At 37.9% G+C, this 72,089-nt stretch overlaps 1 protein-coding gene across 1 annotated transcript; it reads left to right on the forward strand.

Annotated features, from left to right (window-relative positions):
• The first annotated feature begins 7,386 nt into the window (after positions 1–7,386).
• On the forward strand, positions 7,387–43,507 carry ELOVL4 (ELOVL fatty acid elongase 4). The gene is made up of 6 exons (XM_017649658.3): positions 7,387–7,627; positions 33,911–34,098; positions 35,230–35,310; positions 38,215–38,386; positions 39,939–40,066; positions 42,278–43,507. The coding sequence occupies exons 1-6, from the start codon at positions 7,528–7,530 to the stop codon at positions 42,551–42,553; spliced, it is 945 nt and encodes a 314-aa protein (XP_017505147.1). The 5' UTR covers positions 7,387–7,527; the 3' UTR covers positions 42,554–43,507.
• The last annotated feature ends 28,582 nt before the right edge of the window (positions 43,508–72,089 follow it).

Consider the following 72,089-nt stretch of genomic DNA (forward strand, 5'->3'; position numbering starts at 1 on the left):
CTCCTCAGGCAGGGAAAAATATAAAAAATGAACAAATGGGACTACATCAAGCTAAAAAGCTTCTGTACAGCAAAGGACACAATCAGTAGAACAATAAAGGCATCGTACAGTATGGCAGAATATATTTGCAAATGACATATCTGACAAGGGGTTAACATCCAAAATATATAAAGAACTCACATGACCCAACACCCAAAAAGCAAATAACCCTATTAAAAAATGGGTGGAGGATATGAACAGACACTTCTCCACAGAAGAAATTCAGATGGACAACAGGCAAATGAAAAGATGCTCCAATCACTAATTACCAGGGAAATGCAAATTAAAACCACAATGAGATATCACCTCACACCAGTTAGGATGGCCAGCATCCAAAAAACTAGGAACAACAAATGCTGGTGAGGATGCGGAAAACAGGACTCCTCCTACATAGCTGGTGGGAATGTAAACTAGTTCAACCATTGTGGAAAGCAATATGGAGGTTCCTCAAAAAACTAAAAATAGAAATACCATTTGACCCGGGAATTCCACTCCTAGGAATTTACCCAAAGAATACAACTTCTCAGATTCAAAAAGACATATGCACCCCTATGTTTATCGCAGTACTATTTACAATAGCCAAGATATGGAAGCAACCTAAGTGTCCATCAGTAGATGAATGGATAAAGAAGGGGTGGTACATATACACAATAGAATACTATTCAGCCATAAGAAAGAAACACATCCTACCATTTGCAACAACATGTATGGAGCTAGAAGGTATTATGCTCAGTGAAATAAGTCAGGCAGAGAAAGACACATACCAAATGACTTCCCTCATTTGTGGAGTATAACAACGAAGGAAAACTGAAGGAACAAAATAGCAGCAGACTCACAGATTCCAAGAAGGGACTAATGCTTACCAAAGGGGAGGGGGTGCATCAGAGCAGGTGGAAAGGGAGGGAAAAGGGATTGTGGGATATCATGATTGGTGCACATGGTATGTCTGGGGTCATGGGGGAGACAGTGTGGCTCAGAGAAGACAAATAGGGACTCTGTGGCATCTTACTACACTGATGGACAGTGACTGCAAAGGTGTATGGGGGGGACTCAATAATAAGGGTAAATGTAATAACCACATTGTTTTTCTTGTGAAACCTCCATAGGAGTGTATTATCAAGGAGATACCAATAAATGGTAACACATCCTGTGCTCATGGATAGGAAGAATTAATATTATCAAAATGGCCATCCTGCATAAAGCAATCTACAGATTCAATGCAATTCCTATCAAAATACCAACAACATTCTTCAAGAAATTAGAGAAAATTGTTCTAAAATTCATATGGAACCACAAAAGACCCTGAATAGCCAAAGCAACCCTGAGAAGGAAGAATAAAGCTGGGGAGATTATGCTCCCCAACTTCAAGCTCTACCACAAAGACACAGTAATCAAGACAATTTGGTACTGGCACAAGAACAGACCCATAGATCAATGGAACAGACTAGAGAGCCCTGACATAAACCCAACCATATATGGTCAATTAATATATGATAAAGGAGCCATAGACATACAATGAAGAAGTGACAGCCTGTTCAACAGCTGATGTTGGCAAAACTGGGCAGCAACATGCAAGAGAATGAAACTGGATTATTGTTTAACCCCATACACAAAAGTAAACTCAAAATGGATCAAAGACCTGAATGTAAGTCATGAAACCATACAACTCTTAGAAGACAACATAGGCAAACATCTCCTGAATATAAGCATGAGCAACTTCTTCCTGAATGCATCTATCTCCTCAAGCAAGGGAAACAAAAGCAAAAATGAACTCATGGGACTACATCAAACTAAAAAGGTTTTGTATGGCAAAGGACACCATCAACACAACAAAAAGGCATCCTACAGTATGGGAGAATATATTTGTAAATGACCTATCGGACAAGGGGTTAACATCCAAAATATATCAAGAACTTACATGCCTCAACACCCAAAAAGCAAATAACCCAATTAACAAATGGGCAGAGGATATGAAGAGACAGTTCTCCAAAGAAACTCAGATGGCCAACAGACACATGAAAAGATGCTCCACATCACTACTCATCAGGGAAATGCAAATTAAAACCACAATGACATATCACCTCACACCAGTAAGGATGGCCAGCATCGAATAGACTAAGAACAACAAAGGCTGGCAAGGATGCGGAGAAAGGGGAACCCTCCTACACTGCTGGTGGGAATGTAAGCTAGTTCAACCATTGTGGAAAGCAATATGGAGGTTCCTCAAAAAACTAAAAATAGAAATACCATTTGACCAGGGAATCCCACTCCCAGGAATTTATCCAAAGAATACAACTTCTCAGACTCAAAAAGACATATGCATCCCTATGTTTATTACAGCACTTTTTACAATAGCCAACATATGGAAGCAACCTAAGTGTCCATCAGTAGATGAATGGATAAAGAAGGGGTGGTACATATACACAATAGAATACTATTCAGCCATAAGAAAGAAACACATCCTACCATTTGCAACAACATGTATGGAGCTAGAAGGTATTATGCTCAGTGAAATAAGTCAGGCAGAGAAAGACACATACCAAATGACTTCCCTCATTTGTGGAGTATAACAACGAAGGAAAACTGAAGGAACAAAATAGCAGCAGACTCACAGATTCCAAGAAGGGACTAATGCTTACCAAAGGGGAGGGGGTGCATCAGAGCAGGTGGAAAGGGAGGGAAAAGGGATTGTGGGATATCATGATTGGTGCACATGGTATGTCTGGGGTCATGGGGGAGACAGTGTGGCTCAGAGAAGACAAATAGGGACTCTGTGGCATCTTACTACACTGATGGACAGTGACTGCAAAGGTGTATGGGGGGGACTCAATAATAAGGGTAAATGTAATAACCACATTGTTTTTCTTGTGAAACCTCCATAGGAGTGTATTATCAAGGAGATACCAATAAATGGTAACACATCCTGTGCTCATGGATAGGAAGAATTAATATTATCAAAATGGCCATCCTGCATAAAGCAATCTACAGATTCAATGCAATTCCTATCAAAATACCAACAACATTCTTCAAGAAATTAGAGAAAATTGTTCTAAAATTCATATGGAACCACAAAAGACCCTGAATAGCCAAAGCAACCCTGAGAAGGAAGAATAAAGCTGGGGAGATTATGCTCCCCAACTTCAAGCTCTACCACAAAGACACAGTAATCAAGACAATTTGGTACTGGCACAAGAACAGACCCATAGATCAATGGAACAGACTAGAGAGCCCTGACATAAACCCAACCATATATGGTCAATTAATATATGATAAAGGAGCCATAGACATACAATGAAGAAGTGACAGCCTGTTCAACAGCTGATGTTGGCAAAACTGGGCAGCAACATGCAAGAGAATGAAACTGGATTATTGTTTAACCCCATACACAAAAGTAAACTCAAAATGGATCAAAGACCTGAATGTAAGTCATGAAACCATACAACTCTTAGAAGACAACATAGGCAAACATCTCCTGAATATAAGCATGAGCAACTTCTTCCTGAATGCATCTATCTCCTCAAGCAAGGGAAACAAAAGCAAAAATGAACTCATGGGACTACATCAAACTAAAAAGGTTTTGTATGGCAAAGGACACCATCAACACAACAAAAAGGCATCCTACAGTATGGGAGAATATATTTGTAAATGACCTATCGGACAAGGGGTTAACATCCAAAATATATCAAGAACTTACATGCCTCAACACCCAAAAAGCAAATAACCCAATTAACAAATGGGCAGAGGATATGAAGAGACAGTTCTCCAAAGAAACTCAGATGGCCAACAGACACATGAAAAGATGCTCCACATCACTACTCATCAGGGAAATGCAAATTAAAACCACAATGACATATCACCTCACACCAGTAAGGATGGCCAGCATCGAATAGACTAAGAACAACAAAGGCTGGCAAGGATGCGGAGAAAGGGGAACCCTCCTACACTGCTGGTGGGAATGTAAGCTAGTTCAACCATTGTGGAAAGCAATATGGAGGTTCCTCAAAAAACTAAAAATAGAAATACCATTTGACCAGGGAATCCCACTCCCAGGAATTTATCCAAAGAATACAACTTCTCAGACTCAAAAAGACATATGCATCCCTATGTTTATTACAGCACTTTTTACAATAGCCAACATATGGAAGCAACCTAAGTGTCCATCAGTAGATGAATGGATAAAGAAGGGGTGGTACATATACACAATGGTTCAGCCATAAGAAAGAAACAAATCCTACCATTTGCAACAACATGGATGGAGCTGGAGGACATTATTCTCAGTGAAATAAGCCAGGTGGAGAAAGACAAGTGCCAAATGATTTCCCTCATTTGTGGAGTATAACAACAAAGCAAAACTGAAGGAACAAAATAGCAGCAGACTCAGAGACTCCAAGAAGGGACTAGTGGTTACCAAAGGGGAGGGGTGGGAGAGGATGGGTGGGGAGGGAGGGAGAAGGGGATTGAGGGGTATTATGTTTAGTACATATGGTGTGGGGGATCTCGGGGGAAACAGTGCAGCACAGAGAAGGCAAATAGTGAATCAGTGGCATCTTACTACAGTGATGGACAGTGACTGCATTGGGGTATGGGTGGCAACTTGATAATATGGGTAGTTGTAGTAACCACATTGTTTTTTCATGTGAAACCTCCATACGAGTGTGTATTAATAATACCTTAATAATAATAATAATAAAGTGTATTATCAATGATACTTTAATAAAAAAAAAAGAAAGAAAAGAGGTTGCCAGTAATATTGACAAAGTGGAAAGGTGGTAACACTAGAAAAAGAAATAGCTTGATTTACATTGTTAACTCTGTACAGGCTGTAAGACATTTAAAAATACTTGCTATTTCATATGAAATCATTTTTATTATAATCACATCCTCTCCCCTAGTTCTTATAGATAATTATTTGTATTCAATCCACAACAAAAACTTTTTTCTCAATATTTTGTAGACACTATGGATGTCTGTATTTGCTTTGTCATGATGTCACCAAGATAGCTGTTAGATGGCTGTTACTATAGGTGAGTGGACATGCAGGTCTCTTTCCCTTTGTACAGACTGGGCAGGCTTTGGTTTTTATCAGCCATTGGTATTCGCAAACCACTCCTGAACTGGACTGTTAGTCTCCATGCTGGGTGACAGGGCTCCAGAGTGGTGACTCTGGTTCCTGGTGTATGTTTGCACAGCTCACAAATGCAAATATTCTAATCTTCTAGGAAAAATGTGGAAGAAGTGGGAGAGGTAGAAGTGCCTCCCTAACATCTGTCACGGCCTGTGTAGGATTTTCTTATTTGTGACAGGCATCCCCTAGTGAAGGGAGGGACTTAAACTGGCCTCCACTATCCAGAGGAAGCGTTTCAACTATTTCACATTGTGTTAAACAAGTAAACATGCTGAGGTTTTGTGGGTGTGAATAGGAGAGAGGATGGAAGCTCTTTTCTCCATAAAAAACATTCAGAATTCCACAATAGAGAAACAGTAATCAATTTTCTAGATGAAGTTAAAATTAATCAGAAATTTGCTAGATCAACAAGGTACATGAGTAGATCACTGGTCTTTATCCACCTTCCAAATGTAGAGACTTGACTAGATTTTTTTTAAATATGGCAACTAGAATCTGTTCGACACACATAACTTGGGGTTAGACTTGAGAAACCATAATCTTAATAAAAATATTAATCTGGTAAATATATTTGATAAATTACATTTTATAAATGTGATATGATAAAATCAAATATAAACTTATTTGATTAATTTCATTTAATGAAGACTGCGTTGCTTGAGGTGATACATCAAATCAGTTACTTTTAACTACCTCTCCTCTTCCCAAAGTTCCCACCACTTACAATCCTTATTATGTATGCTATAATTTTGACATCATCATACTTACTTTATTTATAGCACTGGGTTAGGTCTTCAACAAGGAACCAAAAATAACTTATCCTCTAGGATGCTTCCAATGTAAAATAAAGTCAAAGAATATATAACTGGGACAATTGGAAAATAAATAAAGTATGATAAAAGATAGTACTCACATTATTTTAATACTGTCATTAGTTTAATCTGTCAAAGAGCAGAAGCATTCACACACTTGACTCAGTGGCCTTTATATGGACCATTCTAAACCAACAATTGGAAAAAAGTACGTAAACAGAAAGTAGGTGACATGGTCAAATAACAAGTAAGGTATTGGACTATTCTCAAAGGTCTTGTCAGACAATAATCAAATTATGAACCGTGTGTAGTGTATTTTTGCTCCTTTCAGGGGCTCACTTTTCAGATTATCCTGCTGTATCCTACCTCATTATCTAAACAAAATTAAAGATTAAAAAAAAATTTCCTCTTTCGTCTGGATGGTCTAGATTCCTCTTTTGTCTCCTGAGCAATTATTTATAGATTAACCCCAACTCCTCCAGGTCCAAGCTGACTTCTCAAACTGTAAGGCTTGCCCCAGTCCTCCCTCTTCTCTGAACCCCTAAGCACCTCATTTCACACAATTATATTGCTTCGGTTATTCCATGTATATTACAAGGATCTACGGAGTACATGCAAGCATTCATTCAAATTGTTAATTTGTTCATGTGCAGACTCCGAAGTTCGTTCTCCACCACTGTAGCTTGGCAGACAAATATCACTTCACTAATTTAGAGGAAGGATAACGTGTGCATTTCCCTTGCTGGTGGAGGTGAAGAAATTGGACCCAAGGAAAACTGGAGTGACAGGTTAAGGACCAAAACACCTGGCCTATCTTCATCCTTGCCTACAAAACGCCCATTCTTTGCTGTCTCCAGAGCCGGACCGCGGCAGGTGCGAGTCCCCTGTGGGCAGGCGGCGTACTCCTTCGCAGGGGCCCAGTGACGAGGAGGGAGGCGGGGAAGGGGCACGGGAGACTCAAGCAGGGAGGCGGCAAGGAGGTGCCAAGACTTCTTGCTCCCGCGAGACCAGGGACGGGCGAGAGGGACGCGGGGCGAGGGGCGTCGGGCGGCTCGCGCCTGCGCGGACCCGGCTTCGCCGCCTCTCCGCAACCGCAGCATCCCTGCGCACGAGTGTGCGTGTGCGTGCGCGCGGGCGGGGGAGGAGGGGCGCGCGGGCACGTGACGCGGCTGGGGTGACTGGGGCGGCGGCGGCGCGGGCGGCAGACTGGAGCGGCACCGGGCGCGCATAGCCGCATCTCCTGCTCCTTCTCTTCCTCCCTGGAGCTTTGACCGCACCTTCTCCGCCCGGCTACTCGCCGCCGCGGCGCCCCGAGGAGGAGGAGGAGGAGGAGGAGGAGGAGGAGGAGGAGGTGGAGGAGGAGGAGGAGGAGGTGGAGGAGGAGGAGGAGGAGGAGGAGGAGAAGAAGAAGAAGAAGAAGAAGAAGAAGAAGGAGGCACAGCGGGGCCGCCGCCGTTAGAGAGGGACCCCCGGCCGCCGCTCGCCCCCTCGGCCGCCTCCCCGAGGCCCGCCCTCCCGCGGTTCCCGCTCTGTCCCCCTGCCGCCGCCGCGATGGGGCTCCTGGACTCGGAACCGGGCAGTGTCCTGAGTGTCGTGTCCACAGCGCTGAACGACACGGTAAAGTTCTACCGCTGGACCTGGTCCATCGCAGGTAAGGCCCTGAGGCGGACGCCGGCCTTCGGCCTGGGGCGCCCGCGGCCGTCGGGATGCTGCGGACCGGGGTGAGAGCCGCGCCGGTCAGTGCTGTCCGAGCGTTAGGGCCCCCTCTCATCCCCCGGCGCCCCCACGGGTGTCCTCTGAGCTCCCGCCGTCCCCCTCACCAGCTTCTCGAATGCAGGGGCTGACAGATCGTACAGAGCCTGTGCTGCTGAGCGCTCGTCGCAGGAACTGCCCCACCCTGCACTCCCACATCTCCCGAGCTCATCTGACAGTTCTAACTTAAAAGCGGAATTGGCTTTAATATTTAGTAATATTTCGCGTGGATTGGTGGCTGCGGGAGAGGGGGAGGTCCCAGTAGTAGCTCTTTTTTGCTTCGGCCTGCTGGTTGTTTTGACAAGCTGCTAACCTGCTTCTATTTTCCGGTCCAGATCAACCATATATAGGATAATTTGGAATGAAAAGTAAAAGGCCATTTTTGCCTCCTTGACTTATAAGAATGTTAGTTACTAAGGCTTTTTCAACAGCAAATATATTTGAAGTGATCGTGTATAATGGCTTTGCGCAGTGCAGTGCACGGGGGTGGGAGGGGGGTAGGGTGAGGTGTGTGTGTGTGTGTGTGCCTGGCAAACTTATCCTTTCAGCTGTTGTAGTTTATTTGGAAGGCAACATAAATTGGTTGATTGATACAGCTCTTCCAGTGGAAGCAGTTAGGATATTATATTGTTTCTGCATTTTACCACTTATTTTCTTTATTTGTTTAAGTTGCTTTTGGTTTTAAAGCCTTTGAAAGTTTTTGAGATAAAAAAATTAGGCTAACAGGATTTTAGAAATGATCCTGTGATGTAAATTTTTCTAGTCTTTTTGCAGTATTGCACTGCATCCCAGCAGTTGAGGAAATTAATAATACACATGACTGCCTTCCTTCCCTAGGATTGAAAATATATTCTTATGGTTGTGTGTTTGTTATTAGAGTAAAATAAATGGGACATGAATACAGTACAATAGATTAGGTATATGTTGTGGAGAAAACGTGCTGAAGTTATTTCTATGTGAGACAATGATTCTTTGATGTTGATATGTTTTTAACTTTAGAAGAGTGTGTTCTTTCCTCAGGTTTGACAGATAGTTAAAAGGCAGTTTTTAGTGGAGTCTTTCCTTTGTAAGTCTTTCTTCTATGTGCTGTTAACACTGAGGTTATGCTGTACTACAAGAACTGGGAAAGATATACCCTTCCCTTTATCTCTGTGATTTTGGTTATTTAAACATTGCATCAGGGTTTCCCATTACACAATTGTTGCAGAGCTGAACATCAGACAAGCTCCTGGCAGATGATCGCGTCTTACATACTTGAGAGATCAGGCATTGCCGAGGTCCTCCGGATCTCCATAAAGCCAGCACCACGCCCAGGAGTTCTCGTTCCTGTCTGTGTCCCTTCCTATCCCAGAACTCTTTCCCACCTCTTGAGTCTCAGAAAGAATGATTGAGAGCAAAGGTAGAATACACCTTTCTGTGATGATTGATTCCTTCCTCATAATGTTTATGTAAAAAACATCATGAATGAAGTAGGAAATGTTCAGTCGCCTCATGCAAAAGCTTGCTGCTAGCTTGTGAAAGGCATTTAAATAAATACAATGTTGTGAGCCAAGCCTGAGAAGTGAGAGCTGTCGCTGGAACATGAGTGACCTCTCACTAGTTGGTCAGGGGAATGTATTTGCCCGTGCCCCGGCTATCTACTTACGAAACGTGAGACTGTATCCTTGCTTTCTGTGATGAGCTACCTGGTATATAGGTAGATGGTATTTCTAAACCAACTTGGAGGCTTCATGGAATATAGTCTGTTCTGCCTGTAAGGAGGAATATTTTTCAGATTAAGACAGAACCGACCTGAGCCCTATGGTGTCCCATTTTCTTTCTTTCTGTGCTCTCTCCAGGTTCCTTTTCTTTGACCCAACTCACATTGCTCTGTGTGCGCTTGAGAAGAATGTGTATCCTGTTGCTTTTGGGTATAGAGTTCTATAGATGTCTATTAGGTCCATCTGTTCTAGTGTGTTGTTCAGTGCCTCTGTGTCCTTACTTATTTTCTGTCTGGTGGATCTGTCCTTTGGAGTGAATGGTGTGTTGAAGTCTCCTAAAATGAATGCATTGCATTCTGTTTTCTCCTTTAGTTCTGTTAGTATTTGTTTCACATATGCTGGTGCTCCTGTGTTGGGTGCATAGATATTTATAATGGTTATATCCTCTTGTTGGACTGACCCCTTTATCATTATGTCTTTCTTTATCTCTTGTTACTTTCTTTGTTTTGAAGTCTATTTTGTCTGATACTAGTACTGCAACACCTGCTTTTTTCTCCCTATTGTTTGCATGAAATATGTTTTTCCATCCCTTGACTTTTAGTCTGTGCATGTCTTTGGGTTTGAGGTGAGTTTCTTGTAAGCAGTATATAGATGGGTCTTGTTTTTTTATCTATTCAGTGACTCTATGTCTTTTGATTGGTGCATTCAGTCCATTTACATTTAGGGTGATTATAGATAGGTATGTACTTATTGCCATTTCAGGCTTTAGATTCGTGGTTACCAAAGGTTCCAGGTTACTTTCCTTACTATTTAAGAGTCTAACTTAACTCACTTAGTATGCTGTTACAAACACAACCTAAAGGTTCTTTTCTATTTCTCCTCCTTTTTCTTCCTCCTTCATTCTTTATATATTAGGTATCAAATTCTGTACTTTTTGTCTATCCCTTGATTGACTTTGGGGATAGTCAATTTAATTTTGTATTTGCCTCACAATCAGCTGCTCCACCCTCCCTACCATGGTTTTACTACCTCTGGTGACAGCTATCCAACCCTAGGAACACTTCCATCTATAGCAGTCCCTCCAAAATAGACTGCAGAGATGGTTTGTGGGAGGTAAACTCTCAGCTTTTGCTTATCTGGAAATTGTTTAATCCCTCCTTCAAATTTAAATGATAATCTTGCCAGATAAAGTAATCATGGTTCCAGGCACTTCTGCTTCATGGCATTAAATACATCATGCCACTCCCTTCTGGCCTGTAAGGTTTCTGCTGAGAAGTCTGATGTTAACCTGATGGGCTTTCCTTTGTATGTGATCTTATTTCTGCCTCTGGCTGCTTTTAACAGTCAGTCCTTATCCTTGATCTTTCCCATTTTAATTACTGTGTGTCTTAGTGTTGTCTTCCTTGGGTCCCTTGTGTTGGGAGATCTATGGATCTCCATGGCCTGAGAGACTCTCTCCTTCCCCGAATTGGGGAAGTTTTCAGCAACTACCTCCTCAAAGACACTTTCTATCCCTTCTTCTGGTATCCCTATAATACAAATATTGTTCCACGTGGATTGGTCACACAGTTCTCTAAATATCTTTCATTTTTAGAGATCCTTTTTTCTCTCTGTGCTTCAGCTTCTTTGTATTCCTCTTCTCTAGTTTCTATTTCATTTATTGTCTCCTCCACCGTATCCAACCTGCTTTTTATACCCTCCATCGTGCTCTTCAATGATTGGATCTCTGACCTGAATTCATTCCTGAGTTCTTGGATGTCTTTCCGTACCTCCATGAGAATGTTAATGATTTTTATTTTCAACTCCCTTTCAGGAAGAGTCGCGAGGTCCATATCATTTAAATCTTTCTCGGGAGTTGTAGTAAAAATTTTACTCTGGACAAGATTCCTTTGGTGTTTCATGTTTGTATATGGCGCCCTCTAGTGTCCAGAGCTCTATTCTGGAGCTGCTCAGCCCCTGAAGCAATGTTGGGGGTCACAGGGGAGCAGTACTGGTGCCTGGGAGGAGTACTGGACCCAGTGGGCCAGTCACACAGGTATAAGTTTTTGTCCCAGAGCAGCCGGATATGGATCCCCACTTTCCACCAGTGGCCAGAATCCCAGTCTCCCCAGGAACTCTGCTTGTATTAACTTTCCAACCCGGTAGTCATGCGAGTCTCATGAAAGCACCATGAAATGTAGGTTTGTCCTCCCAGCACAGATCTCCGGAGCTAGGTATTCAGCACTCCCAAGCCTTCCACTCCCTCCCTGCTCCGTTTCTCTTCCTCCTGCTGGTGAGCTGGGGTGGGGGAGGGGCTCGGGTCCCGTGGAGCCACAGCTCTGGTATGTTACCCTGTCCCGTGAGGTCTGCTCTTTTCTCCAGGTGTGTGCAGTCTGATGCCATCCTCTTTCCTGTTGCTCTCTCAGGATTAGTTGTGCCAATTAAATTTTCTAATTGTATCCAGTTTTAGGAGGAAGCCTCTGTCTCTCCTCTCTTGCCGCCATTCTAAATCCCCACATTGCTGTAATTCCAAGAGAATATCCTCTTGCTATGATTTCAGGAAAATCTGGGTTGAGGGAGTTTCAAAGTAGAAAAGTAATTTAGTGTAAGAGGCTGAAGAAAAAGTTGATGAGTCAGGTGTTTGGAAAGGGGGAAATAAAGATGGGGTGGAGAGACAGATGGTCTTGAGATATAGTGATGTGTGGTGAAAGGATACAAATTATTCAGGGAGAGCAAGAAATGAGCTAGACATTGTCCCTTTAGTGTTTTTATTCCCAGACTGTACTTATATGTCTCTCTCTTTCTGTTCTATTATTTCATTAAATCTTGCTGCTGAGGTTTCTACCAAGTGTAAATACACCATATCTACCTTGGACTGTTGTAACAGGAATAGGTAAAAGATTTGTAGAGTATATTTGATCATCCAAGAGATTTTGCCCTAGATAGAACAGTTTCTGGGAAAATGTCATTTTGTGCTATTATGTCAAGTGCTGTGTAATAAAACATGTCCAAAACAATGTATAAAGACTGGGCTTTTCAAAGGCACATATCTAGCAAATACAGAATATGGCCCATAGTATATTAACTCAGAAAATCTTACTTTTACTATGTCATTAACACTTTGTATATTGGAATTGATACTTTTGAAAGAGATGTACTTTAATAAGAGAAACAACAAAATAATTTCCCACTTCCCTGTATTATATTTTTTGATAGTTTGAACAAGTAAGCTTATCTTGGTTTATATTATATAGGAAAGTATAGACTGTGTGGGCCTCTATGCAGTTGTCAGCCTGGGAATATGTAGGTACTCTGATGCCATCGTGTTGGTTTCTTCCTTCTACTCTTTCACTTTATGAGTACATTAAAATTATTAGGACTGGGATCCTAGACTCAAAGTGTTAATCTAATCAAGAAAAGAAAAGTTGTATGTAAATGTTTAAAACTGATGAATCTTAATGTTCTCCAGTCTGTATCACAATCATCTACATTATCCATTGCATTTATTATTTTAATAATAAAATCAGTAGCCTTTTGTATAGCTGACATTTAGCATAGAAACCTGGAAAACCAATAATAGCCCACATGCCCACAGTAAGCCCAGATGTCTCCTGACCTACCATATTTGTTTTTGACCACATGTTTTTAAATAGCCATTGCTCCTGGAATATGTATGCACATGCATGTGTGTGTGCTGGGGGGTGGTTGGCATTGCTCTCTGTTTTCAGATACAGTGCCCCATATTTTGGTGAAAATTCTGTGTTTGGTTAGGGTTGAAGTTAAAGCATAAAAGGCCAACCTAGCTGGCCTTAAATTCCCTTTGGAGGGGGCAAAAGGAGGAAGTGGGTGAATGGCACAGGAGGAGGGAGGACTTCTGTAGGAGGATGATGAAATCTGGGGGCTGCACTTATATAATCATTAAGTCTTTCCTCCTCACTCTTCCAGGCTTAATTCTGGGCTCTGGAGAGGGAGTGAGGACACTTGGTCACTGCTCCCGTGTAGCTCACGAAGTCTAGGGGTCATGGCTGTTCCACATCCCTTAGTATTATGGTCTGAAGGCAGTGTCAGGTCTAGCAGGGGCCTAGGGAAGGTCAGAAAGTCCTCTACACTTCTGTCTTCACCTCTTCTGCCTTTACCACAGTCCTGAATTGTGAGAAGAATACACAAGCTCTGTTTTTAGATTATTTTAGCTGTGTCAGCATGTGAAGTTGATGTGGATACTGTTGGAGAGTATTTGGATAGGTAGACTAAGGAAAACGGCATCAAAGACTGAAAATACATAAAACTGGGAGTGTGTCTAAGGGCTAATTAATCATCCTGATTTGCTGACATGGGGGGTTTGTGGGAAAGGATGTTTAACTGGACACACATGAGCTGGGGTAAAGACAGGTCTGTCCCAGGGACTGCTAGGCTCCAGAGGAGCATGTGTCTTTAATATTGTACAGTATATTTACATTAGTTTTATTATTTTTCAAAGTTAATATATAGTGTTTTGTCTATAGGTTTTGTTTGTTTGACCTAGCCTGGAAACCCAACTACCATTTTTGATGTTTCTTTGAGAAAAGACATTCTAAGTCAGGCAGCTAATTAAAGACAAACATGTAGAACATACTCAGCTCCTAACATGGATCTCCCTTAGCCAGTGTTTTCAGTGAGGTCCTAGAGTTTTTATTCTCCTGCACGATCCCTGAAGCCTCTAGGAGTTACATGACATTTTAGGATTTTTTTGGTTGGTTTGGTTCTTGTGGGTATTTCCTTCACTAAAGTCTGGTTTTTGGTGGCAGACCTCTGGATTTTATTTTCTGATGCTCTTGTCCATTCCTAAGAGCATAGAGCAAAACATCCAATCACAGATGGAATTCCTGGAGAGTAAAACAGTGCAAATTCTAAACCGTGTTTGGCTTAGCAAAACAAAGTTTTAATAATTATATGATGATACCAATTAGTACTTTTGTGGTCTTATGGGCCACAAAGAAGTTGGTCATCCTTTTATAAACCAGTGTTTTATTTTTTTCTCAAGTCATATGATAATGTCATTAGTGAATGATTTTCTGTACTAATAATAAGTATTTTGGATTTTTTGAGTCATTATCTTGAATTAGGCATATATGAGCCCGTAGGGAAGAGTTGTGTAACAGAATCTGTCTTTTCACTTTAGATGGCTTTTGTTTCCTTTTTATTATCAGGACATTTCTCCTATTACCAAATCAAGGTGTTATTGTTTTATATTCCCTTTGAATGAGAATATATTAGAGTATATTTTAACAAATCATATGTTTTACATTTTAGAAAAAAGAAGAGAGAAAATACATGGCCTTTCAAAAGTTTTAGTTTTATTTCCAAGTTTTATTTCTGAACTGGTCAGTCAGTATTTCCCTGTCCACAGACTTGCAGCTCTAGCCAGCTTGGATACTTAACATTTGAGTAAAACATGTACGTTTCCACCTTTATGTTTTTCATCATACTGTTCCCTGCCTTTGCTGCTCTTTGTCCCGTCTGATTCTCCAGGTGCCCTTTTTGAGAACCACGCCCAGTTTACCTCCTGCACCCAAAGCCGGGATACGCTGGGGTGTTCATTCCTCCATCTGGTCCCATTGCCTTCCGCAGTTACTCGTGCGCATTCTCGCGCCATTCCTTCTGCGACCCAATTGTCTTAAACTGTCTTAACTTTCATTATTATTTACCTTTTCATTTCTTTATATTTTTTTCTCCAACACTAGAGTGTGCCCATGTATTTGTTGATTTAATATGTATCAAGAGATGACCCCCTTAATCTAGCGTAATTTCAAAATGATATATCCTGGCTGTTCAACACTAATAATGTTTGGGTCACACTAAATTATAGAAAGGCTTTTTTGGTAATGATTTTTATCATAGATTAGTCCCAAATTCAATTGATATTGACCAAATTTAATGAAGGAATCAAACCATTAAGTCATTTATTAGCACAAAACAGTTACTTTCAAAAGATGTAAAGTCATATATAGCTCTTCTCTCTTCATTGTCTGTGCAGAAGCATTGTGGTATGTGTAGAAGTAAGGAAAGCATCATGGTATAGAGAATGGAAAGAACACCAGACTGGAATTTAGATGGCCAAGGTTTGAATCTTGGATCTGCCGCTAATTAGCTGTGAGAGAGTTAAACAAGTCTCTTTGCTTTTCCAGTCTTAACGTTTTTCATCTTTAATTGAGGGAGTTGAATTAGGTAATCTCTGATGTCTCACTGGCTCTTAAATTCTGGATATACATGCAACTTTTACATTTGTTAAAAAGGCAAAGCATTTCAAGTAAACATATTGATCAGTACTTCAAAAACCTCATTCTATGCAGCAATGCCAATCTTTTCCAACAAAACTGGTATTAGTGCTGCCCAAATAGTAAAAATAAGAGATTCATATTTAGTCCTTCTTACTTCCTCTTACCGCTCCATAAGAAATCGGTAAAGGAATAGAAAAACAAAGAGATACAGATACTTAAGCATCTGCTTTGATAGGCACTGTGTTTGTTGCTATGACTCTATATCTGTTTAATGAATGCAATCATACATCACATTTATTAGGTGATATGCAACTTCTGAGGAAGGCTTGTTACATGGTATTGCACAAGTTATTCATGATTCATTGGGTCTCTTATTTCTACCTGTACCATGAGAGGACTGAAACTATATAATTTCTTAAGGTTGCTTTATTGAATCCTCATATCTCCTAAAGCAATAGCTTAAGTAGTTTGAACCTGATCTTTATATTTTTTCTACAGAAAATGAATAATTTTTTCATACATTGTTAGAGAGATTTTAAGTTATGAGGGCACTTCATCTTTGAGCATTTCTAGCTTAAGTTTAGAAGTATGGCTTAATTTTTTGTAAAATTGCTGCAAGTATGTAGGTCTTAGAATAAGGGAAAACAAAATAAATTGAATGGTTTTTCTTTTTTTTGAGAGGGCATCTCTCATATTTATTGATCAAATGGTTGTTAACAACAATAAAATTCTGTATAGGGGAGTCAATGTTCAATGCACAATCATTAATCCATCTCAAGCCTAATTCTCATCAGTCTCCAATCTTCTGAAGCATAACGAACAAGTTCTTACATGGTGAAAAATTGAATGGTTTTTGTGTAAGCATGTTCCTTAAGCAAAATGCTGATTTTAAGTATCTTTTATCACAATTTTTCTTCATGGAATCTTGTCATTCTTAAATAAATACAAATTAAGAATGTACATCTTGGAATTTGAAAAGCAAATGCATTAATCACTGAAAGAATCAGTTACTGTTAGGTTTAATCTTAAAGGCATTTGTGATTTTGAATTGGAGAATTCAAAGGAGTAAGCTTCTCTTTTCATTTTTTATCAAACAAAAACTTAGATACAGATATGTACAGTTAAGGAATTTCATATATTTTTGGACAGACATGTTCATATCAGCTTTATTCACAATAGCCAAGAGGTGGAAGCAACCCAAATGTCCACTGATGGATGAGTGATAAACATAATGTAGTATACATATGCAGTGGAATATTTTTCAGCCCTAAAAATGAAGGAAGTTCTGACAGCCTTGAAGATACTACATTCAGTGAAATAGGCCAGTCTCAAAAAGACAAATACTGATGATTCCACTTATATGAGATAGTCAAATTCATAGAAACAGAAAACAGAATGGTAATTTCCAGGGGGTGGGGGAAGGGACAGATGAGGGAGTTTTTTAATAGAGTTTCAGTTTTACAAGATGAGAAAGTTCTGGAGATTGATTGCACAACCAAACTGCACACTTAAAAATGGTTAAGATAGAAAATAGTTACTTACCACAATAAGAAGAATTTTATGTATTATAAAATTAATATAGCACCTCTAGAAGTCATTGCTCTTCAGTGTTCAGTGATAAAACAGTTGAGTCTTTGAAAATAAGTAAAGGAAAACCTCCTCGAAAGTGGAGTTGGGGAGACCTGAAGGGGGAGCTCTCAGGCATTTACCACTCCTTGCAATCTACTTTATGGCAGGTTTAACCGACTTCCTTGACAGGAAGAGGCTTGCCTTACTACCCCAACAGGAGGAAGGAAGATTTTTCTCCTGCCCAGCCACAGCCAAGCCATGAAAACTAATACAACTGGGTACAGTGAGACAGGGCACAATGTGAGATATATCTAGAAATGAGGCACAGATTCTAAAGATGGTGGGTGAATAGAGTCAGAGCAGTTTCCTGTAGACTCAGGTAATGAGCAGGGAAAATATCTGCTTTAAACCAATATATATTCAAGAGAGGGGATAATGACTTTGACTTGGCTTGGAGAATATATTAAGCATCACATTTTAGTCTAGAACCTAGAAGAAGCTTTATGGTGTTATTTAGTTTATCACTGTCATAGAGATAAGATACTTGTCAGACTCTTCTTGACAATAATTTACATTATTCATTAAAAATTTCTTTTAACGAATGTTTGAGAGTGCTTATATATAAGGTGTTGTTATAGAGATACATGAATGAATAAAGACTGCAGCCCCAGCCTTCAATGATACTTATAATAATGGAGGAAGACATTGACTGCCTCTTTAAGAAAAAGACCTCCTTGTCCCTTTGGGTACTTTAGTGTACAATGTGACACTGAGTAACAATTATAACCATTATTTTTGTGTAGTCAGTAAAGGCAAATGGATTTTTAACCATATGACTTGTATATTACAGATTAGTAGCCAAGCATGAAAAAAATTGAGTTGATTTGCAACTATTGCTTCTAATTTATTAAAGAAGGATGAAAAATTTTAGAGAATAACATTAAGTAAAACTTCTTGATTTCTTGAATGTATTTTTTAAGCTACTCAGTATCTCTGGCTTTTAGACTTGTGTTTTCCTTTTGTTTTGGTTGGTTAAATAGATGTAGCTGTTAAAAGGAAAAGATGTGGCTGATTCATTCAGGCAGACTCAAGGATCAAATAAATCAAACTTTTATGACGTTTATGTATTATATAAAGTAGGCCTATATTTCTGAGTAGACTAGAGCAGTTCTTAGACTTTAATATGTAAATCACTTGGAAATTTTATTAAAATACAGATTCTTGCTTAGTAGGTGTGGTGTGAGGTCCGAGATTTTGCATTTTTACTAAGCTTCCAATAGGTGCTTTTCTATAGGTGCATTGGATAACACTTTGAATAGCAAGAGAATGGAGTATTCCTAATTTCATTGGTAATCTGCTACTGGGTACTTCTATGGAAACAAGAATTTTTAAATGTCCTTAAGCTATTGATTTTAAAGTTATTTAAAAAAACAAATAATGGCATGGATTTCTATACATTTAGTTGTTGTTGTTTTTTACCCCAACAGGGACTTTATTTATTTTTTAAAACCATATTGATAAGTAACTATTGCTCATTTTATCTAAATCAAAAGGGCAGTTTAGTAATGTCTTGAATGTCTATTCTCAGTAGCAGTAGCCATAATAATAATAATATTTATTTTCTAGTACTTTATGGCTTTCATTCATACTGCTAAGGCCCTCAGCCATTTAGTACATCCAAGGTGCAAGCCTTTGTGGCTATAGAGATAACGGATACAGTCCTGCCCATCTGGTATGGGACATAATTAAGCAGACAGGGACACAACAGTTGCATGATAGAGGATCACAGTGTGCTTTAAAGTGTCAAAAGAAATACATATTTAATATATATATTTTTAAGGTAAATAGGTGTGTGTGTGTGTATATATATATTTGGTATCATTAATGTACAATTACATGAAGAACATTATGTTTACTAGGCTCTCCCCTTCACCAAGTCCCCCCCACATACCAATCATAGTCACTGTCCATCAGCATAGTAAGATGCTGTAGAATCACTACTTGTCTTCTCTGTGTTGCACAGCCCTCCCTATGCTCCCCCCATTTTATACATACTAATTGTAAGGCCCCCTTTTTTTTCCTCTCACCCTTATCCCTCCCTTACCACCCATCCTCCTCAGTCCCTTTCCCTTTGGTAACTCTTAGTCCATTCTTGGGTTCTGTGATTCTGCTGCTCTTTTGTTCCTTCAGTATTTCTTTGTTCTTATAGCCTACATATGAGTGAAATCATTTGATATTTTTCTCTCTCCGCTTGGCTTATTTCACTGAGCATAATACCCTCTAGCTCCATCCATGTTGCTGCAAATGGTAGGATTTGCCCTCTTCTTATGGCTGAATAATATTCTATTGTGTATATGTACCACATCTTCTTTATCCATTCATCTATTGATGGACACTTAAGTTGCTTCTATTTCTTGGCTATTGTAAATAGTGCTGCAATAAACATAGGGGTGCATCTGTCTTTATCAAACTTGATTGCTGCGTTCTAAGGGGTAAATTCCTAGGAGTGGAATTCCTGGGTCAAATGGTAGGTCTGTTTTGAGCATTTTGATGAACCTCCATACTGCTTTCCACAATGGTTGAACTAATTTACATTCCCACCAGCAGTGTAGGAGGGTTCCCCTTTCTCCACAGCCTCGCCAACATTTGTTGTTTGTCTTTTGGATGGCAGCCATCCTTACTGGTGTGAGGTGATATCTCATTGTGGTTTTAATTTTCATTTCTCTGATGACAACGATGTGGAGCATCTTTTCATGTGTCTGTTGGCCATCTGAATTTCTTTTCTGGAGAACTGTCTGTTCAGTTCTGCTGCCCATTTTTTAATTGGGTTATTTGTTTTTTGTTTGTTGAGGTGGGTGAGGTTTTTATATATTTTGGATGTCAAGCCTTTATCGCATCTGTCATGTACAAATATATTCTCCCATACTGAAGGGTACCTTTTTGTTCTATTGATGGTGTCTTTTGCTGTACAGAAGCTTTTCAGCTTAATATAGTCCTACTTGTTCATTTCTGCTTTTGTTTTCCTTGCCCGGGGAGATATGTTCAAGAGGAGGTCACTCATCTTTATGTCTAAGAGATTTTTGCCTATGTTTTTTTCTAAGAGTTTTATGGTTTCATTACTTACATTCAGGTCTTTGATCCATTTTGAATTTACTTTTGTGTATGGGGTTAGACAACAGTCCAGTTTCATTCTCTTACATGTAGCTGTCCAGTTTTGCCAGCATCATCTGTTGAAGAGACTGTCATTTCCCCATTTTATGTCCATGGCTCCTTTATCAAATATTAATTTATCATATATGTTTGGGTTAATGTCTGGAGTCTCTAATCTGTTCCACTGTTTTGTGGCTGTGTTCTTGTGCCAGTACCAAATTGTCTTGATTACTATGGCTTTGTAGTAGAGCTTGAAGTTGGGGAGTGAGATCCCCCACCACTTTATTCTTCTTTCTCAGGATTGCTTTGGCTTTGCGGGGTCTTTGGTGTTTCCATATGAATTTTTGAACAATTTGTTCCAGTTCATTGAAGAATGCTGTTGGTAATTTGATAGGGATTGCATCAAATCTGTGTATTTCTTTGAGCAGGATGGCCATTTTGATGATATTAGTTCTTCCTAGCCAAGAGCATGGGATGAGTTTCCATTTGTTAGTGTCCGTTTTAATTTCTCTTAAGAGTGTCTTGTAGTTTTCAGGGTATAGGTCTTTCAGTTCTTTGGTTCGTTTTATTCCTAGGTATTTTATTCTTTTTGATGCAATTGTGAATGGAGTTGTTTTCCTGATTTCTCTTTCTATTGGTTCATTGTTAGTGTATAGAAAAGCCACAGATTTCTGTGTGTTAATTTTGTATCCTGCAACTTTGCTGTATTCCGATATCAGTTCCAGTAGATTTTTGGGTGGAGTCTTTAGGGTTTTTTATGTACAATATCATGTGATCTGCGAATAGTGACAGTTTAACTTCTTCTTTACCAGTCTGGATTCCTTGTATTTCTTTGTTTTGTCTAATTGCCATGGCTAGGACCTCCAGTACTATGTTGAATAACAGTGGGGAGAGTGGGCATCCCTATCTTGTTCCTGATCTCCGAGGAAAAGCTTTCAGCTTCTTGCTGTTCAGTATGGTGTTGGCTGTGGGGTCATCATATATGGCCTTTATTATGTTGAGGTACTTGCCCTCTGTACCCATTTTGCTAAGAGTTCTTATCATGAATGGATGTTGAATTTTGTCAAATGCTTTTTCAGCATCTATGGAGATGATCATGTGGTTTTTGTCCTTCTTTTTGTTGATGTGGTGGCTGATGTTGATTTATTTTCAAATGTTGTACCATCCTTGCATCCCTGGGATGAATCCCACTTGGTCATGGTGTATGATCCTTTTGATATATTTTTGAATTCAGTTTGCTAATATTTTATTGAGTATTTTTGCATCTACATTCATCAGGAATATTGGTCTGTAATTTTCTTTTTTGGTGGGGTCTTTGCCTGGTTTTGGTATTAGGGTGATGTTGGCTTCATAGAATGAGTTTGGGAGTATTCTCTTCTATTTTTTGGAAAACTTTAAGGAGAATGGGTATTATGTCTTCTCTGTATGTCTGATAAAATTCAGAGTTAAATCCGTCTGGCCAGGGGATTTTGCTGTTTGGTACTTTTTTGATTACCGTTTCAATTTCTTTGCTTGTAATTGGTTTGTTTAACTTGTGTGTTTCTTCCGTGGTCAGTCTTGGAAGGTTGTATTTTTCTAGGAAGTTTTCCATTCCTTCTAGGTTTTCCAGCTTGTTATCATATAGGTTTTCATAGTAGTCTTTAATAATTCTTTGTATTTCTGTGGAGTCTGTTGTGATTTTTCCATTCTCATTTCTTATTCTGTTGATGTGTGTTGATTCTCCTTTTCTCTGAATAAGTTTGGCTGGAGGCTTATCTATTTTGTTTATTTTGTCAAAGAACCAGCTCTTGGTTTCATTGATTTTTTCTATTGTTTTATTCTTCTCAATTTTGTTTATTTCTTCTCTGATCTTTATTATGTTCCTCCTTCTGCTGACTCTAGGCCTCATTTGTTCTTCTTTTTCCAGTTTTTATAATTGTGATGTTAGACTATTCATTTCGGATTGTTCTTCCTTCTTTAAGTGTGCCTGGATTGCCATATACTTTCCTCTTAAGACTGCTTTTGCTGCATCCCACAGAAGTTGGGCCTTTGTGTTGTTGTTGTCATTTGTTTCCATATATTCCTTGACCTCCATTTTAATTTAGTTGTTGATCCATTGATTATTTAGAAGCATGTTGTTAAGCCTCTATGTGTTTGTGGTGTTTGTGAGCCTTTTTTTTTTCTTTGTACAATTTATTTCTAGTTTTATACCTTTTTGGTCTGAAAAGTTGGTTGGTAGAATTTCAATCTTTTGGAATTTACTGAGGCTCTTTTTGTTACCTAGTATGTGGTCTATTCTGGAGAATGTTCCATGTGCACTTGAGAAGAATGTATATCCTGTTGCTTTTGGATATAGAGTTCTATAGATGTCTATTAGATCCATCTGTTCTAGTGTGTTGTTTAGTACCTCCGTGTCCTTACTTATTTTCTGTCCAGTGTATCTATCCCTTGGGGTGAGTGCCATATTGAAGTCTCCTAAAATGAATGCATTGCATTCTATTTCCCCCTTTAGTTCTTTTAGTATTTGTTTCATATACGCTGGTGCTCCTGTGTTGGGTGCATATATATTTATAATGGTTATATCCTCTTGTTGGAGGGACCCCTTTATCATTATGTAATATCCTTCTTTATCTCTTACTACTTTCTTTTCTTTGAAGTCTATTTTGTCTGATACTAGTACTGCAACCCCTGCTTTCTTCTCTCTGTTGTTTGCATGAAGCATCTTTTTCCATCCCTTGACTTTTAGTTTGTGCGTGTCTTTTGGTTTGAGGTGAGTTTCTTGTAAGCAGCATATAGATGGGTCTTGCTTTTTTATCCATTCTATTATTCTGTGTTTTTTGATTGGTGCATTCAGTCCATTTACATTTAGGGTGATTATTGAAAGATACGTACTTATTGCCATTTCAGGCTTTAGATTCATGGTTACCAAAGATTCAAGTTTAGCTTCTTTAGTATCTTACTGCCTAACTTAGCTCGCTTATTGAGCTGTTATATACACTGTCTGGAGATTCTTTTCTTCTCTCCCTTCTTATTCCTCCTCCTCCATTCTTTATATGTTGGTTGTTTTATTCTGTGCTCTTTCGTGTTTCTTTTAACTGCTTTTAGTGGGTAGTTGATTTTATTTGTTGCCTTTAGTTAGTGTTTGGTTGGTCTGCTTTCTTTGCTGTGATTTTATTTTCTCTGCTGACATCTGTTTAGTCTTAGGAGTGCTCCTGTCCAGAATAGTCCCTCTAGAATACCCTGTAGAGATGGTTTGTGGGAGGCAAATTCCCTCAACTTTTGCTTATCTGCGAATTGTTTAATCCCTCCTTCATATTTAAATGATAATTGTGCTGGATACAGTATCTTGGTTCAAGGCCCTTCAGTTTCATTGCATTAAATATATCATGCCTCTCTCTTCTGGCCTGTAAGGTTTCTGTCGAGAAGTCTGATGATAGCCTGATGGGTTTTCCTTTATAGGTGACCTTTTTCTCTCTAGCTGCCTTTAAAACTCTGTCCTTCTCCTTGGTCTTTGCCATTTTAATTATTATGTGTCTTGGTTTTGTCCTCCTTGGGTCCTTTCTGTTCGGAGTTCTGTTTATTTCTGTGGTCTGTTCGTTTATTTCCTCCCCCAGTTTGGGGAAGTTTTCAGCAATTATTTCTTCAAAGACACTTTCTATCCCTTTTTCTGTCTCTTCTTCTTCTGGTACTCCTATAATAAGGATATTGTTCCTTTTGGATTGGTCACACAGTTCTCTTAATATTGTTTCATTGCTGGAGATCCTTTTATCTCTGTGTCAACTTGTATGTGTTCCTGTTCTCTGGTTTCTATTCCGTCAATGGCCTCTTGCATCTTATCCATTCTGCTTATAAATCCTTCCAGAGTTTGTTTCACTTCTGTAATCTCCTTGCAGACATCTCTAATCTTTCTCCGGACGTCTGTAATCTCCCTCTGGGCTTCATCCCTCAGCTCTTGTATATTTGTCTGCATCTCCGTCAGCATGCTTATGATTATAATTTTGAATTCCTTTTCAGGAAGACTGGTTAGGTCTGTCTCCTCAGGTGTTGTCTCTGTAATCTTTGTCTGCCTTAAGTTTTGCCTTTTCATGGCGATAGAGATAGTTTGGAGAGCTGGCATGAGTGACGGCTGGAAGAACTTCCCTTCTTGTTGGTTTGTGGCCTTCCTCTCCTGGGAGAACAGTGACCTCTAGTGGCTTGTGCTGGGCAGCTGCACGCAGATGGGGCTTCTGATTCTTTCCAGACCACTATGGAGTTTATCTCCGCTGTTGCTGTGGGCGTGGCCTGCCTCAGGCTGCTGCTCTGATATGGTGGAGGTGTGTTGGAGGAGGAACGGCCGGGAGGCTATTTGTCTCCATGGGGGGCCTCTGAGCTGCCCTGCTATCCAGGTGTTTAGGGTGCCCGGAGTTCCCTGCCACTGGACTAAGTGTCCCAGGACGCTTCCGTCTGGCTGTGGGTTCCCTGTCCGTTTGCGACTTCCAAAAAGCACTCGCTTTTCTTTGTCCCTGGGGCCCCGGCTGTAGGGACCTGCTAATTGCTTTTACTGTCCTATTTCCCTAGTATCCAGGACCCCACGCTTGCACTGTGTCTGCGCTCTGGTGCAGATGGCTAGGGCTGGCTATTTAGCAGTCCTGGGCTCCTTCTCCCTCCCTGCTTCAACTCCTCTCCTCCTGCCAGGAGCTGGGGTGAGGGGCACTTGGGTTCCTCCAGGCCAGGGCTTGTATCTTACCCGCTTTGTGAGGCGTTGGGTTCTTGCAGGTGTGGATATGGTCTGGATGTCTTCTGGTCTCTCTTTTAGGAAGAGTTGTCTTTGTTGTATTTTTAAAAATATATGTGGTTTTGGAAGGAGATTTCTGCTGCTCTACTCATGCCGCCATCTTGACTCTGCCTGAGATTGTTTTATTTGTGTAGTCTCCCTCTCTACTTTGTCCATTACCTCTTGCATTTTTCTCTGTGGCTCCATCAGTGTGATTATGACCTTTATTTTTAATTCTTTTTCAGGAAGATTGGTTAGGTCTGTCTCCCCAAGCTCCTTCTCAGGGGTTGTCTCTATTAGTCTGGTCTAGATCAAATTCTTCTGCCTTTTCATGGCAATAGAGGTTGTTGTTGGGAGTTGGCACGTGTGTCAACTGGGAGAACCTCCCTTCTTGCTAGTTTGTGGCCTTCCTCTCCTGGGAGAACAGCGACCCCTAGAGGCTTGTGCTGGGCAGCTGCGCGCAGATGGTGTCTCTGATTCTTGCCTGGCTGCTGTGGAGTAAGCTCTGCCCCGTTGCTGTGGGCATTGCTGGCCTCAGTCTGCTGCTCCACTATGGCGGGGCAGGCCGGAGGGGGAACAGGCAGAAGGCTGTTTATCACCATGAGGGGCCTCCGAGCTGCACTGCTGCCCAAGGGGTTAGGGTGCCTGGTGTTCCCCGGGATTCCCAGCTGCTGGCCTGAGTGTGCTGGGATGCTTCTGTCCAGCTGTGAGGCTCCTGCCCCTTTAAGACTCTCAAAAAGCTCTTGTTTTTCTTTCTTGCAGGGACCTGCTCGCAGGTTTTGCTGTCCCGTTTCCTTAGTATCCAGCACCCCACGCACGCATTGTGTGTCTGTGCTCTGGTGCAGATGGCTAGGGCTGGGTGTTTAGCAGTCCTGGGCTCCCTCTCCCTCCCTGCTCCAACTCCTCTCCTCCTGCTCGGAGCTGGGGTGAGGGGCACTTGGGTCCTGCTGGGTGGCTTGCATCTTACCCCCTTCGTGAGGTGCTGGGTTCTTGCAGGTGTAGATGTAGCCTGGCTGTTGTCCTGTATATTCTGGTCTCTCTTTTAGGAATAGTTGTATTTGTTGTATTTTCAAAAATATGTATGGTTTTGGGAGGAGATTTCCGCTGCTCTACTCATGCCGCCATCTTGGCTCCTCCTCCCATATTTAATATTTTTAAATGCAAAAAGAGTTATAGTTGGCCTACTGAGGGTTTTCAATTTGCAACTGAAAGCAACTCTGTGATTTTGGTAATCTTTTATCACCCCCATATTACATAGGAGGAAACTGGCTCAGAGAGTTTCAGTCCTGGGGCTAGAAAATGATCCAGGTGAAGCTGGAATCCAGGTTTTTGATTAGGGTCTTGCTCCTTCCCCTGCGCCGTGCTCCCTGTACTTCGTGTGGCTTCCCAAGTCATCACCCCAATAGGATTATTTCCTATTGTAGTCCTGTGCTCATCCTTGTTAGTTCTAAGAATTCAAATATTAAAAATTTATTAATTTTTCTTTTGGGGGATGATGACCAGGTCAGACTACCTGGGAAGGAAAGCTCATTTTGACTGGTGGAAATCCTGAGTTGTATAAAACTATGAAAGATGATCAGGTTTTCAAAGAAAAAAGAAGGTCTATTAGAGATTTTTAAAGAAGATGCTTCAATATACATAGTGATAATTTGTTTTAAAAATTAATTATAGGTTGTATATTGAATTAAGTACCAGGTTCTAAAGGACTTGGGTTACTTCAGAACTATTGGATTACAAATATTTTATTATTTATTAAAATCTGGTTTACATTTTCTTAAAAAAAGTCTTTTTAAACACAGTCTCTAAATATTCAAAATCCAGAATTAGACTTGTTATGCATTTGTTCTCCTGAATAAATTACAAAATGTGCTATCTTGGTATATTTTATAAAATGTTGTGTCTTCTCAGTTAAACTCTTCTCCTAGGATTAATTATTGATGGTAATTTTTCTCTAATTTGGTTTAAGTCTTCTCTTAGAAGAGAGGAGGATTTAGTGGTTTGATTATTGTTGGTAGTAATGACAATACCAACACTTCTTGAGCTTTTATTCTATGTCAGACACTATACATCTAGTATCTTACTCTTTCCAACAACCTGTTACCAGTCATAAGGCCAGAGAGACTAAGGGACTTGCTCAGGTTTATTCAGCTCTTAAATGAGGGAGCTAGGATTTTAGTGCTAGTAGTCTGACTTGAGAGTCTGTGTTCAGAACCTAGAAAACGCCTCTAGAGATCAGGAAGAAAAGGCCTAGAAGACAGATAGGGCTTGACTTTTAATGGGATGGGCTCAGATTATTCCTGTTAGGAGACACACACGTGGAAAGATTTGGAGTGGAGAGGAAATAGAGTACAGCAACATCCATGTGTGCCAGGAACTTTCACATTAAATCATCATGTATCAATCCTATAAGATGGTTATTATTTCCTCATTAAAAAGAAAAGAAAGGAACACTGGATTCTGCATCTGTAGTATCAGCTGCCTACCCTATCATAGTGGAGACATCTTACTCTCTTGGTCTCCACAATGTCATTTTTCTCTTTTATCTTGCTATTTCTCCCACTCTTCCCTTAAGTGTTCCCCAGGGCTCAATGCTTGTTCATTTTTATTTTGTCACTCTATATACTTCTACCCTTGTGACCTCAAACTCCAATACGATTTTTATTGCTAGTGACTCCTCTATGTGTCTGAAGCTCTGGCAGTCCTCTGCAGCTCCAGAGCCTACTGGATACCTCCACCTAAGTGTCCCACAAGTACTTCAAACACAAGTTGTTTAAAAATTCACTTTCAGACCTGCTCCTCTCCTTTATGCTCTGTCCTCCATCATGACTGCACCATCTATGCTACCAGCCAAGCCAGAAATCTGGGAGTTAATCCTGAACTTTTCTTTCACTCTCACCTCTCACATCCCTGTCCTTCACCAAGTCTGTAGATCTTACTCTTACATCTTTCATATCTGCCTGCCTCTGACATCACCAGTGCAGCCCCGTGAATCTAGGTTTCCATAATTTCTTGCATTATAGCTATCTCCAAGCTTGGCTGATTATTACCAGGGGAATGTGGAGATCAGTGCTGGGCTCCACCCACAGAGATTTTGATTCAGGAGATGTAGAGTGGAGCCTGGGAATCTATATTTTTAACAGGCAGATGATTCTTATGTGGGAAGTCTAGTAATAGACATATTTGAGAACCACTGATCCAACTGGTTTCCCTGCCTCTTGACCTACCCCTTTCCCCTTCAGTTCATCTCCCACTGCCTCCACCATGATCTTTTAATTTTAAATTCCAACTGTGATCTTCTGTATTTAGCCAGTTAAGTATCTCCCCTTTATCTACAGGATAAATCCAGGCTCTTCAGTATAGTTTTTGTAAGACACTCCCAAGTCTGATCTGACCTATAAATTACAAATTTGCAGTCATTTCCTGACATCTTTCCTTATATATATATACTCTACCTCAAGCCTGCTCATTTTCCAAAATAGGTGTTTTATTTATTTCTTTTGGGCTGTATATACATACGGTTCTCTCTGCAGAAGACCTTCCTCCCTCCTGTCTGCTAGCAAATTCTTCTTTTCTTCAAGAAACAGTTCAAATGTCTGCTCCTGAAGCCTGTCTTCTCCCATCTCTCCTCTCCTACCGTTGTTGTTAAGACTGGCCTCTGGTACTGCAATCATCAGCCTGCAAAGCAGTTTATTTTTTGTATCTGCCTTCCCCTGTAACAGAGAATGTGTTCTGAGAGGTCAAGAACCGAATAACCTGCTTCAAGTCAGTCAGCTCAGAAGGGGTGGATGGTCTGACTTCAAAGTCTGTTCTGTCTATCCACCACACTGTGTGATTTTAAAGTACAAGTCAGGTTAAGAATAAAAATCTGTTGGTGGAAGGTGTTCAAGGAAAGCCCCACTTCAGATGGATGATTTTTCCTCCCATTTTTTTTATAAAGGTATAACTTACACATAATAAAATGAATGCTTTTTATTAAATAGTTTATGAGTTTTGATGTGCACACACAATTGTGTAACCATTACACAGCTTTTTAGTACAGAAAAAATTGAATGATTGATGACCAAACTAATGTTTGTGAATAAATCAGTCCCACTTGGCATGAGATTTGTGTTCTAAATGAGTCAAAGGAATTCAAATGTTCTAAATGGAAACGATTTCCCAAGAGAGAGTTAACCCTTAAGAGTCTCGAAGGGTTGAGGAAATGTGTCTTAGTGACTCTTATTATTAAAGTGTCTTGCTCCTAAACTTGATTTGCTACATATTTAGCTTTAGATTTACTTAAGTTTCATTTAAAACTAGGGTAAAAAAATCATTACCAAAGGAAGAATTCTAGTAACCACAATGTTGCTCATGTAAGTGTATATTAATGATACCAAAAAAAAAAATATATATATATATATATATATATATCATTTGTACCTATAATTGAGGAAGAAATTAATGGGAAATTTTCTGCCTTTACATTAGTGCACATGATGACCGAGTGGTACTTGAATGGCTGTTAGGATACATGAGGCTCTTTCTTTCTCCACCTTCTTAGGCAAGTCTCTTGACCTCTATGAATCTCATTTTAAAGATTAAGGGATCATTTCTAAATAAAAAATTCTACAACTCTTAGTGTAGGTGAAAGGGACCAAATCTCATATTGCCTTTCATGCAACACGAAAGGCTTAAAATTGTTAATCAGTAGGCTCAAAATAAGAGTAAAATCACTAAGACATGAAGGCATAAACATATTAATAGTATAAAATACAAAAGTAAGACAATTTGACCAGTCAACTACAGGTGATTTATATTTGTGCCATATTGATTCCCTACACCAAAGCTTTTCAAATACAGAATTCCCAATAATGTTACATACAATCCATTTGTATCTTGGTATTCCTTGATGACCGAATTTGACTTCAGTAGTGGCAGAAGGGTTTCCATAAATTATTCTTGTTTTTCTTTTCTTAATAAATTCATGATATGGGATCCCATCCATAATTGTGTAGATTAGGATATTGACAGTATACTGGAAATATATCTTTTATTCTAATATGCATAATCCATATTTAGATTCAGTGTAACTCAACTAAACTCATAGAAAAAGAGATGAGATTTGTGGTTATCAGAGGTGGAGGGTTGGAGGGATGGGAAACTGGAAGAAGGTGGTCGAAAGATACAAATAAGTACTAGGGATGTAATACACAACAGTGCTGGGTGATATACAGGAAAGTTAAGAGAATAAATAAAAGAGTTCATAACAAGGAGAAATTTTTTTCCTTTTTCTTCCTTCTTTTTTATTTTATTCTATCTATATGAGAAGAAGGGTGTTAGCTGAACCTGTTATAATCATTTCACAATATATGTAAATCAGACCATCATCCTGTACACTTTAAACTTAGTGATGTTATGTCCATTTTTTCTCAAAAAACCTGAAAAAAAGTAAGCAGATATGCACATCTTTCTCAGAAGAACACAATATATAAAACACAAGTTATTTAGACTCTTGAATTAATGAAAAGCTGGATAATTCATTATTTAAGGTTGTATTTTACTGTTTTAACTGCGGAGAAGATCTGTTGGTGAATTTTCATATCATTTTATGACACTGTTGTGACAAGCTCATTCCTTTTTAGTGGAAAAGGAGACATGGAAGTATAGGGTATTTGAATCTTGTCAGAAGTACTAAAGGAAATATTGATACAAATAAATTCAGGAAGATAAATGCAAAGACGTGGAAGAATCTCACACAGAGTGGGAGTTACCATGCTGTCGTTCAGGTTGCTGACAGTTGCTACAACCTCCATAATAATCATTGCAGGTGGAATTTTTGAGCACTCTCTCACCTTTGTGAATTGGAAGGGCTATTTGAGAAGGATATGGTGTGAAGTGTGGCCTTTTATAGTCTGTGAATGGCTTTGTTAAGTGGTTGCTTGAATGAATGCATGACTTGCCTTATCTGGTAAGGACATTGACTTTTTTCTCTGGAGAAAGCAATGAAGGAAAGACATTGAGCCTTACGGAGCATATGTACTCACTGAATACCAGGTTGAAGTGTTGTTGACTTTAGGCTAAAGTTGTATGCCAATGAAGGAGGATCTGGGAAGACTTTAGGCTAAAGTTGTATGCCAATGAAGGAGGATCTGGGAAGACTTTAGGCTAAAGTTGTATGCCAATGAAGGAGGATCTGGGAAGACCTTAGGAAAGGGTTGTTAGACACTGAAGAAACCTTGAGTATCAATGTACTATTAGATTTCACAGTTGCAATAGAGAATAAAGGACTAATATGAAAAAAAATTACCACTCCTCATTTATTCATCAAATAAATGTTTAGGCACCTTGGCAGGCCTTGTAATACAAGAATGAAAGACCCAGACTCTGCCTTCGGGGAGATCACAGTCATCTTGAAGGACGGTCACAGGACAGTGTGAAGAGTGCTGCTGTGGGATAGAACCATGTGCAGGTGCTCTGGCAGTGCAGAATATCTTCCCTAACCAGTGAAAACTGCCTAGTTTCTTGATCCAGTTTTTATCATTTTGAATTACATTCTTCCTCTTAATTATTATTTTAAAAAGTAACAGTTTTCAGAGGTTAAAAACTTAACGGGCCACTTACTTTCTTGCTATACTCAAATGCAGCAAATGCAGAATCTTCCTAAAAATGGGCTGCACCCCAGGCCTTATTGAGTCAGAAGATAAATTCATATTGTCAGATCTCGAGCTTCCTACTCATGTCTCTTTTTCTGTCTTTGTTAGTTCTCTCTTAAAAATTTCTCTGTTGAATGAGAGAATGGTACAGGTTACCCACACTATACATAATGAACATTTTTAAAATTCTTGAATTGGGGTTAATTTTTGGACCTATTTCTCTAATTTTTTTCTACTTGCTGCTCAAAACTTCCTTTGAAGTCAGAAATTCTGCTATGTAGTAAGAGTGAGAAATAACCCATGATGTTAGAAAATAGAATCTACTTTCAGAGGAATTTATCTTCCTGTCTTTGTTATGTGGATTATCTCAGAATAGTCCTTTTGCTCTTACAAAAAACTGCCTACCCTCCGGTTTGCAAGCAGGAAGAGGGCACCAAAGCCTCTCCTCTAGTGACTTGGAATAGAGCAGCCCTCTAGGGCCTAGGGGTGTTGTACTAAATTTTCTGTAATACAGAAAAATAAAGACCTGAGTAGATAAGTAGCCCATATTTTGAGGAGGCCTTTGGCACAATCACTGATAAGACCATAGTGGCACAATGCCTTCAACAAATGTCAGCCACCCCATCTTTTAAGTCACTTCCTCCTTGTATGAGGATTATTTATAAACTCTAGAATATGTTTGGAGTAACAGAACCATAATTTTCATGGATAAATAGTAGGCTTCCTTTGTAAACTATTAAAATTCAGTTTTTCAGTTTTTTTATTCTCTTATACATGTTTTTCTTTCAAGTTACTATCCTACCTTTCTAACAATGCTTATTTAATAGAAACCATAGTTATTGTGTCTCTTTCTGGCTTTGGAGACTGTGTGAGTAAATATTCTACTTGTGTTTCATGTCATACATCTTATTTTCTATTGACAGCATATATATAGAAACAGACTAATTTATTTTTATGTAAACTATGTTGAAACACAGCTATCTAATCCAGAGCTATTTTGCATACATAGACTTAGTACACTGACAGTTTAAATTAGGGGGACATTGTAATCAGCAATTAAATTCATTTAAGCTAGGTTTTATGAATTGGCTGGAAGGTAGACAATCTTTTAAAATTGTAGTATAGTTGATATATTCGGGTATACAGCATAATGATTTGACAGTTATATGTATTACAAAATGCTCACCACAACAATGAGTTACCAGCTGTTACCCTACTGAGATATTACAGTATTATTAACTTCCCTGTACTGTACTTTTCATCTCTGTGACTTATTTATTTTATAATTGGAAGATTGTACCTCTTTATCCCCTTCACCTGTTTATTTCACTCATCCCCCCAACCTGCCCTCCCCAGTGGCAACTACCAGTTTGTTCTTTGTGTTTATGAGTTTATACTTTGTTCATTTGTTTTAGTTTTTAGATTCCATATATATGTGAAATTATATGGAAATTGTCGTTGAGAAAGTAAATCTTTTTTTACTATTACAAAAAATACATTTTTTCCTCAAAAAAGAACATAGAAATGTTTGCATTACCAAGAATAAACCAGACATTAGATTAACAACCTTTAAAATCTGTTTAGCTTTTAGAAATAAATTAATTTCAATATCTTTTTATAATGAATTAGAAATTAATTTTTGTTAACCCACATTTCAATATTTTGCTTCTCCTAGAAATGTTTAACCTGTGGTAAAACTCTTATAAAATTGTTTCAGGGTTGCAGATTAGCATATGAAGGACAGCTGATTCATTTTAAATTAAAAGAGTTGCATTATGTATATATTTACACATAGGTAAATGATTTACAGTTTTAGAAAAATCACATAAATTGGTTACATGCATGGGTAAAAAAATGCTCATGTTCTCAGGGAAAAAGTTAGAAAAATGTCTTGACTATGGTAAATATTGAACTGGTAATGAGCTCTAACTTAGTGAACTTTATTTCTTGTCTTTGTCCTCTAGGTTCTCTGTAAGAACTAATGTGCACCGTATATAATGAAACTTAATTTTCATACTCACAGGAATCGGTCTTTGATTTTTATGCCATGAATTTTTTTTTTGGTCAGGAAATCAGGAAAACTAAGTGAAAACATAACCTAATGAGTTCATTTTATAAAATATTTATTGTTTAATGAATCTTTTTATTTTGTTTTCCCTATAGATAAACGTGTGGAAAATTGGCCTCTGATGCAGTCTCCTTGGCCTACACTTTGTATAAGTACTCTTTATCTCCTGTTCGTGTGGCTGGGCCCGAAATGGATGAAGAACCGAGAACCTTTTCAGATGCGCCTAGTACTCATTGTCTATAATTTTGGGATGGTTTTGCTTAACTTTTTTATCTTCAGAGAGGTATGTTTTCTAAAATCACTAATTCCCCAGAATGATTATAAATTAAAAAATTAGAATATGTAAAACCATCATTGTAATTCTGTACCCCAAAATAACAGCTACTTGAGAAGTAAATTTTATATTTTTTTGGATAACAAAAGTATGAAGCATACTTAACTTGTAGGACAGTCATTTAAAATGGATTATAAAATAATGCTTGTTAGCTCTTCTAACTATGGAAGCTATTTAACTGTTCTGAGATTCATTTTCCCTATCTGTAAAATGGGGATACTACGTCCCCTCCAGGCTATCAGAGATAAGTGAGGTGATTTTGGCATAGTGTTTGGCACAAATTAAGCACTCAGCAAATTTCAGTTTTTTTTTTTTAATAATTCTTATTCAACACTTCCAGATTTGGTAACTCATGAAAACATTCAGATTTGTAAAATATAGATTCAAGTGAAATCCTGTTACATAGTTTTATAATTCAGGTTGAAACTAAAATGAGTTAGCTATTCTACAACTGCTGCTACTACTCATCATGTACTTTTCTGGGCACCAGTACGTTTTCAGCACCAGCACATGACCTTTGGAAAGGAAATCCTAAAGGCTACATTGACACTCCATTTTTCAAATTGTAAGAGTGAGAGGGAATTTGTTTCCCAAGAGGCTTATTAAAATTCTTATGAACTCAGAGAGCTGGACTGATGATGCTAGGAAAATAAATAGTATTATCCTTTAAAAAAAATATTTCTTTAATTGACAAATTATCTTATAGAATCTCAAGACTTTAATTTATTTGGGTAGTTTTACCAGATTTGTTACATGCAGACCACTCTGGATCAAGAGTAGAAACCAATGCAACTCTTAGATCTGAGTCATGGTTAATCAAAATTTATCTTACTATTATTAAATAGGTAGAGTTGTCTCAGTCCAAAAATTATATGTTTTTTAATTTAGATTTCAATCTTAGAATAAATTGACACACTAACTGTTAAAAATTGCAACACATTAAATGTTTAATGCATTGAAAATTTTTTAGGCAATGATTCTTTTTCAAATCATTCTAAGGTTGTATATGTTGCATTTAGTATTTTTAAATGCTGTATCTACCTAAACTTCACTCCAAATATTATTCTCGTTTTTTCCCAGTTATTCGTGGGATCATATAATGCGGGATACAGCTATATTTGCCAGAGTGTGGATTATTCTGATAATGTTCACGAAGTCAGGGTAAGTGCATTAAAAATACTGTTAGTCAGTAGAAGTGGGTTTAATTTTATAGTGCCCAGTCTATGAAAAATGCACTTTAATATAGTGGTAAAAAATGTACTGGATTGTTTTGAGTCAATAAAGCTATGCTTTTTTTAAAAAGTACATAATTGAAAATTTGTTTTCATAGCTTGAACATCATCTTCCATTTGGTGGTGTGACCATGAACACTAACTGTTAGAAATTCCAACACATTAAAAGTTTAATGCATTTGAAAATTCTTTGGCAGTGTTTCTTTTTAAAATAATTCTAAGGTTGTAAAAAAGAATGCAGTTCTTTAAAAGTTCCATGTTTAATGTGAAGATTGTATTTTCGATTTTTGTTGTTTTTGGCCAAGAATAGAAACTCATAAAGAGTAATTCATTTGCTAAAAAAGAGGGGAAAAAAATGTATCATAAACTATTTAATGTTTAGCAAATTAAGCACAGCATAATTTGTATAAGCATAAACTCAGTTTTTATTTTATTTCCAGAAAAATAAACCACTATATAATGTTTTAATATTTTATTTCCAATCACTGACATCAGTAAAATTACCACTTTACTCAAGTGGAAGAAGCAGTAAGTTATTAAGTATTTATTGAACTTCTCTGTGTGCTGTCATTTGTATTGAAAATTATACATAAAACATACCTATAATGCATGTTGTATATATTTTTTCTTACACATAATACAGGTGGTAATAATTTAATATGTAGTAGCTTTCCTTGGGAAAAAAATAGCTTTCTGGCATTGGGGTTGAACAATATCAATATCACCGAATTGCTTTAATGTACTTACCATTTTATGCCCACGTCTTCCTTTCCCTGTTAGTAGACTTACTTGCTGATGAAAAATCACTCCTTTTGTTGTTATGTTGGTTTTACTCCTTCAACAAATGTATATTGAGCATGTACTGTATGCAGATACTGTGAAGAGCACTGGGCACACAGGTGAAAAGGCAGATGAGCTCCCTCTCTTTGTGGAGCTGATATTCTAGTGAAGGATAGGAGAGGCAGATAAAAGTCATGTACACAATAAAACAAAACTTGTGATGTGACTGAGAGAGGATGAGAGGAGCTACTTTATCGAGATTTATTGGCTAGGAAAAAGTGTCCTTCTGATAATGTTATTGCCAGAGGACCTCCTCAGTGGAGAGCTGATGGCTGTGGTCTTGCCTGGTTTGGGAGGTGGAGGGATAAGAAAAGAAAATGTTTAATTTGCTTTCTTTCAGGAGTGCACTTAGAAAAACCCTGTGGGTGAAGCAGCATATTTTTAGAATAAAAGGTTTTTTTTAGGAAAAGATTTAAAAATACTGCTGTGGTCATTGTGAACCTACCCTCCTGGCATGCACAAATGGTTAGTTCTTTAAAAAATAAGTAGCTACTGGGAGAAGCTAATCTAGGAAGAGAAAGAATCAAAGATGTACAACAGAATTCATTTGTAATTTTCTTCCCTCTGTGCTCTCTTAATATTAGACTTAGAATAAACATTTTACTCAGGGACTCATTTTAGTATTCATTGTTATGTAGGCAAGAAGTATCATTTTTCACTGTGATGTAGCTGGCTATTCAAAGATACTTAATGTAGCTTACAAACTAGAGAGAAGATTATTTATTCCCATTTGTAAATTGTGAAGAATGTAGAGGCCCAGATAGTGGGAAAATGAGACATTATCTCTTACGTCCCAGATAATGTTTACTATGCCAAAATGGTTATAGTTATTTTATTTTGAAGTACTAAATAATAGTAAACATTAAATATAGTGTTGCTCTGAATACTTAACTATTTCAAGCCTATTTTCAACCAGTGTTATCATTTTCAACAATATTTTTACTCAAGCAAATCTAGTAAATAATTCTCAACCTGTACACACAAGACTTTATTTTTTCTTTGGCCTTTTTCTCTCCTCTGTGCTCATATTTTAAAATTGTAATTTTGTTTTTCAAAAACAAAAACCGAAACCAAACCCCTTGACATCCAACAGATGCAGATATAAGATGAGGAGGAATATCAGCTCTGAACCACCTAAGCCTGTCTGTGAATGAACCTGTCAAACCCTTGACACACACAAGATTTATATACAGATTTCTGTTACATACTGACTTCTTTGTTGTTTCTATGTGGAACACATATCATAGAAAATACTTGGCATAAAAAAAGTTGAGTTTTGGTTACTATTATAGTAGAATTCTTGTAACTATTCTAAAACACACATACAGAGGTCACCTCTCACTGGATCTTTGGATCCTTAATGTCAGCATGTGATGTAATCTTTCTGTACCATCTGGTGTCTTAATTAGAGCCCAAGAAAAGACTTATTTATGTAAACAGCATTATATTTATGACTAGGAAATACTTGTTTTTTGTTTGTTTCAACTTATCATGCTAAAGATTTTACTAATGCAAACAACTATGATTAGATACTAACTTTCTTGCACATATTAAAGTAAGATACAGACACTAACGGAGACCAGTTGCTTCACAAGCAAGCTTGCAAGATTATTGAGGTATAATATAGGCTAAGCATGAACAATTGAAATATGCTTACAAAGTAAATGTCTCGGTTCTCTACCAGATTGAAAAACATAGTAGTGTAAATGTGTTTATAGTTCTGTATTTAGTAATTTGATACTGTGGGACATCCACCTATGTGGCAGACTAAAAATTTTCTTTAAATTATTGGCATTATGTAGATACATGTTTGGACTCTTCCCCACTTTTTCCCCATAAATGCCTAGGTTTCGCACCTACTTAGGCAAATATGATTTCATGCTTCATACATTTTATGCAGTGAAGATTATTTAGGACTTATTTACAATGAGTAGAAAACCATATGATAGCGTTACTTTGGCATTTGTAACATGCTTTTCCCTTCTGTTGACAGATAGCTGCCGCTCTGTGGTGGTACTTTGTATCGAAAGGAGTTGAGTATTTGGACACAGTGTTTTTTATCCTGAGGAAGAAAAACAACCAAGTCTCTTTCCTTCATGTGTATCATCACTGTACAATGTTTACACTGTGGTGGATTGGGATTAAGTGGGTTGCAGGGGGCCAAGGTAAGCATTTTCAGAAACATATCCACATTATCAAATTATGTAAATGTCAGGTGGAAAGTAATGAGAACCTGGGAATTTGACTTGGTCTATAATTTAACTTGTATTCATGGTTAATTATTTCTCTTAATTTCATTCTAATCAAATTTGAAGAAGGTACAGCTTTAGCATTTTATCTGTGATCAATACCTAAAGATTCACCCCAGAGATGAGCAGAAACTAATCATGAAATGTAGCAAATAATGTTTTGGTGGGGAGTAGTTTTAATAGTGCTGATCCAAAGAATACCCAGGGAGAATGTCACAGTCTGAAGGCTCTGTCTCCAGTCCAAGCTCAAAGCCCACTCCTGCTTTCAAAATAGGCCTTAAATGCCTTGTACTGTTCACCATGTAAGAACTTATTCACTATGTAAGAATTTGTTCACCATGTAAGAACTTGTTCGTTATGCTTCAGAAGATTGGAGACTGACGAGAATTAGGCTTGGGGTGGATTAATGATTGTGCATTGAGCATTGACTCCGCTATACAGAATTTTATTGTTGTTAACAACCATTTGATCAATAAATATGAGAGATGCCCTCTCAAAAAAAAAAAAAAAATCTCGACGCAACCAGTATGAACTGGTTCTAACATTTTATCTTTACATGAAGAGTAAATAAATGATCTGGTGCATTTTATTGTGACCTGTTCAGCGATGTTCCCCAAGATTAAAAGCCATACTTATATTTTTAGTCATAAAAAAAAAGTTATATATGTGTGGGGGGGTATACATACATACATACATATATGTCATATTTTACAAGTATGTTTGCATAGAAAGACTAAAAAGATATACACTAAAATGTTTAAAAAAATAGGCCTTAAATGAACCTGTCAGTTCTTACTCTAAGGAAATTGTATATAGACTTGTTAATGTTCAGGAAGATCTAAAATACAGTTTGGTCCAGTTCTGCCTCCAGCTTTTCACATGCTTGGAGACTGAAGATGCTCCCATCACTGAGCTGGACAAAGACCACCCCTCGCATGGGGACCCAGAGCGTGAGTGGTCCCAGTGCCATCTGCCTTGCTGCCTGTCCCTTAAGGCTATGTAGGAACCTAAGAAATAAGTACTGGTTTGTTGTAGATGTGTATATTGGCAGATCTAAAGGCAACAATGAGACATTTACAAATATACTTACACAATTATTTGTAACCTGACATTTTTCCCCACAAATAATAGAATGAAAAGTAATATAAGCAGTGGTTCTTTATTAGGGCCTAGTAAGCCACTTGAATACCCAGTTTGAAAACTTGCCACTTTAAAAGTCCTTTGCATTTGAAGAACAACCATTTTTTTAAATACAGTAAGAACATGAGTCTGAACTTTAAAAATGCCTACTTAATATGAAGAAAAGGCTTTTTGCATTAGTGCTGCTTTACAACTTTTATTTCTAGTCTGTACTAACAATTACATGTTAGAACATAGTATGGATTCATTTATTTTATATCCAGATGGTTTATTGCATTAAGCTTTATTAACTTTTCTGCATCTTATAATAACTTCTATTTTTCTAAAGCATTTTTTGGGGCCCAGCTGAATTCCTTCATCCATGTGATCATGTACGCATACTATGGGTTAACTGCATTTGGCCCGTGGATTCAGAAGTACCTTTGGTGGAAACGATACCTAACCATGCTGCAGCTGGTGAGTTACGTGCCTCTAAGGTTTCTTCTGGTGAAATGCAGAAAATATTTGGATTTATTAATTGTAAAGTTCAGAATCGTTTTTAACAACTTTCTATTACAAAGTTGACTTTGTCCATCCTTCAGCTGTGGGAATTGAGACTGCTTAGCTCTGAGCTCCCTGTTCATGTACTCTAGTAGTTGCTGTCACTGGCTTTTCAAATGTCCTTGAAGCACTAGACACAGCTCTTGCCTCTGTAAGAAAAATACTCTTTAAAAATATCTGTGAAGTGATTGAGTAAAAATCTAAGCACACTACAAAGTGCATGGACTCATATGTGACTAGAAAAATAATGTAACTTCTTAGGTAATTTTTTTAAATTAAAATATTATTATCTCTCTCATCCTGTTCTCACTTAAATTTTCTGTTTTCTAGTCCATTTTTCAGTCCTTGTTAGCAGATCCCACACATTTAGAGTATAAAAGCTGAAGAGAAGGCAGAGAGCCAAGGAAGGGAATAAGGACCAGAGAAGTCTTAGTTCTCTATCACACATTCCTTAGAGAGCAGAGCCAGGTGTATCTTCAAATGCTAGTCTTCAGAGCAGACAGCTTTAGCACATGCCCCTGGTAGGACATCCTGTAGCGTCTGGGTACCCCAGGGTACCGCTCGGAGGTAGGCTGTAGCCCAATAATGAAATTGGAAATCTAAAACCAACCTGGTAGCCATCCTTCAAGCCTTGGAATTTATTATAATTTACTTTAATCATAGCATGCACCCAGTTTTATCAGTGGAATCATATTTAGAAATATCATTCATCTCTGCTTTAAGTTGCTAAACACCTGGCTAACCAAACAGGAAACACAACTTTTGGGGAATGCTGGGTGTGAAGGATTCATTTGTAACTAAAATGCTATGGGAAGCTTTTTCCAGTTTTTGTATAAGCTATATATAGTTTGTGTAATTTATTTCTCTTAGTAATTACTAAATGGTCCTGAGAAGATGAAAAGATGATCAGAATCGTGCAAACTGTTTGTTTAATTGGATCCTGCACCTGATTTGCCTTGAGTGACGCCATAATAACTCACACCCGCATACACACCCTTTTTGGGTGATGCAGGTTCTAAGAACCATTGTGAAATCGGAAGTTCTTAAAATATGTATTTGCTATGGAAAACTTAAGCTTTTTAGTCTGATGTAAATTTTGGGCTTACATAGATAAGCTATTTTAATAATGTTTAATACAATAATTAATATTGATAGTGCTGTCCTTGAATGATAAACCACAGTTACCCATTCCAGATAGGATGTTAATTTTGCGAGGGGAGTATATTTCCAAGCCAAGTTAATCATATAAGTTAATCTTGTAAAAAGTTAACCCTTGTTAACACCATGGAATTCATAATTCTTATATCAAGAACCATTCATTTATTGATATATCAGAATTTAAACATTCACTTCAACTTAATTAAATTAAAGCATCTTACTTTAGGCTTTCTTCCTTTAAAAAAATTTTAACGTTGATAGTGATCTCTCTTTTTGTTATTCTAAAAAGTTTTACCCAAAATCTTAGTTTTTAAAAAACAGTGTTAGTTCAAATGCATTATTACCTGTCTGCTGTTCTGTAAGAAACAAATGAATTACGTTGATAAGTCTATTTTTAAAAATACATGTACCAGCTTACAGACAATTATGTGGAAAGAAATCATTCTAAAATATGACAGAAAACAAAAATTGAAGAGCCTATAATATCATTACTTTACTCTGGTAGGCTATTGGTATTTCCTTTTATTAGGTAACATTATTCAACGTTATCCAACAGATATTCATTGACTCGACACTGTACCAAGGACTCAGGAATCAGATAGTATGTTATATATAATCAATTATATACTAGTGGAAATATAGATAATCAAGAAGTCAATAAATGCAAAAGACAATTTGAGATAGTTGTGATTCTTAAAACGAAAAAAACCCATACAAAAAAAAGACCTTTGGGTTCATGGGATTGAGAAGACTAGTTGGATGAAGGTACTTCGGTTCTAGTTTTCAGGAAACCCTTGCTGAGGGATTGCATTTGAGCAGGACCTGAATGAGAAGCAGCCAGGTGTGGAAGCCAGGGAACTACTGGACAGTGTAGCAAAATCTGGGCCCGTCTCAGCTGATTCTGATGTTAAGAGTTGTTTTCTATCCACAGTAAATGTATCCTGCATTGCTGTCTTTCTTTTTTTTCAGATTCAGTTCCATGTGACCATTGGACACACAGCACTGTCTCTCTATACTGATTGTCCCTTCCCAAAATGGATGCACTGGACTCTAATTGCCTATGCAATAAGCTTCATATTCCTCTTTCTTAACTTCTATGTTCGGACATACAAAGAGCCTAAGAAACCCAAAACTGGAAAAACAGCTGTGAATGGTATTTCAGCAAATGGTGTGAGCAAATTAGAGAAACAGCTAGTGATAGAAAATGAAAAAAGGCAGAAAAATGGAAAAGTGAAAGGAGAGTAAATTGAACTAGGCCTTATCTGTCGTTGACAGTAAGGAAGCTCCCATTTCATATAAAATTTCAGGGAAAACAGAAGCAAATGAGAGTTTGGGGGTGGGGAGAAAAAGTCAAATGTGCTCTATGTATTAGTAACCTTTAGATTGAGTAAAGTGTTAAATACAATACCCACATGTTCTATTTATGAAGTTTTATTTTAAACATTTTTTATTAGCCTTGATATTGTCCAGACAAAAGCAATTGTTACGTGACTTTGGAGGCTCTCCCCATTACATCCATTTGTCTAGTGCATGAGATTTTTCATGTATCTTAAAATAGAATCATTCTTCAGCCTGATGATTGTAGAAACAGCCTTTATGAACTTTTTGGCTAAATTACTAATTACCTACTAATTAAAATCAGTTACCTTACATTTTCTGGTCTGAAACTGGAAATGTGGATACTTTAAAATTTGCACATTTGAATTCATTTGCTGACTGGAATGGTCGAATCTCTCCATCTCTAGTCCTGAATATACCCTTTTAGGTTGTAATTAAATTTTAAGGACCTGATGATCTCTGTTAGACTCTTAGAGGTTTAATGATGATGGGGTTGGTGAAATAAGAAAGAATTACAGTAAAATCGTGTCCGGACCAAACGGTCACCATGACTTGTGGCAGAAATCACTATGGGAAACAAGTTTTGTGATGAAAAGGCAGCCTTTCAATATTCCTATTACTATCAGTAATATATTACAAAAATTAAGATTATTGTCTAATTGGAGCATGAAACAATTCATGTCTTTATTAGTAACATAAAATAGTTACATATATGTGCTGTTAGAAGAGAGTATGTTGATATTATCGGGCTTTCCTTGTTTTGATTTGTGGCTGTTACCAGTTTTTCATATGTGGAAATATACCTACCTCTTCTGTTGGAAAGAACATTTAAAATTAAATAAATTTTAATTAAAAAATCAAGGAGTCCTCTGATGCAAATTTTAATATTAACTTATAAATCCAGTAGTATTTTTTTGCTGTTTTACAAATAACATACACCCAACTTTTCTGTGAAACTATCCTCTTTCAATGTGTTTAATTTTCAAGTTATATTTTCCTTGTGACAAAGTTGCAAGATCTTATTTGCTACCTAGATATAGAAGTGTAAACCCATTTTGGTGCAATATTCTTGACTGCTTGGTGCTAAAGACCTTTAAAGTCAGTGCTTGATTGTTACAAGCAGTAAGACACAAAATGAATAAAAGTGATAGTAGTCAGAACCTGAAAATTAAATTTGCTACTTACAAATTAAGTATATCATATAATATGAATGAACAACTGGAAATTCACTAGGAAAGAGAACTTGTACAGTATCTTATTACAAGGTTTATTTGTTAGGGGATGTTGCACAGGGATCATTATAGAAAGAAAATGTGACAAAAACATGAATATTTCTGAGTATTTCAAACCTGTCAAAACTGCATGTGCAGGAAGTATGCTATTTGTACAAACTATTTCAGAATATTTTGTAAACTATAAAATATTTATTGTGTATTAAAATTACACACATTTTTTCCCCAGAAGCATGCAATCATTAGAAATACAGAATATTTGCAGCACATATAATAGTTTGGTCTAAGAGGATTCAGAACCTCTATTTTTGCTACTCAGTGTATAATGACTAGAGACTTGTAAATCTTCATGAACACTCTGTACTGGTTCCCCAGAGCTATTCATTCCTGCTGCTGGATTTCAGCACAATAAATATACTACTGCTGTGGGAAAAATGATTTTTTTTGGTTAACCAGTTTATTATAATATAAATTATCTGCCAGATGTTTATTTGATTAGGTTGTTAATATTCTAAATTCTTTTCTGCTGCCAATATCTAATGTAGAAAAAAAAATGAAACACTTGGGTGTCTGTAATTTCTTTTAGTAAAAGCCTTTTTATGATGGCATATTTTTACTTTAAAAATTAGTTGCCTTTGGAAGAACTTTTGGATCCAGACATAAAACATGCCATTTTCTTCTAAATTATTCTTACATTTTTCATTTCAGATATAAGCTGTAGCACTTTTTAATGCTGTGCTTTTTTGTTCTAGAAATGAAGTGGGGAGCTCATTTGTTCTTGTATCTAAATATTCATTCCTTACTATACTTTATGGTTTTTTATCAGAGATGATTTTAAGATGTGATAAACATAGCCCTTTTTAGTAGCTTTCGTAGTTTCTGTAGGATCACACTTAGTTGCATGCCTCATACCTAAGTATCAGTGAAGGGGATTGCATCCTCTTACTGCTAAAACTTGGTCACTAATTAAAGAAACTTTTTATTACGTAGAAAGCAGAATCTATTAAATATTTGCTGTAACTAGAAATACCTGAGTCATGTAACAGTGCATTTTCCAAAAGAATTGATGACTATAACTTTTTTTACTCTTTTATTGTTACTTTTGTCTCTGTTGTGCTAATGGGCACTAACTGATAACTAGTTTCAGTTTTATTCATTTAGTCATTCTCTTTTTCTCTTTCCACACACTCTCTAGTCAATCAAAAATATTTTCATATGGGTTATTATAATCACATTTTAAAACATGGAATCTAGATGTGTTTTGTGGTTTATTAGGAATATGTTAATTTACAGGTTTGTTCCATATATGCAACTCAGTTACCATATAAGAAAGAGAACCTAGAGGTGAAAGTGATTTTTGCTGTCTTATCAATTTGATAATACAATTCAGTCATTTATGTGTTGACTGTTGGGGCAGAACTCCTGAATCTCACCTTCATAAGGGTGCGACATCATGTAGAACTGTTTACACTCTCTCGACTCTGTCCTTGTTACACCCTTAATCTCAGCCAACTGTACTCATAAAACATTGTCCTTACTGAGAAAAAGACAACTGCAGGTGGACAGGCTGTAGAGTGCTCCGTACAGACATGGATAGTAAATATGGCTGCAGATTTCAGAGCCACTGTGATAATGACCTACATACACAGAAGCACAGACAGCCTGCTTAGTGAGGTTTGGTCACCTGCCACTCTGCACACAAGCAATTTTGACAAGTTACCTTGGAAAACAAGTTATTAATAGTGTATTTTAGAATCCATGCTTAATCTTAGTATTTTAGGTAGACGACAACTGAACAAGAAGAACTGTGCAAAGGAAGAGAAGCAGAAACAAATTCCTTGCTTCAAAACACTACATACAAGTAGAGAAGTTGGTTTTCCCAAAGTAAGTTATGGAGGGAAGACACAGCTGTGTTTTTGTCTTCTTGTTTTTTAAGTTTCTAAAATAAGAGGATATAACCTAATTCTCCATCCTGAAGGGGATTCAAAGACCTAAATTAAAAACCGCAGTTCACATATAGAACCACTCCGAGCTGCAGAGGGAGGCTCCAGAATGTACCACTGAAAGAGCATTATGACTTATAAAAAAGGCAGTGAATAGTTGTCTTTGGATGATGATTAATTAATAGCAATTTTAGGTGGGCAAGAGATAATTTGAGTTACCTGTTAGTGTTCTTTAGACAGGCCTCGGTTTTGCTGTATTTTTTGAGAAATTAAACATTTTTCTACCTGTCAAAAAAAAAGCCCAGAATTTAAATCGCTTTACTACATAAAAGCATGTTTACATGTACACATGTGGTCTTAAAAAGAAACTGAGCCAGAAGTTTCTTATTTTTTCCATTCTCATAGGTGAGGGTTTCCCAGGGAATGTATCCTTAAAGTAGTGTCTCCTTTGAGAATAAATACATGCTGAAACACATTACTTGATAGCTAATTATAATTAATGTAGCTGTCAGAAGGTCACATTGTAATTGAACATCTATGCTGAGATTATGTCCAAATTAAAAGCCATTCTAAAAACAAAAATCTTGGAAGGCTTAAGTAATAAACCCATTTCTAAAATGATAGGGTCTTAAAATTATTGGTTATTTCTCAATTTAAATGCAAGACTAAATTATAGAGTATCGTGTCAGTCTATATGCATTTTCCATACATTCAGTCAGTCTCCAGGTATCCCCAAATCCCTTTTCTACCAATTCTAGAGAAGCCAATTAGGTTGTCCCTTCCTCAGTTTTAAATTTTTTCTTTGGATTTGCAGTGGGGGAAAGGAAAGCATCCAGTTGAAATTCCTTCTTTGTCATCCCTGATGCATTCTTTTTAAACTGAGTTTCTCCTCCCTGTGAGGAAGCTATCCTAAGAACCAGTCTTTCAAGAATAATGATTACCTAGCTGTTTGGTAATGAGGGTGGGAATGAGACTAGCATGGTAGGTAGCATTATATTAGTGATAGGTTAGTTCACACCTCACTTCTGAATGCAGCTTGTGTTCTAATTAATAAATCTGGGAATCAAATACAATATATACATTTTTGTAAGAATATTATAGAGTTAGGGTTTATCAGCTGTACACATTCAGCTGGATTTCAAATGTCTGAGTTCAGTTCTCAGTGCAAATTTAATTTATAATGACGTTATATGGTCACAAAAGAACAAATTATTCTTGAAAGCTATGTTTATTCAACATTTCAGTATTTTCATTGCACGTGAATTATTACTGTTGGCCCTTGTAAAGAGGTATGGGAGCTTGTGAGACAAAAGAGCAGCCAGATGAATTTGAGAAACAAATTTCTAATTTATCATTAGAGTTGAGATTTGAAATTTACATCCTAAAGTCTACCCTAAATATTAACTACTTAAGAAATCCAGCACCATCTTTAGTGTGCTACATGTTTATTGGCTCTATAAATCTGTTCCTATCCCCTTGATATGTTGTCCCTCCTTCTCTCCCCAGTATTAGAGAGTCTGTACGACTAAAAGTTTCATTTCTCAGGTTCCCTCACAAATTTAGGTTTTGTGAATGTAAGGCACTCATAAAGGTTTTGGAAACAGAAGGGAGGTAGATACCATTCTTCTGTAGTAACGCAGTTGTATCAATGGGGTCCTTGGCAACAACTGAACCACATGTCCCACTACCCTCACACCAGTTTTGTGAATGCAGGCAATGCTAATGGTGGTCATGACAGCAATTATGGCAGATGTGTCACACGAATTTGAAGTCAAAGACTAGGGGCAGCCTCCTGACTTTCATTCCTCCTTCACCAATAATTTCTTTTTTTGGTATCATTAATCTACAATTACATGAGGAACATTATGTTTACTAGGTTCCCCCATTCACCAAGTCCCCCCCCACAACCCCCATTACAGTCATTGTCCATCAGCCTACTAAGATGCTGTAGAATCACTACTTGCCTTCTCTGTGCTGGACAGCCCTCCCTGTGCCTCCCCCGATATATACTGGGTTCTGTGATTCTGCTGCTGTTTTGTTCCTTCAGTTTTTTCTTTGTTCTTATACTCCACATATGAGTGAAATCATTTGGTACTTGTCTTTCTCCGCCTGGTTTATTTCACTGAGCATAATACCCTCTAGCTCCATCCATGATGTTGCAAATGGTAGGATTTGTTTTCTTCTAATGGCTGAATAATATTCCGTTGTGTATATGTACCACATCTTCTTTATCCATTCATCTATTGATGGACACTTAGGTTGCTTCCATTTCTTGGCTATTGTAAATAGTGCTGTGATAAACATAGGGGTGCATCTGTCTTTTTCAAACCGGGCTGCTGTATTCTTAGGGTAAATTCCTAGAAGTGGAATTCCTGGGTCAAATGGTATTTCTATTTTGAGCTTTTTGAAGAACCTCCATTCTGCTTTCCACAATTCACCAATAATATTTTTTTTGCATTTTATAATAATTTTATAAGCATTTAATCCTTTCACTTAAAGCTCTTCCTGCTTGAAATACCTTAAGTGTTATCTATTTCATGCAGTGAACCTTACATCATTATGTAAATTCCACCAAAATTCAGTCAGGAAATAGACTGCCAAAGATAATAATATGGAATTGGTTGTCTGACCTTGCTGGGTTTACAGGCGCTTATGATTTCATGACCCTGGGAAATGGGATACTATTTTCTACATAATACCTGAATGTTCACCTGTGGTCATCTAGAATGAAATAGCTATTGAAAGCAAAGCATTTACTAGACCAAATGGCTGCTGCACTATAGTATTGTGATGGAAATGAGTAATATAAACATGTGTGAGATCGCTGTTGCTAATTGCACTACAGAGTTTACAGAAAGAAAATTAGCTCATGTTTTAAATTATCAGCTACCCTAAGAGGCCCTCTTATATCTTGTAGCTACAGATATGAAACAACTTAAAACAAGATCCAAAGTGGGTTGCAGAATTACAGCTCAAGTTCACAGCCTCAGTAGTTTCCCAAATGAAAGTTGTGGCATTAATTGGGAAGGAATATGACCCTAAGAATTGAAATGGGGATGTTTGGATAGATTTGGATGAATATAAGAACCTGAATCTTTAAATCTCATTGAATATTCCTGGCCAAGAAAAGCAGCCCCTCCTCCCTTGTAAGATGACAATAGTCCTTTGTTGCTTCACATCATCTAATGACTTCAACCAAGGTAGTTATCTTTCCAAAGGGATGCTGATCTTTATGTCTGCCTTCTACTCTTTCAATGCCATCAGTTCTGTAAGGAGAGATAGATCACAGCATGCCCCACCAAGCAAGTACGAAGTCTAGCTCGGGGAGATATCTTAGAATTATAGAGTTCATCTAATTTTCACCTGCAGAAATGTATAGGAATAGAGTGTACGAGCACTAGACAAAGCAGAAACAAGCATATCTTTGGGTTGAAATTGTATAGGTGCATTTACCAGAAATTCTTTATTTGAGGACATAGCTCAACAGTGACAACTAGCTTTAATGATTTCTCAGTTATTCAACTAAAACCTGGAATCATTGGTATCTTACATTAAAATGAGATATATATATATTAGAAATTCACTAGAATAAGGTGGAGGAGAGAATCCAAAGGTATAGGGTGTTAGGAAAGTTGGAGATGGTTTATCATGTGACCGACTTGACCACCCCTTCACTGTGTTTGAGAAATACATCGGTGATACATCCTTGAAACATTCTCTAGTCACTGTTGACTGTACGCTGGGTATTGTATGGAGGAAAACTTTTCTTCTACCTTCTTAGGTTGTTACTGAGACCTGTGAATTCAGTTGACAAAAGACAACAGGAGAAAAAGGTTTTAGTATTTATTGATATTAATATTTTTAATTTTACATGCCTGGAAGCTTCGTGAAAAAGAAGTGAAAAACCCAAAGAAGTTGTTAGCCTCAGGGCCTTATGTATCATTTTAACAAAAAAGCAATAAATTGTGGAGAAGTGACCAGACAAAGGAAGTCTGGGCTTCTAGGGCTGATAGACTGTCGAAAAGTGACTAAAAAACATGGAAGAAACTAGTGGTAGGTAAGTGTTATTTTATAAGGTTTGTTTATACAGACTCATTTCAGGGCTGGCTCCAGTTCCAGCGATAAGGGCTGCACTCCTTTTCCTGATCCAGGAGAGGACAGCTTCACCAGGGAACTCTGTGCGCTGCTGCTGGGCATGCAGGTGGGGGGTAGATAGCTCTTCCTGTGTCTGCTTTTCCTCAGTTGCCTTCAGCTAAAAAATAATCCACATACCAAGTGGCATATTTGAGGGTGACACGCTCTGATTCCTGTCAGGCTGATGGTGGAAGGAGAGAGCTGTCTCTGAAATGGGTTCCCTGAGCTCAGCAGGAGTAAGGGTCTTACAGATTCCCCAGGGCCAGAGGGCAGTACTTGAATGCTAGAACCGAAGTGAACCTGGTTACGTCATGGGCAGCAGAGTCAGAGTGGCTGTCAGAATGGCTTAGTCCATGAGTGTCAGTGGCCATGGCTAGTTTCCTGTGACGTCCCTCGGACTGAAGTAGCCAATCTCCTAGGGCCCCGCTTGGTCTGTGTACCTGACTATACAGTCAGTAACTCGGACATGGCTTGAGACACACAGCCCTCATCAATTTCCGTACCTAAGTCAGTAATAGACCTACATCTTAAATGAAGTGAATGTTTTGTTGCCTTGAGGAAATTCCTGTGACGATGTCACGAGGATATAGTACAAATCCTTCTCCTAAGCTTTCACCAGAAGGCAAGGGAAATATGCAGACTTTGGGAGGATTACTGGAACACTGAGCCAATACTCATCCTCGGGCAACCAAATACTAACTGTTGTCACCAGTCAAAATGGGAGCTTGTGTATGCCTGGGTTCATCTCACAGTGGGCCCAGCAGGTACTCAAACCTCCCTCCAGTTCCCAAATGTATAGTTGGATTAGACATAGCCTTTGGCTGAATTTCCACATTGGTTCCCTATCCCATGGAATCGGGGCTAATATGGTATGAAGGCTCACGTCAAAGCTCATAAAATATCCGCTTTCTTGAAACAGTGGACCAAAAGTAATGCCACATTTCCGGGTGAGTGTCAGAGGTTCATGCCAGCATAAAAGACATGAAAAATTCAGGGGTGGATGATGTTTTATCATATACCCGTTTAACTCTCTGGTTGACCTGAGTGGAAATCGGGGACTCTTGGAGAATAACAGTGGATTATCATTAATTTAATATGTAACTCCAAGTTCAGTGGCTGTTTCAGATGTAGTCAATTAACTGAAACAAATCAATGTAATTCTGGCATATGATCCTCAGATATTAATCTGTTAAACATTTTTCTTCTGCTTTCCAAAAAGATGTAACAGAAGTAGTTTCTTTCACCTGTGTTCCTTCACAGCCTTACCTCAGGAGAGCATCAATCATCCAGTGTTCTGTAATGATCTAGGAGCCCTGTCTGTCCCATCATGCCGTCAGACACTGTCTTGGTCCGTTCCATGGTGCCGACTGGGTGTGGTAAGCAGGAGGTAGACAGTACCAGAGATTCCTTGGCAAGGAACGTGTGTGCCAAAGGGGCGGGGAATAAGAACTATGTAAATTCAAGGACCATGACTCCAATAAAGTTTTTGGCAGTCCAGTGGTCTGTAGCAAGTTGAAATTTTCTTCTTCAGTGAAAGACAATTGGTATACTTGGTCACCTATCACTATTGAAGAGGTGAAATTATTAGACTGGTAAATCTTTTTGGACTTTTGAAACACATATATACATTTGAGGTTGCTGCTTTGACTCACTCACCAGTAACCCGTGAGGCTGCCAGGTCTGATTGGAGACAGAGGAAGAGAAGACTTTGCTATTTTTATGGTCTACAGTGCAAGTTACTCTGCTGTTTGATCCTTATGATCCAAAAGATAAAATATACTTGAAGTGTCTGGCAGAAAGTGATCCTTTGGGGTCCTCTGATAGGCCTTTATAATTATATTGCAGTCCTCCAGGTTTTAGAGCAAAGCCATAAACCTATTCTCCAAATAGCTATTCTTTAAAGAAATATCCTGAATTGCTTTGGACCATGGTAGAAATTTGTGTATCTGTCCATGTCCATAGAACATCAGATGGTCGTTTGAGCTGAGCTGCCTGCCATGGGCTGGGTGTCACCTGATCCATCACATCATAAACTAGGGCATGCACAGCAGCACTCCTCCATCAGGTAGGTCATGAAGGCGCAGGCCAGTGGCACGAGCAGTGCCTCCAACTAGGAGTGCATTGCTCCTACTGCATTGACACTTCCTCTCAGTCCACGTTTGACCTCTTCAGAGTTCCTTCTTTGACTGATGGTGTTTGCGTATCTCTGATCCATTCTGCCTTGTTTTGTGTCCGAGGACACTGATCCCTGTGGACACTGCATCGCCTTGCCTGCCTTGCCAGCTGTCTTCCAGTTGGGTCCGATCAATAGCAGATTGATGGGTGGATGGATAGAATATCTCTTCCATAGGTCACATCTCCGACCCTAGTCACCCTCCTCCACAACCACAGATACTGCTGGGAAGCCTCTTATCCATAGTTTTAAGCTTCAGAAACCTTTTCTTCTGTTGTTCCTTTACTACTGGGAATGATGATACCATCTCACTTGCTAGTGTCTGGGTACCTCACCACCCTTTGTTCCTTTAACCTTGCCTATACTTCCATAAGCAATTTCTTTATTAAAGACTCTTCATTTAAACTATCTGGGATAAGTTTTAATTTATACTGGAATCTTGATTGAGAAACTGAAAAATAGTTGAGCCTGGTTTACCAACTATTTCCCATGACATGCAAACACAAACAAGAAACTGACTGGCGGTGTTACGGCTTCACATGGTGGCCCTGAAGATTTGTGGAAGGAAAATTCTCCCAATGTGAAAGGACCTTGGTCTGTACATCTGGTTGCCCACTTTTCCTAGAAGGAAAAATTAGAGTCATACATTTACATTGGCTTTGGGGTAGTTGTGTTCCATGTAAATGTTTACCAAAGGCACCCACAGTAGAAGAGGCTCTCGATAAACAGAGGGACACAATAACCTGTTCTGTGGATATTAGTCCATCAGTTTTTCTTAGCCACTTCATGTTTGCTCAGTGGGTTCATAAAATGACAAATGGAATGTAATAGACTGAATGGTGGTCCCAAAGATATCAGGGCCTAATCTCTGGAACCTATAAATGTGACTCTATTTGAAAAAAAGGGTCTTTGTAGGTGTGATTTAGTTGAGGATCTTGAGATGAGGCAATAATCCTGGATTGTCAACATGAGCCCTAAATTCCATTACAAGTGTCCTTATATGTCACACATACAGGTGATGTGAAGATGGACAGATATTAGAGTGATGCCCATGAAGAGGCCATTAGAAGCTGGAAGAGGCGAGGAACAGCTTCTCCTCTAGAGCCTCCAGGCAGTCTGTGGCTCTGCTGACACCTTGATTTCAGGCTTCTGTCTTCTAGAACTGTGAGAAAATAAGTTTCTATTGTTTTAAGCCAACAATGTTGTGATAATTTTAGCAGCCACAGGAAACTAATACCAATAGGAAGAGAGGCTATACAGCAAGTCAAACAGTGTGGACTTCTCACAGGGCTGTCTGGGACCACTGCTAGCATGCAGCCTGCTGACAGCTGAGACTGATGCTGACCTCGTCCTCTGGAGCTGTGTCTGGACTAGCCAGTCGCTTGGTGGCTCCAACTTTGGAGAGGTCGTCAGTTTGTTCCTACCAAAGTAACACTTATCTGAAATGGACCCACCAGTGACACCATCCACTTGTGGACTTACTGAATGCTTTATTCAACATCATAGTGTACCACTGAAACATCAGAGCATTGCTGCTGATGTGGAAAATCGTTCATAATTAAAGAAAGGGGACAATGGACTCACACCTTTGGGATTTAATTATATTTCCATGTATTAGGATAGGCTGACTACAGTAATAAACCCAAATCAGAGGGCTTAATATGATAAATGAAAATACAAAAAATATTTTGATAGTTTAAAAATGCTATTTCATCTGCACTTCACAGTCCAACAGGAGGTCAGCAGGGAAGGGTGGAAATCTCTGCTGTCCATGCAGTCATTCAGGGATCTCAAGTTCCCTCCACTTAACTGGCACTCTGCACTCAGCCACACCCATAGGGTTAGGAAAAGAGTGCTCAGAGGATTTTATGGAGGGAGTGGTTCTGTATAACTCTGTCTCCCTGAAGCACGTGACCTTTAGAACACTAGAATATCCTACTAAGACTATTATGTCCAGAGTGAAGACAACAGCATGCAAATTTGGAGTGTTTCCCTGCAAGATACAGTTTACGCTCTGAAATCAATCACAAATGTAAGGCACTGTTTCTCTCTTGCCAGAATAATGGGCTTGGGAACCAAGATAGATTGGAAAGCTGATCCTTTCACTATTACACTACATTCAATATTTAAAAATTCTTATCTTTGCAACTTTGTGCTGTGTTGGTTTAGAGATCTGAGTTTCCAAAGAAAGAAAGTTTCCACCTGGGGATACAATAATGATTCCACTGTACTTGAAGTTGAAACTACCACCTGGAATTAGGGGATTCTTATGCCATTGAGCAAACAGGTAAAGAAAGGAACAGTACCAGCTGGGGTCATTGCTGCAGCAAAATGGAGGAAAAGAGGTGTGTGTCTGTAACTCAGACCTCTATAGTGTCTCTTAGGACATGGCCAGTGGCAAAATTTAGTGTATGCTTTCACAGTCCCGAAGACACAGGACTATCAAAACCCTCAATCTTTCAGCAATGAAGTCTCAGATTACCCTACCATGTGAAGAACCCTGTGCAATTTAAGTTATGACTTAACACAAAACTGGAATAGCTGTGGAAAAACTAAATTACCCTGATTGTCTATAACTAATCCTTGATCATGGAAACTGTAACAAATATAATAATAATAATGAAAAAGTTTGAAATATTATGAGAATTACCAAAATGGGACACAGAGACATGAAGTGAGAAAATACTGTTGGAAAAATGGCTCTGATAGACTTGGTACAGGGTTGCCACAAACCTTCAATCTGTAAAAAATGCAGTATCTGCAAAGTGCCACAAAGCAAAGCACAATAAAACAAGGCCTGCCTGCACAGTCGCAGGGGGGCCATCAGGTGAGAAATTGGGGATCAACAGTGGTGAGGCTTAGAACCTCACCCCACCTGTTTTGAGAGAAATCTGCATCCGTGGATGTTTTAAGGCCCTTGTCTAGCTTGGATTAACACATAGTCTACAGGCACACACCTGATCATCTACAATTGCTCTCTTACAACACTAAACTATGTTTTCTACCTTTATCTTACATCTACCTACCACTTCAGTATTTTATTAAAAATAAAAATAAAAATAATAATAAAGGGAGAAATGTGGGATCCACATATAAATCAAGTATAAAAATCAAATGAATATTCATATTTGACCTGATTGTTTATAATTCATAATGCATGATCAAAACCAAAAGTTTCTGTGATGAATGCCCTTGTACTGTTCACCATGTAAGAACTTATTCACTATGTAAGAATTCGTTCACCATGTAAGAACTTGTTCGTATACTTCAGAAGATTGGAGACTGATGAGAATTAGGCTTGAGATGGATTAATGATTGTGCATTGAGCATTGACCCCCCTATACAGAATTTTATTGTTGTTAACAACCATTTGATCAGTAAATATGAGAGATGCCCTCTCAAAAAAAACAAAACAAAAACAAAAACAAGGCCTGCCTGTGTTTGAAGTGAAAGGGGGCCAAACAATTGGCCCAACTAGGGCACCTGCGTGTCTCAGCACAGCCCTGATTCCTAGACCTCTTGTGTCTTATTTTGAAGGTTTCCTTAAGAACTTAAGGCAGGGTCTTGACTGTAGATAGTCTGAGAGTTGACTCCAGAAAGCTGGAGCAACAATGAAGAGAGTAAGATAGGGAAAGGGGGAAAGCAACAAAGGGCACGTGTTAGGTTGGTTTCCACAGTGGGCAGCTGCAATACAGGTCTGCTGGGAACTCTCTGACACACAGAAAGAAATCTCAGAAATTGTTCCTGGAGGATGGGAGACAGAGGCATCTATAGAATTCTGTCTCTCATTAGCTACTCTGGGAGGTTACTCTGGGATGTGCCTGTTCTCCTGCCAAGCAACCTTGAGGTAGAAAACAAAAACAGCAAAAATGAGCCAGCTTTCGTGGAACTGTCCACTGCAGCACTGAGAGGCTGAGGTAATGTGTTTCTGAGCAGCAAATGCTTTTTCCACATCTGACCTGATTCTTAAGAACCTTCTTTTAAAAAAAAGTTACTCTCCATTTATAGTGCAATCTCTAGTGTGTGTAGTTGTTTTACAGTATTCTCTAGGCTCAAAATTCACCATGTAGTCCACAGTGCTTTTTAAGAGTCATGCAGATGGTGTTATGATTAAGTGATTGCTATGAAAACTTTTATAAAGACTCTAACTCTTTAGGTATGAGTCATAATCTGATAGGATTGAATACTTAAAAGTTTCTGAGATCTAAATGTACACATATAAAAAAATTTTTAAATGCATTATCTTATAATGAAATCAACAGTCCTCATTCCATTTTTTTCCATCCTCAGTTCTGTTCTGCAACCATTTTTAACATTTTCGGTTTGATTTCTTTTGATAGTCCTTTATTTGTATTTTTAAATATCTCCTATCTTCTGGGAGTCTCATATTTGTATTTATAAAATAATAAATATGTGTTTCTGTCATTCCTAGATTTGCCAACTGAAGGCATTATATACTAAGTTCCTATTATCATAGAGCAAGATACAGCTCAGTTATACACACCTGTCCTGTTTATCTCTAAATGATAACATTCACACTTATACTTCTTTTCCATGAGTTATATGAAGTGTCTTTTGATCTTACACATTATAAGATACGAATATAAATGCCCCAATATTTCCTTTCTCTCCATTCCTCCTCAGTTTGCATTCTGAATCTGTTTTTTTAATTTCACATTACCAATCCTGGTAATATTTACATTCTATACTGTGATGATAATTAGGTCTTCCATGTGGTGTTTTCAAGATTATTCTAAAAGTCAAAATATCAGTAAAAGGTATTTACATTACTTACACTGTATAAGTTCTGTGATCTTCAGATCCAAGCCCTGTGACCTGATCACACTTCCTTTCTTGAACAGCCCTGCCTTCTTGTTTTCTTGATTTCTCATTTTCCAGTGTCTCCAGTGTCCTGTGAAATCTATGGGCCCTCCTTTGGCCTCTGACTCCCTCATACCCCAAGACACGTGGACTCTGTTTTCCTGCGGGCTGTTACGCTGCTCTTACCCTAGTGATTCCCTCCGTGGTTTGCAGGTGTCGGAATCCTGCTGCTTTGGTCAGTATCTTTCTCTTCCTGGTTTATTCTTTCATTTTTCTAATTATATCCTTTTATCTGAAAAGTTACATGGGTGCAATATTTTCTAAGTAATTATATCACTCAAATGATCTATTCATGTGCTTATAATTTGGTTGAATGCAGAATTCTAGGTTGAATATCAATATGTTTTCTTTGGAAGTTTTGTGGAAAATATTCCTAAACATTAGTCATGTGAAGAGAATTCCTGCAATTGCTTCCCTTTTCATCTTTTCTGATATTTCTTCCTGAAAAATACTAGTATCTGGATATTATAGCATCTGAACTGATCCTCTGAATCCCTTAGGTTTTTACTAGTATCTTTTGTTTCTTATTTCTTCTATGTTCTGGGAGAGTTCCTTGATTCTGCATTCCTATCCTTCTATTGCATTTTTGTTTTATCAATCACGTTTTAAATTTCTCCTCCGTGATCAGGAAAGGAGCTGCTGTCACACTGGGGGACCCCAGTGCCAGAATGAGGAGGACTTACATATGACCCTGACGCCTATCCTGCCTGCCCAAGTTCTCACTGGAATGCTTTTTCAAGGAAGAACTTCCCTTCTCAAGAAGGTTTAATAAGTGCAGGGCGGTGCTATCATGCTATATATTCTGTGGATGAGAGAGGTAGAAGGGAATGAGTGTTCTGACTGCTCTGTATGCATGCTTTTCAAACCCCTTTTTTCAACTCAACTACTCATGCCCAATATCCATGATTGTGGGATTTTTCTAGGGGTTATGGAGGGAAAGCCAGCTCCCTCCTTCACTGTGGCCATCCTTGCGTGTAACTCGGTGGCAGTTTGCTCTGCTCTGCCTTGGCTTCAGTATCTAACCATCTGCTTCCCATCTTCCATAAAACAATTGAAATCTCTCACCTGCTATGTTCCCTTCATACTCTCAGCAGTGTTGTGGACTTTTAGACATTTTACTAATATTTTACTATCCTTTGAATAGACCCTTGAGAGGGATGGAGAATAAGCAGGTGAGCTCGCTTTACCGCCTTGAGTCATGAGCTCCATAATGTTCCTAAAGAAGAGAATGTTCTTGAACGCATTCTTCAAACAAATGGGGATTTCAAATATGAATTTCATCATTGATATAACTTGGACAAGTTACTCAGTCTTTCTGGATCGGTTTCTTTATCTTTAAAATGGAAATAATAATATCTAAGCCCAATAGTTAGTATACGAGAATTGGAAAAATGTATGCAAAGTATTCAGTATTCAGTATTCAGTGTCTTGCTTATAGAAATTGCTTAATGTGAATTCCTTGCATTTTTCTTGGTGATTCCTTAAAAGTTCATGCATCCTTAGATTTGGTAGAATTGTTTTATTATTATTTCTTCATTTATTTTGTGGCAGTAATAGAAAAGGTTAGGCATTTTGCAGGGTTGTTATTCTTTCAACAGTCATAAGGAGAACTATTGCCCTGCCCTTTTTTTCAAGTGCAAATGATCTACAATCTGTTTTTATGTTAATCTCAAAAACAGGTTATTCCCCCACCAACTAAACAAATTATTCATTATTTATTTAAGACAATTCATGATTTTCTTCATGTTTTCTATTGATAGCTTAAAGCCTATTCTAAAATGAATTTGCTTTATTGAGAATATTGTAGAGTCTTTCTTTTCAATTGATTGCATTAAACATTATAAAGATAACAATACACTATGTATATTAACTGCTTAGTAAAGGATTCAGTACATTGTAACTTATATTACATGTTAGCATATTATGACTTATCACTAACTAGTAACAGTGAGGCTTTGAATTTGAGACCCCCATGGCAAATGTTTATAATGAGATGCAAATAATGAAATCTCCAGTGCAGAAGGAAACCTTCAAATTAAAGAGTTATTGAAGTATTAATTGTACCTCTGCTGTCCTGATATTGTTTATTGTGGATTAATATACTATAATTTGAACTCAAGCAAAGAAAATCACTAAAGGAAATACCATGATTTCTTAATCAAATACTGAAGCACTTCAAAGTTTATTTAATAGCACAATTAATTTAAAGAATGTTCTATATTAGCTCTATATGAGGAATTAATTTGCACTTGCTATAAGACAGTGCTGTAATAGCTCTGATTAGAATAGCAGGAAAGATAATCAGATTAGGTCTCATGGTCAGGTACTGTGACAATAATAGAAACTAATGACTTTAAATCCAAGGGGCCTTCAGTGGATTCCTGAATTAGGAACATTACTAATACCATACCCAGCTGTGTATACATCTATAAATCTCCTACATTTTGAATCTAAGTGTAATTACAAATAGAGTTGTTGTAAACATCCATGTGCAGGTTTATATATGTGGACATATTTTAATGCCTTTGGGTAAATACCCCAGAGGAAACTGCTGGATCACGTGGTAGGAGTATGCTTGCTTTTTTAAGAAACTGGCAAACTGTTTTCCAAATAGACTGTACCATTTTGCACTCTCACCAACAATGAATGAGAGTTCCTGTTGTTCTACATCCTCACCAGCATTTGGTGGTGTCAGTGTTCTGGAGTTTGGCCATTCTAATAGATGAGTGGTGGTATTTAATTGTTTTTTAATTAAATCCCTAGTGACATATGATATGGAGCATCTTTTCATATGTCTATCTCCTATCTGTATAATCTTCTTTGGTGAGATGTCTGTTCATGTCTTTTGACCATTTTTAAAATGAGATTGTTTACTTTCTTATTGTTCAACTTTAAGAGTGTTTTGTGTGTTTTTAAAAGTGTTTTGTGTATATTATCAGATTCTTTTTGCAAATGTTTTCTCGCAGTCTGCGGCTTGTCTTCTTTCTGTCTTGATAAATCATATTTTTTGGGCTAAGTAATTTATTATTTTTAGGGCATACAAACTGAAGCAAATATATTCCAAATTTGTTTCATTCTTGCTTGCTAAAGATAAAATGTGATTTTATAAATACATTGTCATTATAATCCTAGACTATTATTAAGGCAACACCACTTGCCTCTCAAAATAGTCACACATTTAATCACTTATGTTTCTCATTTATATAATTAGTCTCATTTTAGATATTGTTGAGTGAATCATCATTTTTTAATGCCATTGGTGTGCTGTTTAGTGAGCAGGGGAAAAGGAAGGAGGACTTTTTTTTTCCAATGAGAAATTGAGGCAGCTTGGTTCACCCCATATTTCATTTCTGAAGTCAGTTTACCCACTTCTCTATCATAACTAAGTGGGCAGGTTTTGGTGAGGATCCACTGAGATAGTGCTTGAAAAACATTTAGCCTAGGACTTGGCACACATTAAATGCTCAATAAATGTCGATATTATCATAGGGTTTCCATAATATTATTGCCACTATATTAATCCTTATTACTTTTATTTAATTTAACACTACCTAATAATTCTTTTGACTTATAACATCTCTTTTTAACTTATATTTACCAACAATCTTGGAGAACAGTGCTCTCCTTGTCAGCTCAGTTCAGAAAAAGAATTCTCTTCATTATATACTGTACTGGGGGCCCATGTTAGGCTGTAGCCTCAGCAACAAATAATAAATATATCATATATAACTAGAGGAAAGGCCTGATTTTTCCTAGTCATGGAATTACAGAAAGTAGGTCACTATGATTTAATGGAACTTCTTACCATTGTGGGTATGGAATATTAACTATTTTCTAGTAAGGTGAAAAGGACAGGAGTGATGGAGAAGAGTAAAAAAACAAGACTAATATGCATATCATTATTTTTACCATAGATGTACTAAATATTTAGTATAATTTAATACATTTTTCTAATCTTGGTCTAAAGTTTTCTGTATACATAAATAAACCTTAATCTGAAAGTTTTTTTTAGTATATATAAAATTAGGGTGTAAGGGCTTAACATATCTAAACATGGCTATGAAATTATATTACCTCCTGAAATTAACTATCTTTCAAAAACTTAATATTGAATATCTTCAGTGATTATTAAAATTACAACAATTTGTAAGGGTTGTAAAGGATGTTATAGAAGTTAACATTGCAACAATGTATGCAACTTTCACCCTTTCATATTTAAAGTCAGAGGTTTCCTAATGTAGCCATAATTTATATTAACATGTGTGGGATGGTAGTGGAATTCTGAAAGCAAGACATTTCCTTGTCAGGAAGTAATGTGCCTATGAGAACCTAGATAACATAAAGAAAGCTTTGCCTGTCATTTTTATGGCAATTATACTGTATACTCTCAGATTACTGTTGAATATATTCACTTGACAAATATTCAGTGGATTCTTCCTATATACCAATTATTGTGGTAGCCTCAGGAGAATAATAACATACAGCCCAAGCATTTGAAGAAACCAATGACGTGGAGAAGATGGGCAAAGAAACATAATTATATTATAAAAAGTGCTAAAATTGAGGTCTAGACAAGGAGGAGAGACAGAAAGTTAGAAACACTTCATAAATATTGCTTCTAATTTGTAAAGATCTTTTTAGAATAATATTTTTATTCCTAGAAATGCAAAAACTTGCATTTAACATGTACGGTAGCCAATGCAGTCTTAGATGTGACACTACGTTGGAACCTCTTGACACAGTGTTAATGGGACATACCACTACTCTATAAATTGATTGAAGAATTCATTGACTGACAAGTGTTTATGGAAACATGAATCTGGGAAGATATTTAATTTAAAAATCACCTTATTTTGACTATGTATATAAAGAATAATCAGGATATAAACCAGAAAAATTTGACCAAGTTTTTACAGCTCAGCCAGAGTCTGAACCAGAACCCGAGTTCTCTCTTTCCTGGTCTACACTGCCGTCTTTCACAATTAGAAGCCATTAGTATATGTGAAAGAGGTAGATAAAATAATAAGCTCAAAGAAGTAGTTATTTTGCCAGCTTGTTTCAGATCTACAGGAAGTGAGATTATGGCTTAATATAAGAACCATATAAGTACAATTTAAAAGAACATTTAAAGCAAGTACAGTGGATTTTTACTATTAGTTACACATTTCTAGAGTTTATGTTGCCAAAACAAAGACTGTTGATATGGTACTGGAGAAATCACTAAATTTTAATCTTTTCCTTTAAAATGTGGTAAAATGGCCAAATGCCAGCATATCACTAGAAGAGTATATAATAAATGCCCTTGAACATTAAGGTATTTTTAAACATATTAAAAATAAGAGCTAGTTGAGACCAAGTAGAGACAGTTCATGATGTAAGTATTAATTTATGCAATAGTCACTACTAGTTGTTTATTATCCATAGATGATTATGACAGAGTTTGCCTTGCTAAGCAAGTTTGGATTTATTGCTATTAGTTAAAATTGATAGTATGAGAATATTCCGTGGGCACAGTGATATTACACAATGCACTAAACGTCTGTATCGGTATTCTCCCAGTTATTGTTGTGTTGCATTTCAAAAATGTACTGATCATACGTTTGGCCCTCCAGCTGAAACAGTGTCATACATAGGTATTAAATCTCAGGCCTACCCACAGGACTACTGAATTTAAAGTTCATCTGGAATAAAAAGTTGCACTTGAAATTTAACCATCAAGTAAATCCACAGTATTTATCTGGGAAAAGGCATTCAGAGTTCTAACTTGAGGTACCTGTTCCCTAACTGATATTCCCACCACAACGGAAGTAGAACTCACCGAGCTGCAAGCTGGAATCCCTAACAGCCTAGAGCAGGACCACCAAAGGTCGAGGGCTGGGTATAAGGGACAGCAATGCACAGAGGAACCAAGCCACCAGGGATGAACCACCAGGTCATGAGTCTCCTGTCAGGTGGTGAGTTCTTTGGGGGCTGAGACAATATCTTACTTGTTTTTTAAATAGATGCTTCTGCCCCTAGGGTCTGGCAAAAGCGGGCATTTAAAAATGGCTGCTGTGATTTGTCTAGTAGTGGCTAACATCATTGATAATATAATTCGTCCCAGGAGTAAATTGATGGGTTGGACTACATCCATGAACTAAAGAAAAATAGGTGCCACATTTTGAGAAAGCTTCAGATCTTGGAAGTAAAATCAGTATTCCCTGATATGTAGTGAGTAGGTGGCAAACACTGCTGTCCTCGCCTCTATTCCCTCAACACCTGCTGGGCCCTCTCAGCACTGCCCTGCTGCTCTGTCTGTCCCAGAAATTTCAGATCGCAACCATATTTATCAGCATTTTATTTATAAAAGTCCACCATTAAATACCCATTTATTTTAGATCAATGAATATTTATTGTGCATCTCCTTGGCATAAGATGCTGTCCTAAGGAATAGGTATGTTTAACCAGCGAGACTCAAAACTACTGATTCAGTTAGGAGTATGTTTGGGTGAAAGTAAGAAAGAACACAATAGTAGTTTAAATGAATAGCTTTTTTTTTCTTACATAATCAAGTCTAGAAGCAGAAAGTACAGATTTGGTATAGTGACCATTTTTAACAGGTTGAAGAATATAATTCATATAATTCTTCAGATAATTTTTATCCCCCTTTCCTATACTGATCCCACTTTTAGTTAAATTTTTTATTATTTTATTCATCATGTATTTTTTTCTGATTTTTTAAAAAATATTTCACTAAAATATTAATCTTGATTTCTTATTTTTTTGTTTTGTTTTTGTTATCCTCTTAAATTCTGTGCCTGAAACAAAGGCCTCACTTGCCTTATCCTAGTCCTGGCCCTGCCTATTCCAACTACTATAATAATCCTTGTTTAGCACATTCACATTGATAATTTTTTAATCTATCCCTTGAACTACTGTTGAATTTTCTGACACTTCAGAACATGGGAAAATATTTCAGAAACAAAAAGCAAACAAATTGGAGTTTGTGTTTTCGATTATTCAAAATGAGAGCAGAAAGGCCTAGCCTTGCCTTATTTTAGATGGTATGTACTGGTTTGTCATAAAACGGAGCTGTGTGGATCAGGGAGCTATTCACAGGAAGAACGGCTCTTGGCCCTGGTCTCCCCCTTTAGAAGCCGTGAGCCAGTGAACAGGTCGCACGTCCTCTACTGGCCCCGGGTTTCCTCACCCCCAAAAGGAAGGTCAAAAATTCTGCTTGGTCTATCCCTCAGAGTTGCTATAAAGATCTAATGACGTCGAGTGTGGAAAGGCTTTATACTCTGTAAAGATATGAAAGAGCTTTGTAAACTGTGAAGTGCCCATTGAGGAGGTCAGCTGGGGACAGTGACAAGTGTCCTGGACTAAAAACCCAGAGTCACAGAATGCTGGCCATCACCCAGGCCAGCCCTCCAATCTGGACCACAGGCAAGCTGAGAACAGGGATCTCACACCCCTCATGTGCCTTGGACAGATAGGGAGCCATGGAGATGAAGCAGCACACAGGTCTCCTGAGACTGGTCCAAATCCTGGACTCCTTCTCTGAGTCTAATTATAATCTCAAAAACATCAGATAAAGGCAGAATCAGGACCTTTGGAAAAGGGGAGACAGATTCATGTCTTTAGTGAGATAGGAAAAGTAACAAGTGCACAGGGAGAGAGGAAAGAGATGGGAAATGAGAGGCCCTGTTTCCGAGGGGTAGGTAATTCCAGCTGAAACCAGCAGAACTGGCATTTCCAGGCTCCCATGGGCAGGCATGACCTCACAGACAGACCACAATTAGTTAGGCTGACCAGGTTTTTAAATTCTGGCTAGTTTTGTCTCTGGTGCATACACATTAGCTTAACAAAGAGGCAAAAATGAAAATAAGAAAACAGTAACATATGAATTGATCACTTTAAGTTCATAAATAAACTGTCTTTGAAAAAATCACATACATTAAAGTAGTATGGCTCTTACGTAATAATAATCTACTTTAAAAACTAAATAAAAGCAACTGGAAAAGGATTCACCTTCTTTATTAATAAAAAAAATTTATTCTCTAGATTTCTTCATTCTCTTGAAATTAAGAGTTTTGTTAAGCTCCACCCAATTCCTCATTACTATATCTGACTCATCGACCTAATTATTAGCTTTTACATAGTACATGTGCTCTAATGGCATAACAAGTGAGACAGTTTTTACTGACATTAGTCTAAAAGTGGAAAAAATTTGCTTAAAGTAAGATCAAGAGAACCAAAATTTGGTTTAATAATCATGTCTCACAGCACACAAATAAGTGATTTAAAATTAAAGATAAATGGCATCATCTCTATTGTGAGCAATGATTTTTTTTTTTTTTTGAGAGGGCATCTCTCATATTTATTGATCAAATGGTTGTTAACAACAATAAAATTCAGTATAGGGGGGTCAATGCTCAATGTACAATCATTAATCCATCTCAAGCCTAATTCTCGTCAGTCTCCAATCTTCTGAAGCATAACGAACAAGTTCTTACATGGTGAACGAATTCTTACAGAGTGAATAAATTCTTACATGGTGAACAGTACAAGGGCATTCATCACAGAAACTTTCGGTTTTGATCATGCAATATGACCTATAAACCATCAGGTCAAATATGAATATTCATTTGATTTTTGTACTTGATTTATATGTTGATCCCACATTTCTCCTATTATTATTATTATTTTTATTTTTAATAAAATGCTGAAGTGGTAGGTAGATGCAAGATAAAGGTAGAAAACATAGTTTAGTGCTGTAAGAAGGCAAATATAGATGATCAGATGATCAGGTGTGTGCCTATGGACTAAGTATTAATCCAGGCTAGACAAGGGCAGCAAGACATCCACGGATGCAGAAGATTTCTCTCAAAGCAGGGGGGGTGAGGTTCTGAGCCTCACCTCTGTTGATCCCCAAATTCTCACCCGATGGCCCCCCTGCGACTGTGCCTGTCTTAGGTTGTTCCTCCCTTGAGGAATCTTACCCGTCTCTGGCTAACCAGTCATCTTCCGGGGCCATACAGGGAAATGTAAAGTTGGTAAGTGAGAGAGAAGCCATATTGTTTGCAAAGGTTAGCTTTTTACTTCTTTGCAGATTTATGCCCTGTGGCTTCTATGCCCAGCACTTGTCTCGAGGTATCTTTACCACCTGGAGGAATTATGATACTCGGTAAATTCGATATGAGGCACGAATTCTATTTAAGGTTTGTAATTAGGAAGGAAGAAGAAAAGCTATAGATGTAGCATATGAAGGAAACTTGGGAGGATTGATTATTTCTTTGACATATCTTCTTGTATAGTACCTTAAGTATGTATAGGTTTTAAACTACTAACTAATTTGCACACACATATTAACATAATAGGAATACGGTGACATAAACAAAGCAAATCTATAATTACCAGCCATCTCCAGTGAAGCCAAGAAAACCATTTAGGCACCCTAGGCATTTGTGAAAATTTATCTATGATATGATGGATATTGTCCAACTGTACTTGAACCATCAGACAAATTAAAGCAGCCCATTTCTGGGATCTGTTCACATCCCATATGTTCTTTTAACCATAGATAGTCTATAGTCATGAGATTTTGGGGTGCTACAACTTGCACCCCTACCAACTCCTGGTTGAGTTCCAACAGTACAGATCCAGTCAAATTCGTTGTCTCACTGTATGCACATGCCAGCCTAGACATCTCCCTCCTCCTTCTTATGGCAAGTCCAGGAGACGGTGGGCTGGATGCAGCCACAACCGCAGCATCGTCCGGATCCCTGTGGAGGCTTTTTGATGATCATCCCCTGGCACGAGTCCTCCAGAGAGTGCTGATGCCGGAAGCTCCTCCTCATATCGTATCTTAGTTCATTTTCTGGGTATCCAAGCTAGGCCTTGATCTTCTGCGTAGAAACAAACAGACCCTTTGCCCACACTTTGACATGCCCTCTATACCACTGTGCAGAACTCATTGGAGGTCAGCACACAGTAACTGCTTTTTTTTTTTTTTTTTAATTAAGAGAAAGGAATATTATCAGAAAAGAGTACCTCCATAGCTGATCATCTGACACCCTTTAAGTGATCAACATTAAGGATATTTAAAGCATGCGTTGATCTTTGATTTACCAATAGTTTTATCCTGTTAAGGAGTAATCCCCCTTTTCTTTTTTTCTTTCTTTTTTTTTTTTAAATTTTTAATCTACACTTACCTGAAGAATACTATGTTTACTATGCTCTCCCCTATATCAGGTCCCCCCTAACAACCACATTACGGTTACTGTCCATCAGCTTAGCAAAATGTGGTAGAGTCACTACTTGTCCTCTCTGTGTTGTGCAGCCCACCCTCCCCTTTCTCCCTCCCCCCCATGCATGCTAATCTTAATACCCCCCTTCTTCTTCCCCCCCCTTATCCCTCCCTGCCCACCCATCCTCCCCAGTTCCTTTCCCTTTGGTACCTGTTAGTCCATTTTTGGGTTCTGTAATTCTGCTGCTGTTTTGTTCCTTCAGTTTTTCCTTTGTTCCTATACTCCTCAGATGAGTGAAATCATTTGGTATTTCTCTTTCTCCGCTTGGCTTATTTCACTGAGCATAATACTCTCCAGCTCCATCCATGTTGCTGCAAATGGTTGGATTTTTCCACTTCTTATGGCTGAGTAGTATTCCATTGTGTATATGTACCACATCTTCTTTATCCATTCATCTACAGATGGACATTTAGGTTGCTTCCAATTCTTGGCTATTGTAAATAGTGCTGCGATAAACATAGGAGTGCATCTGTCTTTCTCAAACTTGATTGCTGCGTTCTTAGGGTAAATTCCTAGGAGTGGAATTCCTGGGTCAAATGGTAGGTCTGTTTTGAGCATTTTGATGCACCTCCATACTGCTTTCCACAATGGTTGAACTAATTTACATTCCCACCAGCAGTGTAGGAGGGTTCCCCTTTCTCCACAGCCTCGCCAACATTTGTTGTTGTTTGTCTTTTGGATGGCAGCTATCCTTACTGGTGTGAGGTGATACCTCATTGTAGTTTTAATTTGCATTTCTCTGATAATTAGCGATGTGGAGCATCTTTTCATGTGTCTCTTGGCCATCTGTATTTCTTTTTTGGAGAACTGTCTGTTCAGTTCCTCTGCCCATTTTTTAATTGGGTTATTTGTTTTTTGTTTGTTGAGGCGTGTGAGCTCTTTATATATTCTGGACGTCAAGCCTTTATCAGATCTGTCATTTTCAAATATATTCTCCCATACTGTAGGGTTCCTTTTTGTTCTATTGATGGTGTCTTTCGCTGTACAGAAGCTTTTCAGCTTAATGTGGTCCCACTTGCTCATTTTTGCTGTTGTTTTCCTTGCCCGGGGAGATATGTTCAAGAAGAGATCACTCATGTTTATATCTAAGAGGTTTTTGCCTATGTTTTTTTCCAAGAGTTTAATGGTTTCGTGACTTACATTCAGGTCTTTGATCCATTTTGAGTTTACCTTTGTATATGGGGTTAGACAATGGTCCAGTTTCATTCTCCTACATGTAGCTGTCCAGTTTTGCCAGCACCATCTGTTGAAGAGACTGTCATTTTGCCATTGTATGTCCATGGCTCCTTTATCAAATATTAATTGACCATATATGTTTGGGTTAATTTCTGGGGTCTCTAATCTGTTCCACTGGTCTGTGGCTCTGTTCTTGTGCCAGTACCAAATTGTCTTGATTACTATGGCTTTGTAGTAGAGCTTGAAGTTGGGGAGTGAGATCCCCCCTACTTTATTCTTCTTTTTCAGGATTGCTTTGGCTATTCGGGGTCTTTGGTGTTTCCATATGAATTTTTGAATTATTTGTTCCAATTCATTGAAGAATGTTGCTGGTAATTTGAGAGGGATTGCATCAAATTTGTATATTGCTTTCGGCAGGATGGCCATTTTGACGATATTAATTCTTCCTAGCCATGAGCATGGGATGAGTTTCCATTTGTTAGTGTCCCCTTTAATTTCTCTTAAGAGTGACTTGTAGTTTTCAGAGTATAAGTCTTTCACTTCCTTGGTTAGGTTTATTCCTAGGTATTTTATTCTTTTTGATGCAATGGTGAATGGAATTGTTTTCCTGATTTCTCTTTCTATTGATTCGTTGTTAGTGTATAGGAAAGCTACAGATTTCTGTGTGTTGATTTTGTATCCTGCAACTTTGCTGTATTCCGATATCAGTTCTAGTAGTTTTGGAGTGGAGTCTTTAGGGTTTTTTATGTACAGTATCATATCATCTGCAAATAGTGACAGTTTAACTTCTTCTTTACCAATCTGGATTCCTTGTATTTCTTTGTTTTGTCTGATTGCCGTGGCTAGGACCTCCAGTACTATGTTAAATAACAGTGGGGAGAGTGGGCATCCCTGTCTGGTTCCCGATCTCAGTGGAAATGCTTTCAGCTTCTCGCTGTTCAGTATAATGCTGGCTGTGGGTTTATCATATATGGCCTTTATTATGTTGAGGTACTTGCACTCTATTCCCATTTTGCTGAGAGTTTTTATCATGAATGGATGTTGAATTTTGTCAAATGCTTTTTCAGCATCTATGGAGATGATCATGTGGTTTTTGTCTTTCTTTTTGTTGATGTGGTGGATGATGTTGATGGATTTTCGAATGTTGTACCATCCTTGCATCCCTGGGATGAACCCCACTTGGTCATGGTGTATGATCCTTTTGATATACTGTTGAATTCTGTTTGCTAATATTTTATTGAGTATTTTTGCATCTACATTCATCAGGGATATTGGTCTGTAATTTTCTTTTTTGGTGGGGTCTTTTCCTGGTTTTGGTATTAGGGTGATGTTGGCTTCATAGAATGAGTTTGGGAGTATTCCCTCTTCTTCTATTTTGTGGAACACTTTAAGGAGAATGGGTATTATGTCTTCTCTGTGTGTCTGATAAAATTCCGAGGTAAATCCGTCCGGCCCCGGGGTTTTGTTCTTGGGTAGTTTTTTGATTCCCGTTTCAATTTCTTTGCTTGTAATTGGTTTGTTTAACTTTTGTGTTTCTTCCTTGGTCAGTCTTGGGAGGTTGTATTTTTCTAGGAAGTTGTCCATTTCTTCTAGGTTTTCCAGCTTGTTGGCATATAGGTTTTCATAGTAGTCTTTAATAATTCTTTGTATTTCTGTGGAGTCTGTCGTGATTTTTCCATTCTCATTTCTGATTATGTTGATTTGTGTTGACTCTCTTTTTCTCTTAATAAGTTGGGCTAGAGGCTTATCTATTTTGTTTATTTTCTCAAAGAAACAGCTCTTGGTTTCGTTGATTTTTGCTATTGTTTTATTCTTCTCAATTTTGTTTATTTCTTCTCTGATCTTTATTATGTCCCTCCTTCTGCTGACTTTAGGCCTCATTTGTTCTTCTTTTTCCAGTTTTAATAGTTGTGATGTTAGACTATTCATTTGGGATTGTTCTTCCTTCTTCAAGTGTGCCTGGATTGCTATATACTTTCCTCTTAAGACTGCTTTCGCTGCATCCCACAGAAGTTGGGGCTTAGTGTTGTTGTTGTCATTTGTTTCTATATATTCCTTGATCTCTATTTTGATTTGTTCATTGATCCATTGATTATTTAGTAGCATGTTGTTAAGCCTCCATGTGTTTGTGAGCCTTTTTGTTTTCTTTGTAGAATTTATTTCTACTTTCATACCTTTGTGGTCTGAAAAATTGGTTGGTAGAATTTCAATATTGTGGAATTTACTGAGGCTCTTTTTGTGAGCTAGTATGTGGTCTATTCTGGAGAATGTTCCATGTGCACTTGAGAAGAATGTATATCCTGTTGCTTTTGGATGTAAAGTTCTATAGATGTCTATTAGGTCCATCTGTTCTAGTGTGTTGTTCAGTGCCTGTGTGTCTTTACTTATTTTCTGCCCGGTGGATCTATCCTTTGGGGTGAGTGGTGTGTTGAAGTCTCCTACAATGAATGCATTGCAGTCTATTTCCCTCTTTAGTTCTGTTAGTATTTGCTTCACATATGCTGGTGCTCCTGTATTGGGTGCATATATATTTAGAATGGTTATATCCTCTTGTTGGACTAAGCCCTTTATCATTATGTAGTGGCCTTCTTTATCTTTTGTTACTTTCTTTGTTTTGAAGTCTATTTTGTCTGATATTAGTACTGCAACCCCTGCTTTCTTCTCACTGTTGTTTGCCTGAAATATGTTTTTCCATCCCTTGACTTTTAGTCTATGCTTATCTTTGGGTTTAAGGTGAGTTTCTTGTAAGCAGCATATAGATGGGTCTTGCTTTTTTATCCATTCTATTACTCTATGTCTTTTGATTGGTGCATTAAGTCCATTTACATTTAGGGTGACTATTGAAAGATATGTACTTATTGCCATTGCAGGCTTTAGATTCGTGGTTACCAAAGGTTCAAGGTTAGCTTCTTTAGTATCTTACTGCCTAACTTAGCTCGTTTATTGAGCTGTTATATACACTGTCTGGAGAGTCTTTTCTTCTCTCCCTTCTTATTCCTCCTCCTCCATTCTTCATATGTTGTGTGTTTTGTTCTGTGCTCTTTTTAGGGGTGCTCCCATCTAGAGCAGTCCCTGTAGGATGCCCTGTAGAGGTGGTTTGTGGGAAGCAAATTCCCTCAGCTTTTGCTTGTCTGGGAATTGTTTGATCCCACCATCATATTTAAATGATAGTCGTGCTGGATACAGTATCCTTGGTTCAAGGCCCTTCTGTTTCATTGCATTAAATATATCATGCCATTCTCTTCTGGCCTGTAGGGTTTCTGTTGAGAAGTCTGATGTTAGCCTGATGGGTTTTCCTTTATAGGTGACCTTTTTCTCTCTAGCTGCCTTTAAAACTCTTTCCTTGTCCTTGATCCTTGCCATTTTAATTATTATGTGTCTTGGTGTTGTCCTCCTTAGATCCTTTCTGTTGGGGGTTCTGTATAATTCCATGGTCTGTTCGATTATTTCCTCCCCCAGTTTGGGGAAGTTTTCAGCAATTATTTCTTCAAAGACACTTTCTATCCCTTTTCCTCTTTCTTCCTCTTCTGGTATCCCTATAATACGAATGTTTTTCCTTTTGTATTGGTCACATATTTCTCTTAGTGTTGTTTCATTCCTGGAGATCCTTTTATC

The sequence above is a fragment of the Manis javanica genome, chromosome 13, assembly GCF_040802235.1.
Source record: "Manis javanica isolate MJ-LG chromosome 13, MJ_LKY, whole genome shotgun sequence".
Classification (NCBI taxonomy): Eukaryota; Metazoa; Chordata; class Mammalia; order Pholidota; family Manidae; genus Manis; species Manis javanica.

Coding starts and splice junctions, on each gene's coding strand:
- ELOVL4 (XM_017649658.3), top strand. CDS start 7,528: ATGGGGCTCCTGGACTCGGAACCGGGCAGTGTCCTGAGTGTCGTGTCC. Junction 7,628..33,910: donor CTGGACCTGGTCCATCGCAG/GTAAGGCCCTGA, acceptor TTTTCCCTATAG/ATAAACGTGTGGAAAATTGG. Junction 40,067..42,277: donor ACCTAACCATGCTGCAGCTG/GTGAGTTACGTG, acceptor CTTTTTTTTCAG/ATTCAGTTCCATGTGACCAT.